Raw genomic sequence first — 72,089 nt, forward strand, 5'->3', positions numbered from 1 at the left:
ACTGCTGTTGCTTTGAGTGGCCTAGATTGATGGAAGGGAGCCAATCTAGGCTCGTCACATCATAAAGCTTTGCTGGCTTGCCCGATTGAAAGTGTCTTGAACAAACTCTATAATCCGTCTTCGAATCGCTTTCAAGCATCTCTACTGTTAAATCTTCCCTAGAAATGGCAGCAAGAAAACCGTCTCTTCTCTTTGTAGACAACTCCCGATCACGTTCATCATTAGTGTGAGTTATTACAGATGGTATCTTGTAGTAGGATACGTGCTTATCTCGTTCTGAACGATTATTGCAGCCAAAAATCGCACACAGCACCATTTCAAATAGTTCAGCTGTTAATAATATGTAATATGTAACGAGTTACATTTAAAAGTAACTGTCCCAACACTGCATGTTTTAATTCACACCGTACATCTTCATAACGATAGCAAAATGACTATACTTCAAGCATGTAAAGAAAAACTAATAAATTATTATACAAGCGTAGGACTTACGAACAACGTGTCGTGAAATTGAAAGGGCATCATTCACACCTCTTGTGTTCTCAGCTTTGGGAGGAATGAGCAAGCCTGCAGAAACCACCTACAAAAGATTAGCCTCACTCCTTGCTACAAAGAAGAATCAACAATATAATGTTATGATCACCTTTATTCGCTGCAGATTATCTTTTTCCCTACTACGTTCACTGCTTGAAGTTTCTTAGTTTACTACAGTGGTATATCCCCAGTATATGGAACAGTTAATTGTTTGGAATTTTAGTAGCTTTTCAGTAAACCTGCATTCACTGATGTTTACTGAGAGTTTAAAACTTAGTAAAACAATTATGTTCCATATACTTAAAGTTACTGACATTTTACTATCAGTATAACTGGGCACAACTACAGTAAAGCAGCTTAACAAATTAGTAAACTAAGAACCTTCAAGCAGTGGTTCAGCTATCATTTGTCTTCGTGGAAGTCATTCTGCTGCTGGTCGGCCTCATAAAGATCTCACTGACTTTTCTCTTGGTGTGAGTGAGGGAAAGCTCCCTCTTTCTGACTGATGAACTATATGCAATTTTGTGTGTGTGTTTGAATAATTAAAAAAAATTAAATAAATATATAAAAAATTAAAAAAAAACCATTTCAATATTTCACGCTTGTACACAGTAATGGCGGACGTGGGGGCGACCAGAGTTAATCACGTGATATTGCTCACGCGATGAAATAACTCTATATACTCACGGGTGTTGCGTGCCGGCTTCTTGGGCCGCACGACAGTGTCTTGATTATAGTTACTTTATTATATGGGTAATATGTAATTGTGACTAAATAGTTCAGCTGTTAATAATATGTAATATGTAACGAGTTACATTTAAAAGTAACTGTCCCAACACTGCATGTTTTAATTCACACCGTACATCTTCATAACGATAGCAAAATGACTATACTTCAAGCATGTAAAGAAAAACTAATAAATTATTATACAAAAGCATTTGTTTTGTACTTTGTATATAAACCCTGTGACTCACTATGATGAGTCTTGATGTAGTCTTTACATCAGGCACATCATATTATTTGTAGATATGTACAATAATTATTGTAGTTTGCACAAGCATAATGCGAATATAGTACTGTACTTTACCATTATACATTAAAATGTATAAATCATCCTATTAAATTTTCTTGCAAAATTGTGTCAAGCAGCCTGAGTTTAATGATAACCTGTATGTGTGGTATGAAAATATGCATATGTCCATGTATATACTGATACTAAGAGGTATCAGTAAAAGTATCAGTATCACTTGGTACAAACTGCACATGATAATGCTCTTGTATTATCATATGGAGGGCAAGGAAGTGATCCACATTTTCCCTCAGTGAAGTAGAACAATAAGCCATCGTGGTTTGTAGCTGATCCAACAACAGATTTAAAGAAAACATCAATACAAGTAAACTGAGAGCGGTAATGGTGCTGATGACCATGATATTCAGCCATTAAATATCCGTAATACTCTCTGGTCCATCCACTAGGACAAGTGTATTTGGCAGGGAGCATGTAGACTGTAGAACGTTGAGTGACATAGCAAACTGCACATGGGACATCATGATGTTGTTTGTCATTATATGTTTCATACTCAGCTCCGTACATATATGCTGTGACTCTACTTCCAGTTTGGGATCTTAAGTAATTGGGGTCCAGTGGTAGACATTGTGGATTACTGCCACCACCCTGGTTGGTGTAACCTGATCCTCCTGCTCTACCAACATAAACTAGCTCTGCAGTTGATGGACACTCGTCATGTCCCCATCTTACATACACAGTTCCTCCATTCCTTTCTTCTTTGTCACCTTTCACACCTTTCTCTCCTGTAGCTCCTTTAAGACCAGCTAATCCTGTTGGTCCTGGTAATCCACTACTACCCTTCTCTCCGTTATCTCCTTTCATTCCTTGACGTCCTATTTCTCCCTTTGTCCCTCTTGGTCCAGGTTCTCCTTTATTTCCAGCTAGTCCTGGTAAAAAATTAACAATATAAATTAAAGCACTTGAGATGTGTTAATGTAAAATTAATGAAGTGTTGATAACTGTATAATTATTGTCATGGGTTGACTTTAGGATGATTTCTTTGCTCTTGTATTAATTGCTGTATTTAATTTAACTATTATGGATATGTATCATGAGCCACATGTATAGTACCCTGTACCTTGATTTCCTTTCCTGCCAGGATTGCCAGTTTCCCCTATTGCTCCTTGTAATCCAGTATCACCTGCAATGATTGCAACATGAGACACATGGCAGTAAATCAACCCAATTATTGTGTATTTAGTTAAACTGGAAGAGAAACCCATGGCCATCAGCTAAAATAAATTGTGGAGTGATGATATACCCATAGTCCTTTACTATAAAATGACCCCTTTATCACAGCAGGGTAGGCTGGTAAACCTGGCAAGCAAAATTCTATCACAGAAAATTTGCCAAAGTTTCCTCCCATAAAACTTTTCTGCTAGATGGTAATATGTACCACTTTCACACCTCAGATCAGAGGAAAACCAGTGCATATATATCACATATTGTACTGACTCAAAATGTTAACGAGATATACGCACTGCTACCAGTGCATATATCTCGTTAAGGTAGTGCATATATCTCATTACACACTGCCTTAATGAGATATGTGCACTGCCACCAGTGCGTATATCTCGTTAACTCGAGACATTGGACACCTAATAGGAGTGCACACTATATCCAGAAATCATTAGATTTCTTTGATGTTATACTGTTATCTCCCTTCTCTTATATAGGGAATTAAACAAGCTGTGGTTGTGGGATTGAATTTTGCCAAACAACCTGTGATTGTCAGTGTTGGGAAAGTTATAGTCAGGTTCACCATGTCAAAAAATACACTTTCATTCAAAGTTTATGGGGATTAGCAAACCTATACATTTTTGGAAAGCTTAGAGTATGAGGAATCTGAAAATCAATGTTTACATTTGCACAGATTCCTGCAAGGTCAGCATTTTTTAATTTCAAAGTGACAGCTAACAAAAACATAAAATTTAACAAATAAACTCAACAAATTGTCTAGTGACATTTTTACACCTCTATTCATTAGAGGTGAGACAGTTAATCATGAATAATTGAAAGTTTTACAAAGGGAATAGAAGAACAATAATTCAGGAATAATATATAGTGAACAAATTTTCTGGATTATTTGGGTATGACTGGTGCAAAGTAGCTATAACTAGCGCAAAGTATAATATTATTTGACTTCTACTAAAAAGTTCAAACCTAAAAAAAGCTGAAAATTTAGATACTCTAATAAAGCAGTCACTTATAAGCAGTCAAATTTTGAGCCCATTTTTGCTCATGTGCTTACGTATGTTTGGCATAATTATCACAGGATAAATTTTGAAACAGTTTTCATTTTAAAATTGCAGTAATTGGAATTAGCTCTCCCCTAAAAAAAGGAAGTTTCCTTTTCACATATACAATTGGCAACAGTGAATTTACTCTGATCATCAAAGCAATTTTATGCACCAGATAGACATGCACTGACAAGTTAAAATTGATACACAATCTTTAAAAATTATGTTACCTAGCTATCATGGCTAACTGTTAATCCAATGAAAATTTGCTTTCCAGTGACAGAATGATTGCATATCACACATCTTTAAATAATCCAAATGTTGCCATTGTCGATAGAGTGATTCTTATCCAGAAGACGACAAAAATAAAAAAAGAATATTTGGCACAGTAATAAAATATCTAGCCAACATGTTTTTATGACAGGCTTACAAGTAACTGCTCCATGCTAAAATGCTAGTGCTATTGCAATAATTTACCACATGAAGATTTAAACATACAAGTAGAAAGAAAATGAAAATTTTGAAGTTGGATTAGGGGATTAAAAAGTAGGGAATTGCTATAAGAAGTTGTGAAAGAAGAGAGGTTGCCTATACATCTGCATATATACTAGTAGACATTTCATCCCTATACTTCATTCAGTCTATACCCACGACTGAATTAAGGATTAAACGTCCACTGCAGCATATATGCAGCCTCTCTTTTTTCATTACTGTATTAGACTGAAGTATAGAGATTAAATGTAGGACTATTGTTGTAACATAATTATGACTGGTGAACCTGCGCATATACTGAATCAAAAGGAAGAAGGGTACCTCACAAAATATATGTCTGGTCGCATGCCCCAAATATCAATTATAAAGCAAAAATGGTGGTAGCCATTACACTTCATGTTCAGCTTTGCTTTTACAATTACACAGCATTGCAAACAAAGAACAGCACAAGAAGTGTCTCAATTATCAATCATATTGCTATGGAAAATACTGGCGATAAGCTTACACAGCCACAGTTGAGCCGTATTACGCTATATAATGTAAATTGATACCTTGCATTGTCAGCAAAGAGAACTAGAACACAAAGACAAAGGCAAGCCCATGATGCATGTATGTATGTCTGCGGTGGAAAAATCAAGTCTGTATGTCAAGGTATACTTGGCTGTCAGTCAGTGCAAAGTTCTGCTAAATAGATTTTTTTTAAATGCTATAAACAAGTTTGGGGTTAGTCTGAAGACATTTTTGAGCTTGACTTCGCCTAACCAATGCTGCTAAGCTGTCATGAAGGAAAATTGAGACTGGATTTAGAGTGATACTTTGAACTGGAAAGCTCCTGCTTGATCCCTAATATATAGTACTATTGCACCATATGATATGTCAAAAATTACAACAGTAACAGCGCTGATGATTTTTAACCTCATATCTTTGAATTAACTGTATTAGATATTAATACATATATGTATATGTACCAGGGCTGCACCGATTCCACTTTTTACCGATACTTCAAATACCAAGTACCCAGCTGGGAAGTATCTGCAAGTACAAGTACCGATACCAAGTACCTTAAAGTAGCTACTTCATAGTGCACACGTGACGTTTATTATATAGTGCATTTCATGGTATTCTTGTACACATTTTCAGTATGGTTCATATTTATAATGAAGTAGCCAACCAAGATTTACAAAGAAGGAAGTCACTGAAATGCAAATTCCAGTATTCTTCTGGAGAAGTGTAGATAATATCATAATAGTCCTTACAAAATCACGAAATATTCTAATACTTTTTTTGGGGGGGGGTTAATATCAAATAATAAAATGGTTAAAACTACACATACAACTACACAGCCAACCACTACTGCTGCTACTACTACTACTACTACTACTACTATTACTACTACTACTACTACTACTACTGCTGCTACTACTACTACTACTACTACTACTACTACTACTACTACGGATTTAATGAAATTCTACATGTACAACACATTGTACAGACAATAGTAATGATGTAACAAGCCAAAGCCTAAGCTACATCATACACAAATTAACATTCCTAAGAACGTCAACTGTTCCAAGAATGGCTGCCTTCTGCAAGGTGGCAAAAACTACTTCATTATAGGCTGGAATCTTCTTCAGATGGCTCTTCTGATTCTTTGAAACTATTCCAGAGGCTCCAAAAACAACTGGAACAACCACTACCGGCTGACAATAAGTCCTTGACATCTCCCCTGCTAACCGCTGGTACTTGGTTACCTTCTCATTCTCTTTGTCAAGAACATTAATGTCAGCCGGACATGACACTTCCACAAGCAAAATCTTCTCCGGAGCCTCCTTCATAAAAACAACAATATCTGGGCGATTGCTCACAACCCGGGACACGGTGGTCATTCCAAACTCCCACAATATCTTGATTGTGGCATTCTCTACCACAGGCAGTGGCTGATGAGAATACCAACTGTTGGCAGATGTACGAATGCCAAAAGTACAACATAAATGCCAGTGAATCACACGGGCCACCAAGTTGTGACGATGGAGATAACTTGTTGGTGCCAGCATCGGGCATCCTGCCATTAAGTGCTGAATGGTCTCCTCGTGACTGCCACACAAACGACACATTAGAGTTGGTATAGAGACATGCATTATTTTTGCCTCATACACTCTAGTCCTTATAACCTGGTCCTGGATGGCAAAAATAGTGCTTTCTGATTCACCATGCAAAAACTCGCCAAGCCAGCGAAAGCTCCTTGATACATCTATTGGGTTGGAGTAACACCAGTTAACAAACTTACCATGCAGTGGTTTGCCCCGCAGAATATCCCAGCGACACAACCTCTGGCGATCACAAACTAAGTTTTTCAATTCATCAGCTGTAGCTTGAGCTAGGTCCCCATCTATAGAGAGTGCAGCAACATAAGTATCCGCCCTTGAGCAAACTGACTTGCGTGGTGGCAATGATGTGTCCAACAAATAGCACATTCTAACCAAAGCATCATCAGATGTACGTAAATGATGTGCCAGGCACGCAAGCTACTACTACTACTACTACTACTACTACTACTACTACTACTACTTTTCATTAAAAGAATTACATGTACACACAATTGTACAGACAAAGAACAGAATCATGTACAAGTACATAAGATAATGTTCATTAAATCACATTTGTACACCGTAAGACATGAACAGTTCCAATTATGGCTGCCTTTTGAATGGTACAAAATAAATTGTTAGAAAAGTCTGGGATACGACGAAGGTGAGTAATACAGTTAGAAGATACAACACCTGTACATCCAACCACCACAGGGATAATTATCACCGGCATTCTGTACATCAAGTGATAATCATGTGCCTACTACTACTACTACTGCTACTACTACTACTACTATATACTGCTACTATATACTACCACTCCAGCCCATTCTCCCAATCTCGATGTCTTATCGTATATGGTCATTGGTACACACTTGTATACAGAAGTACACCTGGGAACAAGTTAATAAGCAATTATATACTAGGAATACAATCAATCAAGGAAAAAGGGGATTGTTATCATCATCATTGTCCTGAAGAGCCCAATATCTTAATATTCTAATACTGAAACAGTCACTCCTAGCTGCCTGATTGCTCTATTAGAGTTATTGACTGTTCTATTAGAGTATATCGATCTTTTTCTCAGTAAAACGTTTTCACACGTAGGTTTCAGCATAAATCAGTAATTTTGCCGGTAGTTATTAGTGTTACACTTGATGCTTCTAGGCGTCCACTGTGCTAGTAAAATAAGCAAGTACAAACAAACGTTATTTTATTCTCGCACGTGATAAGAATCGGTATCTGCGACAATCAATCTCGTTATGCACAGAGATTCACCGTTCCGTATACGAAGTGTATATTTAGCCGGTACCGGTTTGCAAACACTAACGGCTATTGTGCCGGCACTAGTAGGTTGCCCCGAGCATTCAACTTTAGGGGATGCGAAAAGTAGTTCCTTAGCGTTAGGGGTAGGCTAGGGTTCAGCTTTGGTTTCTTCTTCACTCTTGTTCACTTCAGTCGGATGTTTATAACGCAGAAACTAAATAATATGACTAGCTGCAGCACCGGTGGTATAATTTTATTTTTATTTATTCCGGCCCTAATGGCACTCCCATCCTCCCCGATCTCTAGCTAGAAGTTAAACCTAATTTAATTTATAAATGACAAAAAGCAGAAGAAAGAAAAAGCAGCTAAACCTACAGAGCCTACACAGGCCTACAAAAACACCGCATGGTCCGCCAGCACACACACAGCAAAACCCCCGGACAGGGGCCTTAACAAGAAAGCCCTGCAGACTACTGACCAAACTGCAGGGAGTGGGAGCATGAAACAGAGTTCAACTACCACAAAGGACTGCCAGGCAACAGGCTAAACAGATGTAAAAATGTCCGGGCATTGTGGCGTCACAGACAAACAGAGAGTATAATCGTTACAAACATTGCTTACGAGTACGGATGCCCGGGTTCGAACCCTCCCTTAGACAACTTTTTTTTTTTTCGCTTTCTTAGGTTTTTTGTACAAGTTTTTTTTTTAATGCACGTAACATTCTAAGTATTATATCCTCCACTGCCGGCAAAATAGCCGGCAAAACAGTGTAACCGGTACCGGCTCTATATAACCTGCCTTCCGTATATGGTCGCGGAATGCGATTTACGGTGTATTACCACAATGGTGTGGCGCGCGTTCAATGTGTTGTGTTATGCGCGTGTTAATTAAACGTCTGAAACGTGGGGTTGAAGTGCAAGAGGGCAGGCGAAGGCACCGAGGGAGATCCCCGTCGAGATGTTTAAAGGTTTGTTCTTTGCATAAGAAGTAAATCTCGAACTACACTTTTCCTTTGTTTAATTATTCATGTGACTGTGTGATGATAGAATATATATCGAATCATTGGGTTCAGTCATGTTACATATGCCTGTAATAATGTACTGTAGCTAGCTATGTCTGGCATTGTGCCAATGATAACATCGTGATGACACTGCCAAGCATGCAATGAATAACGCCTGGTGGGAGTGGCAATTGTTGTCATACACACTAGCTCTGTACTTTCTGTTGGTTACTGGACCATGCAGACGTTTTTTAGAGTAGGCATTACTGCAAGTATACGTACTACTGGGACTCCATTTTGTGATGTTGCATCTAAGAATAATGATTAATGTGATTGGTATTCATGTTGATGCTAATTCACACTTACAGGGTACTTTTGAAAACTTTCCCACTGGCCATGGGTGACGAGCAGAAAGATCATGGCTAAGATACATTGGAAGCAAGCCATAAAGTAGGTTTGTACAGTATACAGTGGTGTGTGCGTCATAGAGTGTTGTATGTTGTGGGTCACTGGGTCGTGTGTCACATAGAACTAGTGTTGTATTTCACAGTGTGTCATGATACATATACTGTTTTGTGTCATGTGTTCATCGTGTCACAGTGTCCATGGTTTATGTAGTAGGTTGCTCTTCAGTACAAGCTGGCCTGATTTCTCTATTATGTACAATGGATATCAATTATCCGAACACCTGTGTGACATTGCAATCTCAGAGCTTTTCAGATAAATTAGTCTGGATAAATGAACAACCCTTAAGATTATGGTATACTTTAAAATGTTTAGACATGACAAATTTAAAAAACCTGCTTTTAAATAAGCAGAGATGGATAAATTCGACAATAGAGGATATGCGTACCGTAAACAATCTATTAAACACATGATTTTTTTACCACGTCTCGGCGGTGAACGAATGTATTGTGCAGAAAATACGAATTGCTAATAGTAGATCAGTTATGAACGTTTCTTTCAGGGCAAAAAAATTCTGTTACCTGAAAGGAAGTGGATCTTGAGTGAGAAGCCCTATCATTAGCTCAAGTGGTGAGTTATCGCTTGAGCCACATTTGCTATCCACACTTTTATATGGGATTTCCGGTAGAGTTCACCGTCAAGTTTTACGCCATCCGCACTTAATTGATTATTTTTGTTCAAATAATAAGAGTGTGCATATCCTCTATTGTGTTGTGTTAGTAATATGGCTATTTGTATTGCAAAGTTTTGTTAAACTACTCTAATAAAACATACTCTTAGTCTCAGTTGTTAGTAAAATAGCTCTAATAAACATATATTTCTACTGTTTGGATACTCGAAAGTTCGAGATTCGGATATTTGAAAATGCACTGTACTTCTGTATGTTTTCAGTGGCAGATACAGGGGGTTGCATTGGTTTCCATGGAAACCCCCTCTGAGAATAATGCGTTCCCAAGTAGCATAACAGAATACGAACGAATGTACTACATGCTCCTCTGGAACCTTTGTTAGCTAGTAAGTCCGTAGCTGCTCATGCCACCTTCCCACCCTTATAAGTGACGATGCCATCTCATGCCACTCCTGAAGAGTAGCTATAGCTTGTGACTAGTATAAGCCTCGGGCTAGGCTACGTGTGGTTATATAAACGCTAGCGAAAACACTTATATAAAGTAGAACTATGTGGCTATATGCTGATATTATTGTTCCAAATAATGATGCACATCATTGCTGTAGCTAGCATTTTTGGTACCATGCCGACACTAGAATGAAAGTGTTTTTCAGATGTAGCTGTAGCTAACATGAATGAGGCATGGCCTGGCTATAAATGTCTATTCTATACAGCTATAGTTACTGTAATTACCAAAGTTTTGAAGTCAGCAAATAGCAATTATTTTAAGACAAAATGTACTACCAAATTCAATCTCAAGAAGCTAAATTTTCAAGATTTCCTGGGGTGCATACCCCCAGACCCCCTAGAAGGCTCATGCTTTGCTTTTTGTAAAAAAAGCACACTGTGCAGTGACTTCTACTAGCTTCCTAGATATGTTCACGTTGAATAAACCTGATACCTCCTCTGAAACTTTCTGGATTTGCCACTGTGTTTTGATATGTCTAATTGTTTGTGTTTTGCGTATTATAACTATGTAATACATAATTGTAATTACGTCACTAATCACAGAACTTGTCCAGAGCATGTGTTGATCAGGAAGACTGCCTTTGTATGCTACGCCTACATCCATCTCAAGAATAATTTTAGAAATTAAAGTAGTTGATATAACAAGAAATTTGAAAAATATTTGGAAGTAAATGAAATATCGGTAGGAGCCGATATTGCTGCTAAAAACCGATACGATACACCGATATACAACTGAACTATCTTGAGGACACTGTCCAATGACCAAGCCACATTATTAACCCTATTATTTAGCTAACAAGGGCGGGAAACAGTAGTTATCTTCCTTGTCTAAAAGCAGTACGCTACACGAAGTCATCTAAGTGCATGGATAATTACTGTTTTGTCATCACAAAGGTTACCAATCATACAACAAACACTCATAGTGGTGGGCCTGGGGAAACAGCAAAAAGATGAACCAAGAGCACAGCATAAAACAACCAGCCATCTCTACAAGCCATTAAAATGTGGAGTAATCCGAACTAATCTTGGCAGGGGCATGTATTAAAGTATTTGTGGGTGCCTTATAGTCTGAGCTGTCAATAGAGGCCACACCACCATGGGTAACCAACCATAGCCAATAATCTTAAGACTGTCTTCAGTAGTTAAAATAAAGTTATGTGGTTCCTCAAATATAAATATAGCTACACTTAGCTATATTGGTATATCGTATCGGTATCGTATCGGTTTCAAAATGATTAATCCATATCGTATCGGTATCGGATCGGTTTAGTTTTCTTGTATCGGTACACCTCTAGTTCAGCGTTGAAACCAGGTCACTACTGCTGACCCGGATGTGACCCGGATTAATTAAAGCCGAGGCGTGCGATAAGAGCTATGTTTCGGCTAGTCTCGAGCAAGCAAACGAGACTACGTTTTGAGCGTTCAATTCGTGTTGAGTAAATATTGCAACTTCAGCCTAGCTGTAGGTTGAAGACCAAAAAAAAAGGTCATCACCTACTGACATTAGCTACCCCTCACCATAGATACCCTCAGTTTCGTGCTACATACTGCACTTACTAATAAATGGGCGTGGCTGAGCATATGTTGGTAACACTATAAGTGGGCATGGCTCACGAAAGAGTTACATGATAGCGTTTATAAGTTTCCACGTCGTCACTCACGTGATCCAATCCGGGTCAGACCCGGATAATTTGTAAACCGGGTCGGACCCGGATGACCCGGAGAAAATGTGACCCGGATGACCCAACCCGGTTTCAACGCTGCTCTAGTTGTGAATAACACTGTGTGCATAGCTTTGTAAATCTAGTCATGACAGGTCAAGCTTTGTAGCTATACAATCATTTTTAGCAGCACTATGTTATAGTATCATACTTACAGTTGTACCTTGGTCTCCTTTTACTCCCTTCATACCAGGTTCACCAGTCTCTCCTACAGGTCCTGGTAATCCAGTATCACCTGTAATGATTGTGTAATGAGATGTCATGTGAGTACTAAGTAGTGTGGTATATACCTATTAATCCTCTTGGTCCCCTATCACCAGGGTCTCCTATTGATCCAGTATTACCTTTTGTACCAGCGTCACCTTTTGGTCCTGCTACACCATTGCTTCCTTTTTGACCTCTATCACCTAAACACATTACACACTGTATTACAATACTACGTAAAGTTTTAGTATCAATCAGCAAACCTTGATCCCCCTTTTCTCCTCTCTCTCCCCTAGAACCAGGATCACCTATCGTACAGGTATATATATACAGATAATGAGTGGTAAAAGAACTTATATTTTGTCCATTTGATAGGAATGGTTGGCAGATCAACATTTCACTTGACTACACTTAGCTAAAATGTTTATCTATCCAATTATTTTGTCCAAAGAAATAGTTCCACTGATTCTATAATCAATATTGTACCATTAGCTAGTAATAAGCTACCATTTTAAAGTTTTCTTCTGTCAAAATATTATTACTAAAATTAATACTTGTGTACAGATAATCAATGTGGAGAAAAGTCAAGATTTAATTCAGTACTTTTATAAGCAAATTATAACCTTAATGGGGGTAACAGAGTACAGTTATTAACCCATGCAATTATTATAATTAACCTATTGCATTAAAATTGTTCACAGGCCTGCAAAAATAGAGCACATGGACACAAACTACACATCGTCACTCAATAGGACATATCTCAGTATTGGAATAGAATATTAGTATTCTGTAACTTGTATTCTGAATCCAACTACGGAAATGTTGAATGAGTGTTCCAACTTGCGCATGGTCATATAATAATAGCATAAAAGGTCATGCGTCATAAAAGTTTGAAAAATAGACAAATTTTATGTGCACAAATGCCCTATTCTTGCAGGCCCGCTCATAATTATGGAATAAAATTGTAGCTAGCTATACAAACTGTTTAGTTCACTCATTTGTAAAGAAGTGTTAGTACCGGCCAGCTAAGTCCATATTAAGGTGGACTAGAACTCAAGGTAATGAAGTCTGATTGTGGTTTTAGTTACACTTTTGATGGTTACAGTAAGTCAGTCTATAGCTACATAGGCAAAGACTAAAATAATAATAATGCAACAGTACATGGTTAGCTATGCCTCTTTGGGCAGTGCTGAAACTAAAAGTGGAAAATCAGTTTGGTAGTATATACTAAATGTATGGCAGAAAACATCACAATAACAAGCAGATCAAAAGTACACTGTATGGCAACAACTAATCCATTTATCAAGACCATATACAGTACTGTCTAATAAACTAATTACAATTTCAAGTAACTGTTATTAGATAGCTACATATACCATAGCCGTATGATACATGACACTCAATTGATGGTATACAGCTACTTAGCTACAGAGCTCTGCGATAATGTATACAATTCTCAATCAACTCAATGTTGACATTGATTATGATGTATGTACTCTCATTCACTCCACTAATACTTTTGTGTCTGCATCTTCTTATCTTGCATGCTGTTTATACATAATCACATTATGCAGTTTTTTTCTGTGTTGCAGTTCAAGAAGACCGCACTAGTATATTATATACAGGACCCATTGAAGTCATGTAGTAGCTACAGATATTATTATGCATTGTAATGTAGAGTGGTAAGAAATGCTTTCTGAATAGAGGTTTTGATTGGTTTGGCCAAGAGTTCATATATAACAATATCTCTCCCATTAAATATTTATAAACTCTTGGTGTGACTAGCATGTCAAACAGACTCCTTGTTACACATGTCATTGTACATGTTAAGTGGACTTGTGCGTGATTTCAGTTATTGCTTTGGGCAGTATCATGGCGTGTACTCCACTACCAGCCATGAGGCAAGTTATCATGAAGTGGAATTTAGATATTGGTTATTGATCCAACCTCCCACAATACACATTTGGATTTTCTGAGAAATTTTGGAAATAATTGTTTGAACATAAATAATGTTCTAGCTTTGTAAAAGGTATACTTATTGGCTCCTTTTGAATTCATATGCAAGAAGGGAAAACATTCTGATTGCCTGGCAGACTTCTGTAGGTAAGCAGGGGCGGATCTAGGGGGTAGGCTTTGGGGACTGAAGCTCCCCCCTTCACTTTTAGACTTTACTTGATCAATATGCTGAAGATTATAATGAAATTTTGTCTTAGCATAATTATATGATCACTAATAATAAAAATACTCATAAACCCATCTTATAAACATCTTTCCAAGGTATTATTAGTGGATTTATGCTAAAGGTTATGCAACAAGGACCCGGATCAGCATTGGAGGTGTACAAGATCGAGATACTCTAATAGAACAGTCACCTAACTACTCTAATAGAACATTCAGTGTAAGCATAAAAGTTGGTTCTGTTATGGAATTTGTCCAAATCTACCTGCGCCTATACATACAATGGAGTGCATTGGTCTATTTAAAAGGCTTGTTCATCTACTTGTTTAGTTATTACCGGTACTGGTATACTTAATTCAGGCACATAATTTCCATTGAAAATGCTCTCAAATTCAATCAAATTTCAAAATTTTCCAGTTTCAACATTATTATTCTATCATGCATGCAATTGTGAGAGGGTGCATCATGTGCTTGGTTTTCTGAACCTACCAAACCTTTTCCATTAGCAAATGCTGCAGAGAGCCATGTGTATCTAAAGGCAGTATATAAATCAAGACAAACGGTAGTGTGTCGTGAGGCCCAAGAAGCCGGCGCGCAACCCCTTGAGTATATTGACAGGAAGAAAGAAAACGCAATTTTCGCACCTCCGTAGCTCTGTGCTGCCTTGATGAAACAACACGAATTTTGCTGTGGACACTCCCTCCACCTTCAGCACTCAACATTCCAAATTTGAGCGAAATCGCTTCAAGCGTTCCCGAGATATGCGACTTCAAAAATTGGCTTAGTTTCTTCGTTTTTTTCTTCTTATTTTTCTTCCTCTTTTCGCACACTTACAAAAACTGCTATAAAACGCGAACGCCTTATCCAATCGCCTTGAAATTTGGCACACAGAAGGGGGGTATAAAGGCGCATCTCTGTACCAACTTTGGCTGGAATACGATAAACAGGCAAATAGTTATGAGCGATTATTCACGAAAAATAACACCAATATGTTGTCACGCCTACAGGGTAAACCGCGTATGGAAAGAAGCAGAAAATCGGTGGGTGAATAGGTTAACTATTGAACCTCAAACCTTTTGTGGTTTGAAAGACATTGAGCTAAAAACCAGGAAGATACAACGAAAAAACCAACAGTGTGTAACAATTACGCAATCGAGATTAGCTAATAAAAAACGACTGCTTGCCACGCCTACCAGGTAAACCGCTTGGGGTAATGCTTTGAAAATCGCTGTACAGACGGAGTTATCATCTTAGAAAGGCTCTTCAATGGTGTAGAAGAATCAGACTTAAAGCCACGGAGTTATAACACGAAATCCAACTTGGTGTAGCAAGTGCGAGATCGAGATACTCTAATAGAGCAGTCATTCTAATAGAGCAGTCACCCTGAACAGAATTCAAGAGATCAGTTAGAAATAAGTAACCTGTATAGAGATCAGCTACAAACAAATCACCCTGTAGAGAGTTCAGCTACAAACAATTCACCCTGTTCAGACATCAGTTAGAAGAAGTTTTCTTGTAGAGAGTTTAGTTACAAACAAATCACCCTGTTGAAAGATCAGCTAGAAGATGTCACCTTGTAGATAGTTCAGTTACAAAGAAACCACCATGTAGAGAATTCAGCTACAAACTAGTGACCCTGTAGATACATCAGCTAGAAGAAGTTACCTTGTAGAGAGTTCAGCTACAAAGAAACCATTCTGTAAAGAGCTCAACTGCAAACAAATCACCTATACAGAATTCAGGTACAAACAAATCACCCTGTAGAGAGATCAGCTAGAAAAAGTTACCTTGTAGATAGTTCAGCTACAAACAAATCATCCTGTAGAGAGATCAGTTAGAAGAAGTTACCTTGTAGATCGTTCAGCTACAAGCAATTCACCCTGTAAAGAGATCAGCTAGAAGAAGTTACCTTGTAGAGAGTTCAGCTACAAAGAAACCATCATGTAGAGAATTCAGCCGCAAACAAATCACGTGTAGATAGTTCAGCTACAAACAAATCTCCCTGTAGAGAGATCAGCTAGAAGAAGTTTCCTTGTAGAGAGTTCTGCTACAAACAAATCACCCTGTAGAAAGATCAGCTAGAAGAAATCACCTTGTAGAGAGTTCAGCTTCAAAGAAACAATCATGTGAGAGTTCAGCTACAAACAAATTGTCCTGTAAAGAGATCAGCTAGAAGAAGTTACCTTGTAGAGAGTTCAGCTACAAAGAAACCATCATGTAGAGAGTTAAGCTACAAACAAATCACCCTGTAGAAAGATCAGCTATAGAAGAAATCACCTTGTAGAGAGTTCAGCTACAAAGAAACCATCATGTATAGAGTTCAGCTACAAACAAATCACCCTGTAGAAAGATCAGCTATAGAAGAAATCACCTTGCAGAGAGTTCAGCAACAAAGAAACCATCATGTAGAGAGTTCAGCTACAAACAAATCGTCCTGTAGAGAGATCAGCTAGAAGAAATTACCTTGTAGAGAGTTCAGCTACAAAGAAACCATCATGTAGAGAGTTCAGCTGCAAACAAATCACCTGTAGAGAGTTAAGCTATAAACAAAACTCCCTGTAGAGAGATCAGCTAGAAGAAGTCACCTTGCAGAGAGTTCAGTTACAAAGAAACCACCATGTAGAGAGTTCAGCTGCAAACAAATCATCTGTAGAGAGTTCAGCTAGAAACAAGTCACCTTGTAGAGAGTTCAGCTAGAAGAAGTCACATTGTAGAGAGTTCAGCTACAAAGAAACTACCATGTAGAGAGTTCAGCTGCAAACAAATCACCCTGTAGAGAACTCAACTACAAACAAATCGCCCTGTAGAAAGATTAGCTAGAAGAAGTTACCTTATAGGGAGTTCAGCTACGAACAGATCACCCTGTAGAGAGTTCAGCTACAAACAAATCACCCTGTAGAGAGTTCAGTTACAAAGAAACCACCATGTAGAGAGTTCAGCTGCAAAAAATAAATTACTCTGTAGAGAGTTCAGCTAGAAGAATTCACCTTGTAGAGAGTTCAGCTGCAAATAAATCACCCTGTAGAAAGTTCAGCTATGAACAGATCACCCTGTAGAGAGATCAGCTAGAAACAAGTCACCCTGTAGAGAGTTCAGCTAGAAGAAATTACCTTGTAGAGAGTTCAGCTACAAAGAAACCACCATTTAGACAGTTCAGCTGCAAACAAATCACCCAGTAGAAAGTCCAGCTATGAACAGATCACCCTGTTGAGAGTTCAGTTAGAAACAAGGAATCCTGTAGAGAGATCACCTAGAAGTATCACCTTGTAGAGAGTTCAGCTACAAACAAATCACCCTGTACAGAGATCAGCTAGACGAAGTCACCTTGTAGAGAGTTCAGCTATAAAGAAACCACCATGTAGAGAACTCAGCTACAAACAAATCGCCCTGTAGAAAGATCAGCTAGAAGAAGTTACCTTGTAGGGATTTTAGCTACAAACAAATCATCCTGTAGAGAGTTCAGCTACAAAGAAACCATTCTTTAAAGAGCTCAGCTGCAAATAAATCACCTGTACAGAATTCAGCTACAAACAAATCACCCTGTAGAGAGATCAGCTAGAAGAAATTACCTTGTAGATAGTTCAGCTACAAACAAATCACCCTGTAGAAAGATCAGTTAGAAGAAGTTACCTTGGAGAGAGTTCAGCTACAAAGAAACCATTTTGTAAAGAGCTCAGCTGCAAACAAATCACCTGTACAGAATTCAGCTACGAACAAATCACCCTGTAGAGAGATCAGCTATAAGAAGTTACCTTGTAGATAGTTCAGCTACAAACAAATCTCCCTGTAGAGAGATCAGCTAGAAGAAATTACCTTGTAGAGAGTTCAGCTACAAAGAAACCACCATGTAGAGAGTTCAGCTGCAAAGAAATCACCCTGTAGAAAATTCTGCCAGAAACAAATTGCCCTGTAGAAAGATCAGTTAGAAGAAGTTACCTTTTAGAGAGTTCAGCTACAAATAAACCATTCTGTAAAGATCTCAGCTACAAACAAATCACCTGTACAGAATTCAGCTACAAACACATCACCCTGTAGAGAGATCAGCTAGAAGAAGTTACCTTGTAGATCGTTCAGCTACAAACAATTCACCCTGTAGAGAGAGCAATTAGAAGAAGTCACCTTGTAGAGTGTTCAGTTACAAAGAAACCACCATGGAGATTTCTGTAATCAATATATGTGACCGGATTTGCGAAAAGGGGTCTTCCACACACATCCAATTCTGTAAACGTTGGAGACCATAACTCAGTGTTCAAGTAACATATTAACCTGAAAATTTCACCATGTATTCAGCTATAGTGGTGCTCACCACTGTCCAAATTTCAAGGCAATAGCTCTTTCCAATCTGAAGTTATCAATTGTCAAAGTTGGCAAATTGGATGTGTGTGGAAGACTCCTTTCGCAAATCCGGTCACATATGTATTATATATATAATTTGTACATTTACTGATAAAATATTTAAAGTACATCTACTTCATCTTTTCTTCTTCCTGTAGTAAAGAAAAAAAACATAGGTTAAAAAAGTCCCAAAGCTGGCCATAGGCCGGCTTTGGGGTATACAAATACAAAAAGAAATGAAATCTAATCCAAAACAGCTAAGCTGTAAAAAAAAGTGTGCGGCCCTCAAAAAGGCTATGGTGAAAAAAGATGTGAAATCCAAGGTGGCGGCCAAGAAATGGCTGTGATGGTAGGTTAACGGTAAAAATTTTAATAACGGCAATTCAGGTGAATTTTTGTGCCACTTCACAAAATTTACCTGAATTGTCATTATTAAAATTTTTACCACTTCACAAAATTCACCTGAATTGCCGTTATTAAAATTTTTACCGTTAACCTACCATCACAGCCATTTCTTGGCCGCCACCTTGGATTTCACATCTTTTTTCACCATAGCCTTTCTGAGGGCCGCACACTTTTTTTTACAGCTTAGCTGTTTTGGATTAGATATCTATACAGGCAGAAATATGCATTTTATGTGGAAATGTCTCCAAATTGCGGTATTTTAGCATCTATTTTTCAAAACATTCCTGGGGGGGGGGGGGGGGGGGGGATGCTCCCAGACCCCCATGGTTCCAGCATGCGAAAGCACACCTCCACCCAAGAGATTAGTACCTTGAGTTAGCCCCCCTTTTATAAATCCTAGATCTGCCCCTGGTAAATGTTCGAACATAATCGGATGGCTGCAGCTGCCAAGGCTTGATCATGGTTTTTTCTCTATTCTGCTATTTTGCAATGGTAGGTTGTAGGACCACATGTCCTGCACCACTTGTGCTGTAAAGCCTTAATAAATAAGTAAATAAATAAATACTAACTTACTAGTGGACCTACATTATTATTATTATTACTATTATTAGCACTTTACAGTGACCAGCACTGAAGGTCTGACAGCAACATGTGCTGCAGCCTTAGGATTGCCTAACCTAATTTCAGGGACTTAGACCTACTGACTTCACTTACTGACTGATAAGGTGTAATAGAAAAGGGGCCAAAGTAAGGGAAAAAATCCCTCCAACCCCAGGATTCGAACTGCAGGTCACCCAATGTCTAGTCGGGGCCACACTCAGTCTTCCTCCAGGAGGGATGGATTTTCTTCCTTAAACCTAAAGTATTTATTATTAGCACTTTACAGTGACCAGCACTGAAGGTCTAACAGCAACATGTGCTGCAGCCTTAGGATTACCTATACTTCTATTTAAGCTTCTTTTGATGTTGAGAATGCTTTCTTTACTGAGTGAGTACTCTATTGAAATTATTGTCAAATGCATAACAAATTACTATTTGTGACCGGATCTGCGAAAACCCGACATCATGGCGCATTTTTCAAATTCATTATTATTGAATATCTATAATCTACTTAGCCAAGTGTATGCTCTAGCCAAGTTTCAGCCTCATATGGCAACAACGTTTGGAGTTACAGCCCTGCAAAGTAGCAACAACAGAAAGTACAAATACAATGGAGTACAGAGTTGAAACTTGCACTATGTGTTCGCCATGAATAGGGGAGTTCATTGCTGGGTAAGTTTTTTCTTCTATTACCATTCTTCACTGCATACAGAGACGAAATCAGTGAAGAAAAATCGATCGCGTACGATCGTTTTGACGTGACGTAAACAAACGCCCATAACTTACGTATCCTTTAGTCCACTGCAACGAAACAAAGATTTTTGAACTCCTCTTGAGTAGGCGAATACGATGATATCCAGGTTTTTATCATAGGATCCTTCCTTCACAAAGAACAAAGCGTTTATAAAATTACGACTTTTTTTTCGATTACGCAAATATTTTACCCATTGCAATCAATGACTTATACTGAAAATTTAGGCTTGCGCCATTATGTCAGGTTTTCACAAATCCGGTCACATTTATAAATGACTCAATATTGTGGCCCATGAGTAATCACTTTAGTAAGTACCATACCATGAGCACCTCTTGGTCCTCGATCTCCAGTATCACCTCTTGGTCCTGGAGAACCAACATCACCTTTACGTCCTTGTTTCCCTTCATCTCCTTTTGTACCAGGAGGACCCCTGGGACCTGGTGTACCATCTTTACACTGACACTGATCTCCTGACTGTCTCTTTGTGATGTCATGGATATTAATGGCGTCCACGTCCTTTTGCAACTGAAATACAACAGATAATGTAATGTGTTGTGTGGAAATTGATGTCTAAATCCCATAATAAGTCTTGTTCTTTTATCCCAATAGTTTCTGTCTCTCGGTCTCCAGGGAAATATGAAATGCAGGTTGTTTATAACTGGACTCCAGGAGGATTTTCCTATGCTGACTCATAGCACCTGAGTAGAGCACAGGTCTGGTTCACTGGGTAGGAATGACTGCACCAGCAACAGCCAAAGGCTTTATGTGTGTGCGTGTGCGTGTGCGTGTGCGTGTGTGTGTGTGTGTGTGTGTGTGTGTGTGTGTGTGTGGCTATAATGTAAAGTAATCTTCACTTTGTTAAAGTTCATGCAATTTATGTATTTACATATAGTTACACAGTGAAAGGAAAATGCTTTATTTGGACTACATAGCCTGCATGCATTTGGCTGTTTACATAGCAACATTTCTACCACATCCTAATAACAGCTATGTTGGTTACAGATCTAAATTCCAAATAAGGAATTGTCTTTCTGTGTTGAAACGAGTGAACCATATGAATATTCATATGGTTCACTCGTGTCAACACAGAAAGACAATATTCATATGGTTCACTCGTGTCAACACAGAAAGACAATTCCTTATTTGGAATTTAGATCTGTAACCAACATAGCTGTGTTTATTCAATTCACCAGACGACTAGTCTGTTAATATAATAGCTTTTAGTTGCTATACCTCAATACAAGATCACCACATACTGTATACAAATTTCCTTTAGTACTTTTATGTAATGCTTTTTACCATGTAATATAAATCTAAAAGCTTATAGCTAATGTAGTCCTATGTTTTATTGATAATGAAAATCCAGTACAGGGTGAGGAACCCTATCCTCAAATTTGAACTCGGTCCACTATGCTTTAAAGTTTGGCCGTGTTCGATGCTGCAAATAATGAGATAGACAAATAATAATAATAATGATCCACTGCCTTCGGTATAGTGTCAGAATATGACTGTTCATTAACCATAACTATCTAACATGTTAAAAAATCCTTTTATGTAATTAAATTATTATAAATATGTAACTTGGCTCCAAAAGATGAAGTCAAAATGTGGACCAACCACAATGTGGACTACCACACACACTAAATTTTAAAAAGTGCCATCATGAGCTTCTACCGCCACTTATTATTACATCACATAATACAACACATCACAAATGTGACCGTATCTATGAAGAGGAGTCTTATATTCTGGCCTTTCAAAATTTTCAAGTTTGACAAGTCATAACTCAGCATGTGTTTACACCCAGAAATACTGCTATGATAGGAGTAAATTTCATGCTGGTACAATCATCAGTGGTACCATAGTCAGAAGTGAAGTTATGGATTGCCAAGTACGTACATGCAGTTGGAAAGGCTATAAGACCCCTTTTCACAGATCTGGTCACAAATGCTATCTACAGTAGGTAGTAGATAGTTAGTTACTATAGCTACATACATGCATACCTTTATATTAACTTGTTCCTGTAACTTCAACAACAGTTCCCTGTCATACTCTACTTGTTGTTGTAGTAGATCCAGTGATGACTGGAAGTACCAAGTCACACCAAACAGTAGAACTAGACTAATTAGTGATAGTACTAAACTAACTACTAGCCCAACATCATTGTTGGTGGCAGCCATTGCTAGCTACTAATTCAACCTGTCTACTAATTGTAACTTATTTATTTGCTGTTAGGTATGACTACTACTTATAACCATAGACCGCATAACAAAATTAATACTGCAGCTGGTTCAGAAACTTTAGGGCTTCTGTTTGTTATGACGATTACAAACAAATTGACCAACCACATAGAAAAAACCCAGAATTGTTAGTGCAATGCCAATTAGACAAAACAGGGTCAACATATTTACAATTTCAGCTGCGCGTTAATAATATATAGTCATGTGGCTAATAATGGAGCTAGCTAATGATTTGGCTGTATCTAACTAGGCAATTCCAGGAGCAAACATAATTTTACGTATTGGCTAATACTGAGTAAAGGTAGTCATTGCAATAATAATTTTCTAATGACTTAGTTCTTTATATGCAAGTTGGCTTCAATTCATTTCTAGTTTGAGGTGCTATCTGAAACAAAGAGAATTTTCTAAGCTTAATTATGGAGACACTGAAGGTTGCTTCAAGCCTGAGTGCTTCCGCAAACGTATGATCTACATTATTAGATTTAACATAAAACGTACACAGATGCAAACCTTTACATGTACATAGGTTGAATATTTAAATTTAGTTACTATCATAATCTATTGGTAAGTTTGTTTGTTCAACATAATCAAAGTTAGCTCAAACTATTCAGTTACTTAATCCAAACCTCCATAATTCCTACTATACAGTAGCTACTACCATCCCAAATCTACATAATGCTATAATACTGTACTGTATGATAGTAGCCATGTATCTTTGGGCCCTAGAATACAACTGGGACATACTACATGGATATAATTATACTCAGCCGAGGGTTTGTCTGGAATGGAGTGACAGTGGCCACAGTAACCACCACAATGACCAGTACTTACAATTTTCAATCAGATCAATATACTAGTCTGTTTAAAAATACTTGACATACAGTAGGGCCTAAATCTCATGCATTTTATTTTCTGAACAATAGGAGTGACTTTCCTATTAGTATATTCTTGGTGCACCTAGTATTCTTTGCAAACTGTTGCACCTTAATTAGCTTATACTGTATTAGAGTGTGATCTAATAGAGTAATTGAACTGAGTACTGACAGATTAATGGGTTCACTTTTCTGAACAGTTTTGTTTATCTTGCAGGGGTGAATCCAGGAGCTGGCATGGGGAGCACAAAGAGGTGGTTGGGGATAGCAGATTCTCTAGTTAGTTGCTGTATTTTTGAAGCAGCAAATAATTACCTCTTAGTAGTGTCTCACTGTTGATTTTTGCCATTTTGGCCTTTGAAGATGTTATGTCATAAAAGTTGTTTGAATTTAAAACCATAATTATTTTTAGAGGTGCTTAGTATGCACAAAGACAGTTGACACCTGTTGGGTGACAACTGCAGTTTAACAGCTCTTTGACTTTGGGTTTGCAATTAATGGTAGCAATATGCTTTCATGACTGATTTTGGCCTGGCGATGATTTAGTGTATTAATCACATAATGATCACATGATCAACACTAGGAACTAGTCCATGTTGTATCAGTTTCTCAGCATGTGTACATCAGTACAATTCTACATGGTACATACATACAGGTCTACTACAGGTTTCAACTACAAGCTATGGTTATATGATTGTAAGAAAACATGCAAGTGCATGTTTAGTATACAAATGTGACTGGGCCCTCGAGAACAGAGCATGTGGGCACATGATTTTTTGCCTGTGACTCAACTTTTTACACCAATATTCTATGACAATGATCATGAACCTTTTAACATTTAATAAGTATTTAATTATTGGCTTTATGATGCAAGTTACAGAATGCAAAATAATAATATTATTCTGTTCCAATACTGCAATATGATCTTTAGTGTGATGGGGTGAAGTTTTTGCCCACATGCCCTGTTTTCACAGGCCCGGTCACAAATAACATGTTACTGATTGCACTAACAAATGTAGTAATTTACTGAATGTAGAGTTCCAATTGATCAATCAAAGGAGAAAAATGAGACCATGAACATAATTTATATATCACTTGTACTACTCCCATGCAACTCTCAGTAAAATCATGATAAGGTAGGGTTGGTGTAACAGTTAGTATTACTGTAGCAATCAGATTTGTCGCACAATGGGTCATTATAGTAATAGGCTGAAAAATCATGAGTGTTGACACTTCCTGATTCACAGTAATGATTAGTGCCTACAAAAGAGGAAGGAACTGATACTCGCCAACAACACATGGACAATTACATTTAGCATCATTAATACTTCTGCCAACATAAGTCCAGATGTGCTGACCAGGATTACCATATGTTATTAATAAGCCATCACCATAGAAGCCATCAGTTGTTATTAATCTTCAAAATGATAAAAACCAAATGTTTGTCCCTTTTGATATTCTCTTGCTCTACCACACATTCTCTGGTAACTTATTCTATTAGTGGAGAAGTTGGTAGAAGAGCAAGCACCACTGACTACATGACAGAAACTAACACCAGAGTGAGTGTTTTACATCATCCACTGGGAGTCTGGGACAATCATCTCTTGCAGCAATATTGATATGAACAATTCTTCTCCATCCTCCAGCCACACCAGCACATGTCAGGATAAAGTTACCAACAATGATTGCAATTTCTGTCATGTTACAATATGTCCATTGTGTGTCATTAACACGAAGTATCCTGACTTATCACCAGTTTCAGGACTATTTTTGTAGATGTCATCACAAGATGATCCAGTATAAGTCACCCACAAAACACCTTGCTGGGACCATCAGTCATCCAGTAATATCCTGACCTCTCATGGTTTCCAGGGTTGTTGTTATAAATATCTTCACAAGACTCACCAGGGTAGAAATGAAATTTAAACAGATACACACTGATCGGTAGCCATTACCAGTTCCTTATTAGTGAGGATCGATTGCTATAATGTAAACTACCAACATCATCACAAATAGTGAACAGTACACTACAACTACAATACTGACTATAATGTTAAAAGTGATGTTGACCGAAATATTTATAATATATACATATGTATGCTTCATGTACATCATCTCTCACACTGAAGGCATGCCTATATACTTTTCAAACATACTTAGTGCAGTTAATATAAACATCTTAAGCCTTTATAAGGCCTTCTGGTATACAGGCTCTTCCTTTACCAGGTACTTTAATCAATCATAATCATAATATAGATAGCTATATAGTATGAGTGACATAACTTTTCCATCAGACTTTGTGTCTGATTTTCTGAAATTCTTTTATTTACAATAAATCAGCTGTATGGCGTTGGAGGGTTTCTTTTTAATCTATATAATTATTATCCTATGAACTTCTCATGACAAACATTGGTCATTATCAAGGGTGGATTTGGGGGGGGAGGGGGTGCTTGGGGTGCTGAAGCACCCTCCCTCAATGTGCAAACTAGGAAGCTTCTAAAAGTTGCAGTATAGATGCAATTGCACCTTATACATATGCATGGGCAATGAAAAGATGGAAAGAGAAGGGGGAATGGCTAATCTTTACTTAGAATTACCAAGAGGGGTTCAAATTATACTTTTGGTGTGAGACATAACCTAAAAGCTGCTAAAAATCAAAATGCCCTGATTGAACAGTCAACTAATCTAATAGAACATCCATCATAATGTTTTTCAAGAAGTTGCCAGTGTGTTTTCTTGACCTGTGCACTGTTATCTTACCATTGCTCAAACATCCTGCCATATACTAATCACTTTCTGAGAACAACTTCTGTCAAATGGTTTAATATATATTATAGTGGGTATTTTCAGTTGTTGATACATTGATGCTTGGGTTAACATGCTTAAGTAAAAAAGTTAATTTCTTAGCATGTATACAGTTAACAAAGCTGTAGTATCTGAGAACTGTTTGTTTTTACTTTATCAGTACCAAAGTTCCATGCTGCATTTATCTGAATCGCATCAATTGAAGGTAATAAAATTTAATGTCATACAGGGTTTGCACTCCCAAACCCCTTGAAGCTCAACTGTATAAGTTTAAATGATACCACAGCATTTATGCTATCACATTACAAGGGGTTAGTTGTGGCCAAAAACTAGTTGTTTATGTAAGTGACTTTTGACTCTGGTTGTAAAAAATTAATATGGTGATGGGGCCATATAGTTGAAAAATCAGATTTAAATAGTAACAGAATAGTCTGTGGTAATATATACTACAAAGTTGAAGTTATTTTGTGTGCATTTTAAATCTCTACAGTGACCTTAAGATGCAATCCTGTGTATATCTTTGACAATCCATTATTATGTATTGCCTTATAATCCAATAGCATTTAAAGGTGTAGTTCTGTTTTTCTAATATTCCTTACAACTGAACTCATCCATCTTGTATCTCCACAATCTTAGACGATTGGTTAAAAATAGCTTCCAGATTCAATCTTGTGATGGCTATATTCCAAAAATTTCCAGAGGAAGCATCACTCCAGATATCCCTAGCTGGAAAATTCTATGTATGTGTACTCTACACACTGCATGGTGAGTGTATACTTGTCCTCTCCAGCCCTCTCTTCATTGTTACTGTTTGGATGTTATAGTTTGAGCCATGAACATCCTTCTCCTTCCTGTTCTTTATGTAAAGAATATATTTTTAGTTACTGGTTGTGCCCTTATATGACAGCTAGTATTACAACTATTCTGGAATAATGGTGTCATTTAATCATTATTACACTTAGGTGACTCACAAAGCTTTACAAGCATTGTGAAAGCATTGTGAATCACTCAAACAAAGTGGCATCATCTTTCAGTCAAAAATATTACCAAGGTTTAATACTGAATAGGCAAAATTTACAAAAATTTTCTGTGGGGGCATGCCCGCAGACCCCCCAGTTGTCACTTTTCTTAGCCAACCAACCACTATGTTAGCACACCATTCCCTTCTGAAATCCTAGATCCACCCCTGTCAGGGTCCTGAAAGGGAGATGCACCTCCCTTCCCTTCTGAAATCCTAGATCCACCCCTGCCAGGGTCCTTCTAACTCACAGTTTGTAGGATTGTGATGGTGCTTTGATATGTTTCCTGTTGTTTCAATATCATTTCCACGGAGAGCCAGCAGAGACATTAATTAAACCGTACATAATTAAGTGCAAAGGTCACAACACAGTTACTATGGTTTCCCTGCTCCAGGTGAATCTAACAATACCAAGAGGAGATCAAGACACACGGTAGTGTGTCGTGCGGCCCAAGAAGCCGGCGTGCCACCCGTGAGTATATTAACAGGAAGAAAGAAAACGCAATTTTCACACCTATGTAGCTCTGTGATCCCTTATCCGATTGGAACCAATGTTGCTAGAGAGGTGCCGGCCAGCAAGGGGAGTCTACACACCAAATTTGAAGAAAATCGCTCCAGCCATTTCCGAGATACGAGCGAACCAAATTTCGTTTTAATTTCTTCGTTTTTTTTCTTCTTCATTTCGCACACTTCGCAAAATCCGCCATAAAACACGAATGCGTGCTCGGATCGGGCTAAAATTTGGCACACTTAAATGGCTCATTAAGGCGGATCTCTGTACCAACTTTGATAGGAATCCGATGAACATTCACGGAGTTATGATCGATTATTTGCGTAAAATAAGGTCGAAGGTCTGTCACGCCTACAGGGTAAGGTCCTTTGAGGAATCAGGTGAAAATTGCTATGTAGATGGAGCAACCATCGTAGGAGTGCCTTTTTGTGGTTTGAAAGAATTCGGGATAAAGACCACGGAGATATGACACAAAACCCGACCTGTGTCAAAATTACGCGATCGATTTTTATGAATAAAAAAGCTATTAGTTTTCGTGTCTATCAGGCAAACCGCTTAGAGCAATGAGCTGAAAATCAATATGTAGCTGGAATAATCATCATAGAAAGTCCTTGCAGTAGTACAGAAGAATCAGATTACAAACCACCAAGTTATGATTCGAAAGGCAACTACGTGTAGCAAATGCGAGATCGAGATACTCTAATAGAACAGTCACCCTAATAAAGAATTCAGCTGCATTTATAATTTACTCAATTATATTACATTGCAAGTTATTCTGTAGGGAATTCAGCTACAAACAAGTCACCCTGTAGTCAGATCAGCCGAAGATGGTACCTAATAGAGAGTTCAGCTCAAACAAACTGCCCTGTAGAGAGATCAGCTAGAAGAAGTTACCTTGTAGAGAGTTCAGTTACAAAGAAACAATCATGCAAAGAGTTCAGCTGCAAACAAATCACCCAGTAGAAAGTTCCGCTATGAACAGATCACATTGTAGAGAGTTCAGTTAGAAACAAGTCATCTTGTAGAGAGATCAGCTAGAAGAAGTTACCTTGTAGAGAGTTCAGCTACAAATAAACCACCATGTAAGAGAGTTCAGCTGCAAACAAATCACCTGTAGAGAGTTCAGCTAGGAACAAGTCACCCTGTACAGAGATCAGCTAGAAACAAGTCAAGCTGTAGAGAATTCAGCTACAAACAAATCACCCTGTAGAAAGATCAGCTAGAAGATGCTACCTTGTAGAGAGTTCAGCTACAAACAAATCACCCTGTAGAGAGTTCAGCTACAAACACATCACCCTGTAGAAAGATCAGCTAGAAGATGCTACCTTGTAGAGAGTTCAGCTACAAACAAATCACCCTGTAGAGAGTTCAGCTACAAACAAGTCACCCTGTAGAGAGATTAGCTAGAAAAAAGTCACCCTGTAGAGAGTTCAGCTAGAAGAAGTTACATTGTAGATAGTTCAGCTACAAAGAAACTACCATGTAGAGAGTTCAGCTGCAAACAAATCGCCCTGTAGAAAATTCAGCTACAAACAAACCACCCTGTAGAGAGTTCAGCTACAAACAAGTCATCCGGTAGAGAGATCAGCTAGAAGGATAACCTTGTAGAGAGGTCAGCTACAAAGAAATCACCCTACTTCATCTTTTCTTCTTCCTGCAGTAAAGAAAAAATGATAGGTTAAAAAAAGCCCTAAAGCCGGCCATAGGCCGGGTTTGGGGTATACAAATACAAAAAGAAGTGAAATCTAATCCAAAACAGCCAAGCTGTTAATAAAGTGCGGCCCTCAGACAGGCTATGGTGAAAAAAGATGTGAAATCCAAGGTGGCGGCCAAGAAATGGCTGTGATGGTAGGTTAATGATCAAGACACACGGTAGTGTGTCGTGCGGCCCAAGAAGCCGGCGCGCCACACCGTGAGTATATTGACAGGAAGAACGAAAACGTCATTTTCACACCTTTGTATCTCGGTGATCACTTATCTGATTGGAACCCAATTTGCTACACAGTTGCCCGCCAGCCAAGGGAGTCTACATTCCAAATTTGAAGGAAATCGCTCCAGCCATTTCCGAGATACGAGCTGCCAAAGTTTCGTTTTTTTTTCTTAGTTTTTTTTCTTCTTCTTCGTCTTTTCGCACACTTGCAAAAATTGCTGTAACTCGCAAACGCGTACTCCGATCGCCTTGACATTAGGCACACAGAAAGGGAGTCCAAAGGCGAATCCTAGCATCAACTTTGGTACAAATCCGATGAATGGTTCAGGAGTTATGACCGATTATTCGCGTAAAACAAGATCGATTTGTTGTCACGCCTACAGGGTAAACCGCTCCATGGAATGAGTTGAAAATTGCTATGTAGATGGAGTAACCATCGTAGGAGTGCCTTTTGGTGGTTTGAAAGGAATCGAGATAAAGACCATGGAGATATGACACAAAACCCAACCTGTGTCACAATTACGCAATCGATTTTTTATAAATATAAAAGTATTAGTTTTCACGCCTACTAGGCAAACCGCTTAGAGCAATGAGCTGAAAATCGATGTATAGCTGGAATAATCTTCATTGAAAGTCCTTGCAGTAGTACAGAAGAATCGGATTACAAACCACTGAGTTATGATTCGAAAGCCAACTCCGTGTAGCAAATGCGAGATCGAGATACTCTAATAGAACAGTCACCCTAATAGAGCATTCGGCTAATTTATTTACTCCATTATAGAATTTTATTACATCACAAGTTATTCTGTAGGGAGTTCAGCTGCAAACAGTTAATCTTATAGACAGTTCAGCAAGAAGACAGTCACCATGTGGAGAGTTAAGCAAATATATCACTATAGAGATTCAGAACATTACAAGTCACACTGAAGAAAGTTCAGCTATAAACAAGTCATGCACTGTGTAGAGAATTCAGCTACAATTAAGTCACTCTCTAGAGAATTCAGTTACACAGAATTCAGCTACACACAAGTTACTGTGGAGGGAGTACAGCTACAAACAAATTACCCTTTAGAGTGATCAGCTACAAACAAAAAACACTTTGCAGGGTGTTCAGCTGCAACAAATCAACCTTTAGAGCGATCAGCAATGAACAAATCAACACAAATCTACCTGTAGAGAGATAAGCTAGAAACAAATCACCCTGTAGAGAGTTCAGCTACAAAAAATCACCCTGTAGAGACATCAGCTAGAAACTAGACACAATGTAAGGAGTTCAGCTGCAAGCAATCACCCTGTAGAGAGTTCAGCTAAAACAAATCAACCTGCAGAGAGATCAGCTACAGACAAATCACCTTATAGAGAGTTTAGCTACAAACAGATTACATGTAGAGAGATTGGCTACAAACAAATCAACCTGCAGAGAGATCAGCTACAGACAAATCACCTTATAGAGAGTTTAGCTACAAACAGATTACATGTAGAGAGATCGGCTACAAACAAATCAACATGCAGAGAGATCAGCTACACACAAATCAACTTGTAGAGAGATCAGCTAAAACAAATCAACCTGCAGAGAGATCAGCTACAAACAAATCACCTTATAGATAGTTCAGCTACAAACAAATTACCTTGTAGAGAGATCGGCTACAAACAAATCAACCTGCAGAGTGATCAGCTACACACAATTCAACTTGTAGAGAGATCAGCTACAAACAAATCACCCTGTAGAGAGATCAGCTAGAAACTACACACAATTTAAGGAGTTCAGCTACAAGCAAATCACCCTGTAGAGAGTTCAGCTACAAACAAACCAACCTGTAGAGCGATCAGCTAGAAACAAATTACCCTGAAGAGAGGTCAGCTACAAAAAATCACCCTGTAGAGATATCAGCTAGAAACAAATCACCCTGAAGAGAGGTCAGCTACAAAAAATCACCTTGTAGAGAAATCAACTACAAACAAAACACTTTGCAGAGAGTTCAGCTACAAACAAATCAACCTTTAGAGCGATCAGCAACAAACAAATCAACCTATAGAGAGATAAGCTAGAAACAAATCACTCTGTAGAGAGTTCAGCTAAAACAAATCCATCTGCAGAGAGATCAGCTATGTACAAATCACCTTATAGATAGTTCAGCTAGAAACAAATTACCTTGTAGAGAGATCGGCTACAAACAAATCACCCTGCAGAGAGAACAACTACAAACTAGACACAAAGTATGGAGTTCAGCTACAAGCAAATTACCCTGTAGAGATTTCATCTACAAACAAATCAACCTGTAGAGCAATCAGCTAGAAACAAATCACCCTGAAGAGAGGTCAGCTACAAAAAATTACCCTGTAGAGAGATCAGCTACAAACAAATCACCCTGAAGAGAGGTCAGCTACAAAAAAATCACCCTGTAGAGAGATCGGCTACAAACAAATCAACCTGCAGAGAGATCGGCTACACACAAATCAACTTGTAGAGAGTTCAGCTACAAACAAATTACCCTGTAGAGAGATCGGCTACAAACAAATCAGCCTGTAGAGAGTTCAGCTAAAACAAATCAACCTGCAGAGAGATCAACTACAAACAAATCACCTTATAGAGAGTTCAGCTACAAACAAATTACCCTATAGAGAGATCGGCTACAAACAAATCAACCTGCAGAGAGATCAGCTACACACAAATCAACTTGTAGAGAGATCAGCTACAAACAAATCACCCTGTAGAGGGATCAGCTAGAAACTACACACAATGTAAGGAGTTCAGCTACAAATAAATCACCCTGTAGAGAGTTCAGCTAAAACAAATCAACCTGCAGAGAGATCAGCTACAAACAAATCACCTTTTAGACAGTTCAGCTACAAACAAATTACCTTGTAGAGAGATTGGCTACAAACAAATCAACCTGCAGAGAGATCAGCTACACACTTGTAGAGAGATCAGCTACAAACAAATCACCCTGTAGAGAGATCAGCTAGAAACTAGACACAATGTAAGGAGTTCAGCTACAAGCAAATCACCCTGTAGAGAGTTCAGCTACAAACAAACCAACCTGTAGAGCGATCAGCTAGAAACAAATCACCCTGAAGAGAGGTCAGCTACAAAAAATCACCTTGTAGAGAGATCAACTACAAACAAATCAACCTTTAGAGCGATCAGAAACAAACAAATCAACCTTTAGAGAGATCATCTAGAAACAAATCAACCTGCAGAGTTATCAGCTACAAACAAATCAGCTTGTAGAGAGATCAGTTACACACAAATCAACCTGTACAGAGATAAGCTAAAAACAAATCAGAGTTCAGCTAAAACAAATCAATCTGCAGAGAGATTAGCTACATACAAATCATCTTATAGATAGTTCAGCTACAAACAAATTACCTTGTAGAGAGATCGGCTACAAACAAATCACCCTGCAGAGAGATCAGCTACACACAAATCACACTGTAGAGAGATCAGCTAGAAACTACACACAATGTAAGGAGTTCAGCTACAAACAAATCACCCTGTAGAGAGATCAGCTACAAACTAGACACAAAGTAAGGAGTTCAGCTACAAGCAAGTTACCCTGTAGAGAGTTCATCTACAAGCAAATCAACCTACAGAGCAATCAGCTAGAAACAAATCACCCTGAAGAGAGGTCAGCTACAAACAAATCAGCTTGTAGAGAGATCAGTTACACACAAATCAACCTGTACAGAGATAAGCTAAAAACAAATCAGAGTTCAGCTAAAACAAATCAATCTGCAGAGAGATTAGCTACATACAAATCATCTTATAGATAGTTCAGCTACAAACAAATTACCTTGTAGAGAGATCGGCTACAAACAAATCACCCTGCAGAGAGATCAGCTACACACAAATCAACTTGTATAGAGATCAGCTACAAACAAATCATCCTGTAGAGAGATCAGCTAGAAACTACACACAATGTAAGGAGTTCAGCTACAAACAAATCACCCTGTAGAGAGATCAGCTACAAACTAGACACAAAGTAAGGAGTTCAGCTACAAGCAAGTTACCCTGTAGAGAGTTCATCTACAAGCAAATCAACCTACAGAGCAATCAGCTAGAAACAAATCACCCTGAAGAGAGGTCAGCTACAAAAAATCACCCTGTAGAGAGATCAGCTAGAAACAAATCACACTGAAGAGAGGTCAGCTACAAAAAAATCACTCTGTAGAGAGATCAGCTAGAAACAAATCACCCTGAAGAGAGGTCAGCTACAAACAAAACACTTTGCAGAGAATTCAACTACAAACAAATCAGCTTGTAGAGAGATCAGTTACACACAAATCAACCTGTCGAGAGATAAGCTAGAAACAAATCACCCTGTAGAGAGTTCAGCTACAAGCAAAACACCCTGTAGAGAGTTCAGCAACAAAGAAACCACCATGTAGAGAGTTCAACTGCAAACAAATCACCTTATAGAGAGTTCAGCTACAAACAAAATCACCCTGTAGAGAGATCAGCTAGAAACTAGACACAATGTAAGGAGTTCAGCTACAAGCAAAACACCCTTTAGTGAGTTCAGCTACAAACAAATCAACCTGCAGTGAGATCACCTACAAAAAGCACCTTGTACAGAGTTCAGCTACAAACAAATTACCCTGTAGAGAGATCGGCTACAAACAAATCAACCTGTAGAAAGATCAGCTACACACAAATCAACTTGTAGAGAGATCAGCTACAAACAAATCACCCTGTAGAGAGATCAGCTAGAAACTAGACACAATGTAAGGAGTTCAGCTACAAGTAAATCACCCTGTAGAGAGTTCAGCTAAAACAAATCAACCTGCAGAGAGATCAGCTACAAATAAATCACTTTATAGACAGTTCAGCTACAAACAAATTACCTTGTAGAGAGATCGGCTGCAAATTAATCAACCTGCAAAGAGATCAGCTACACACAAATCAACTTGTAGAGAGATCAGCTACAAACAAATCACCCTGTAGAGAGATCAGCTAGAAATTAGATACAATGCAAGGAGTTCAGCTACAAGCAAAATCACCCTTTAGTGAGTTCAGCTACAAACAAATCAACCTGCAGTGAGATCACCCACAAAAACGCACTTGTACAGAGTTCAGTTACAAACAAATTACCCTGTAGAGAGATCAGGTAGAAGAATTCACCTTGTAGAGAGTTCAGCAACTAGGGACCCGCCGATTATGCTCATAATTTTACCTATTATGCTATGCTGCACTGCTCAAAAATTTACCTATTATGCTTAAATTTATGCTCAATACTTACCCATTATGCTCAAATTATGCCCAATTATTTATGCCTCAGTTCTCATGCTCTGCTAATAATTTCCAATCTATGGATAAATAATAAGTGGCTGAAGCACAAACTTACTTGTCAAAATGCATATCACAGAAAAGATCGATATACTCTAATAGAACAGTCAGCTATATGATTGTTCTATTAGAGTTACTGACTGTTCTATTAGAGTATATCGATCTTTCTGTGATAGCTATTTTGATAAGCAAGAATTCATACTATTACACAAATATTCTACCTATTATGCTAGCATTATGCTCAATGCTTTCAGACACATATTATGCTCATAATTATGCCAGCATAATCGGCGGGTCCCTATCAGCAACAAAGAAACCACCATGTAGAGAGTTCAGCTGCAAACAAATCACCCAGTAGAATGATCAGCTAGAAGAAGTTACCTTGTAGAGAGATCAGTTACAAAGAAACCATCATATAGAGAGTTCAGCTACAAAGAAATTACCCCGTAGAGAGTTCAGCTAGAAGAAGTCACCTTGTAAAGAGTTCAGCTACAAAGAAACCATCATGTACAGAGTTCAGCTACAAAGAAACCACCTGTACACAATTCAACTACAAACAAATCACCCTGTATAGAGATCAGCTAGAAGAAGTTACCTTGTAGATAGTTCAGCTACAACAATTCACCCTGTAGAGAGAGCATCTAGAAGAAGTCACCTTGTAGAGTGTTCAGTTACAAAGAAATTATCATGTAGAGAGTTCAGCTGCAAACAAATCACTCTGTAGAGAATTCAGCTACAATGAAACCGCCATGTAGAGAGTTCAGCCTCATACAAACCACCTTGTAGAGAATTCAACTACAACAAATCACCCTGTAGAGAAGTTACCTTGTAGAGAGTTCAGCTACAAAGAAACCATCATGTAGGAAGTTCAGCTACAAAGAAACCACCATGTAGAGAGTTTAGCTGCAAACAAATCACCTGTAGAGAGTTCAGCTAGAAACAAATCACCCCGTAGAGAGATCAGCTGGACAAAGTCACCTTGTAGAGAGTTCAGCTACAAAGAAACCATCATGTAGACAGTTCAGCTGCAAACAAATCACCCTGCAGAGAGTTCAGCTACAAAAAAATCACCCTGTAGAGAGTTCAGCTAGACGAAGTCACCTTATAGAGAGTTCAGCTACAAAGAAACCATCATGTAGAGAGTTCGGCTACAAAGACACCACCATGTAGAGAGTTTAGCTGCAAAAAATAAATTACTCTGTAGAGAGTTCAGCTAGAAGAATTCACCTTGTAGAGAGTTCAGCTGCAAATAAATCACCCTGTAGAAAGTTCAGCTAGAAACAAAACACCCTGTAGAGAGACCAGCTAGAAGAGGTTACCTTGTAGAGAGTTCAGCTACAAAGAAACCATCCTGTATATAGTTCAGCTACATTTCAAGTCACCCAGTAGAGAGATCAGCTGCAAAAAAATATCCTGTGGGGCATAATGGGCATGTAATAAATATATGTATATAATTTGTATAATTACTAATAAAATCAAAAATAATTGAAGTACAAAATTCTTCTTTAAGTTCTTTTCTTCTTCCTGTAGTAACGAAAAAAACACATGGGTTTAAAAGCCCCAAAGCCAGCCATAGGCCGGCTTTGCAGTATACAAATACAAAAAGAAGTGATATCTAATCAAAAACAGCCAAGCTGTAAAAAAAGGTGCGGCCCCCAAAAAGGCCATGGTGAAAAAAGATGTGAAATCCAAGGTGGCGGCCAAGAAATGGCTGTGATGGTAGGTTAATGGTTACATTTTAATAACAACAATTCAGGTGAATTTGTTGCCAAGACCAAGCGGCACAAAATTCACCTGAATTGTCGTTATTAAAATGTAACCATTAACCTACCATCACAGCCATTTCTTGGCCGCCACCTTGGATTTCACATCTTTTTTCACCATGGCCTTTTTGGGGGCCGCACCTTTTTTTACAGCTTGGCTGTTTTTGATTAGATAAAAATAATAATGACAATTCAGGTGAATTTTGTGCCAATACCAAGCGGCACCAAATTCAGCTGAATTGTCGTTATTAAAATATCAAGACACGGTAGTGTGTCGTGAGGCCCAAGAATCCGGCGCGCCACACCCGTGAGTATATTGACAGGAAAAACGAAAACGTCATTTTCACACCTTTGTATCTCAGTGATCACTTATCCGATTGGAACCACATTTGCTACACAGTTGCCCGCCAGCCAGGGGAGTCTTCATTCCAATTGTGAAGGAAATCGCTCCAGCCATTTCCGAGATACGAGCTGCCAAAGTTTCGTTTTTTTTCTTCGTTTTTTTTTCTTCTTCTTCGTCTTTTCGCACACTTGTAAAAATTGCTATAACAAGCAAACTCGTTCTCTGATCGCCATGAAACTTGGCACACAGAAAGGGAGTCCAAAGGCGAATCCTAGCATCAAATTTGGTACAAATCCGATGAATGGTTCAGGAGTTATGACCGATTATTCGCGTAAAACAAGATCGGTTTGTTGTCACGCCTACAGGGTAAACCGCTTCATGGAATGAGTTGAAAATTGCTATGTAGATGGAGTAACCATCGTAGGAGTGCCTTTTGGTGGTTTGAAAGGAATGGAGATAAAGACCATGGAGATATGACACAAAACCCAACCTGTGTCACAATTACGCGATCGATTTTCACGAATAAAAAAGTATTAGTTTTCACGCCTACTAGGCAAACCGCTTAGAGTAATGAGCTGAAAATCGGTGTATAGTTGGAATAATATTCATAGAAAGTCCTTGCAGTAGTACAGAAGAATCGGATTACAAACCACTGAGTTATGATTCTAAAGCCAACTCCGTGTAGCAAATGCGAGATCGAGATACTCTAATAGAACAGTCACCCTAATAGAGCATTCGGCTAATTTATTTACTCCATTATAGAATTTTATTACATCACAAGTTATTCTGTAGGGAGTTCAGCTGCAAACAGTTAATCTTATAGACAGTGCAGCAAGAAGCAAGTCACCATGTGGAGAGTTAAGCAAATATATCACTATAGAGATTCAGAACATTACAAGTCACACTGAAGAAAGTTCAGCTATAAACAAGTCATGCACTGTGTAGAGAATTCAGCTACAATTAAGTCACTCTCTAGCGAATTCAGCTACACACAAGTCACTGTGGAGAGAGTTCAGCTACAAACAAATTACCCTGTAAAGAGATCAGCTACAAATAAAACACTTTGCAGAGTGTTCAGCTACAACAAATAAACCTTTAGAGCGATCAGCAATGAGCAAATCAACACAAATCTACCTGTAGAGAGATAAGCTAGAAACAAATCACCCTGTAGAGAGTTCAGCTACAAAAAAATCACCCTGTAGAGAGTTCAGCTACAAAAAAAATCACCCTGTAGAGACATCAACTAGAAACTAGACACAATGTAAGGAGTTCAGCTACAAGCAATCACCCTGTAGAGAGTTCAGCTAAAACAAATCAACCTGCAGAGAGATCAGCTACAAACATATCACCTTATAGAGAGTTCAGCTACAAACAAATTACCCTGTAGAGAGATCAGCTAGAAACTAGACACGATGTAAGGAGTTCAGCTACAAGCAAATCACCCTGTAGAGAGTTCAGCTAATACAAATAAACCTGCAGAGAGATCAGCTACACACAAATCAACTTGTAGAGAGATCAGCTACAAACAAATCAACTTGTAGAGAGATCAGCTATAAAAAAATCACCCTGTAGAGACATCAGCTAGAAACTAGACACAATGTAAGGAGTTCAGCTACAAGCAAATCACCCTGTAGAGAGTTCAGCTAAAACAAATCAACCTGCAGAGAGATCAGCTACACACAAATCAACTTGTAGAGAGATCAGCTATAAAAAAATCACCCTGTAGAGACATCAGCTAGAAACTAGACACAATGTAAGGAGTTCAGCTACAAGCAAATCACCCTGTAGAGAGTTCAGCTAAAACAAATCAACCTGCAGAGAGATCAGCTACACACAAATCAACTTGTAGAGAGATCAGCTACAAACAAATCACCTTGTAGAGAGATCAGCTAGAAACTAGACACAATGTAAGGAGTTCAGCTACAAACAAACCAACCTGTAGAGCGATCAGCTAGAAACAAATCACCCTGAAGAGAGGTCAGCTACAAAAAATCACCCTGTAGAGATATCAGCTAGAAATAAATCACCCTGAAGAGAGGTCAGCTACAAAAAATCATCTTGTAGAGAGATCAACTACAAACAAAACACTTTGCAGAGAGTTCAGCTACAAACAAATCAACCTTTAGAGCGATCAGCAACAAACAAATCAACCTGTAGAGAGATCATCTAGAAACAAATCAACCTGCAGAGTGATCAGCTACAAACAAATCAGCTTGTAGAGAGATCAGTTAGTAATACACACAAATCAACCTGTAGAGAGATAAGCTAGAAACAAATCACCATGTAGAGAGTTCAGCTAAAACAAATCAATCTGCAGAGAGATCAGCTACAAACAAATCACCTTATAGACAGTTCAGCTACAAACAAATTACACTGTAGAGAGATCGGCTACAAATTAATCAACCTGCAGAGAGATCAGCTACACACAAATCAACTTGTAGAGAGATCAGCTACAAACAAAACCCTGTAGAGAGATCAGCTAGAAACTAGACACAATGCAAGGAGTTCAGCTACAAGCAAATCACCATTTAGTGAGTTCAGCTACAAACAAATCAACCCACAGTGAGATCACCCACAAAAACGCACCTTGTACAGAGTTCAGTTACAAACAAATTACCCTGTAGAGAGATCAGGTAAAAGAATTCACCTTGTAGAGAGTTCAGCAACAAAGAAACCACCATGTAGAGAGTTCAGCTGCAAACAAATCACCCAGTAGAAAGATCAGCTAGAAGAAGTCACCTTGTAAAGAGCTCAGCTACAAAGAAACCATCATGTACAGAGTTCAGCTACAAAGAAACCACCACATAAAGAGTTCAGCTGCAAATAAATCACTTGTAGAGAGTTCAGCTACAAATAAATCCCCCTGTAGAGGGATCAGCTAGAAGAAGTCACCTTGTAGAGAGTTCAGCTACAAAGAAACCATCATGTAGAGAGTTCAGTTACAAACAAATCACCCTGTAGAGAGATCAGCTAGAAGAAGTTACCTTGTAGATAGTTCAGCTACAAACAATTCACCCTGTAGAAAGATCAGCTAGAAGAATTCACCTTGTAGAGTGTTCAGTTACAAAGAAACCATCACGTAGAGAGTTCAGCTGCAAACAAATCACTCTGTAGAGAGTTCAGCTACAAAGAAACCACCATGTAGAGAGTTCAGCCTCAAACAAACCACCTTGTAGAGAATTCAACTACAACAAATCACCCTGTAGAGAAGAAGTTACCTTGTAGAGAGTTCAGCTACAATGAAACCACCATGTAGAGAGTTTAGCTGCAAACAAATCACCTGTAGAGAGTTCAGCTAGAAACAAATCACCCGGTAGAGAGATCAGCTGGACGAAGTCACCTTGTAGAGAGTTCAGCTACAAAGAAACCATCATGTAGAGAGTTCAGCTGCAAACAAATCACCCTGTAGAGAGTTCAGCTACAAAAAAAATCACCCTGCAGAGAGTTCAGCTAGACGAAGTCACCTTATAGAGAGTTCAACTACAAAGAAACCATCATGTACAGAGTTCAGCTACAAAGAAACCACCATGTAGAGAGTTTAGCTGCAAACAAATCACCTGTAGAGAGTTCAGCTAGAAACAAATCACCCGGTACAGAGATCAGCTGGACGAAGTCACCTTGTAGAGAGTTCAGCTACAAAGAAACCATCATGTAGAGAGTTCAGCTGCAAACAAATCACCCTGTAGAGAGTTCAGCTACAAAAAAATCACCCTGTAGAGAGTTCAGCTAGACGAAGTCACCTTATAGAGAGTTCAGCTACAAAGAAACCATCATGTACAGAGTTCAGCTACAAAGAAACCACCATGGAGAGAGTTTAGCTGCAAACAAATCACCCTGTAGATAGACCAGCTAGAAGAGGTCACCTTGTAGAGAGTTCAGCTACAAAGAAACCATCCTGTATATAGTTCAGCTACATTTCAAGTCACCCAGTAGAGAGATCAGCTGCAAAAAAATTTCCTGTGGGGAATAATGGGCATGTAATAAATATATGTATATAATGTGTATAATTACTAATAAAATCAAAAATAATTGAAGTATTACAAATCTTCTTTAAGTTCTTTTCTTCTTCCTGTGGTAAAGAAAAAAACACATAAGTTAAAAAAAACCCAAAGCCAGCCATAGGCCGGCTTTGCAGTATACAAATACAGAAAGAAGTGATATCTAATCAAAAACAGCCAAGCTGTAAAAAAAGGTGTGGCCCCCAAAAAGGCCATGGTGAAAAAAGATGTGAAATCCAAGGTGGCGGCCAAGAAATGGCTGTGATGGTAGGTTAATGGTTACATTTTAATAATGACAATTCAGGTGAATTTTGTGCCACTTGGTCTTGGCACCAAATTCACCTGAATTGTCGTTATTAAAATTTTTACCATTAACCTACCATCACAGCCATTTCTTGGCCGCCACCTTGGATTTCACATCTTTTTTCACCATGGCCTTTTTGGGGGCCGCACCTTTTTTTACAGCTTGGCTGTTTTTGATTAGATTATATTAACACCAAAAACAAGCTGGGAATCGTTCACACTGTAGTATAGAAAGCCAATGGACAACTAGAAGAAAACAGCTAAAAATGCACATTACAGTTATAAACTGTAGTTACTAATTAAACCATTGTTTGATTTTTTTTGTGCAAAATTGAGATACTTTAATAGAACAGTCTCTACTCTAATAGAACATTCACAATTTGTAATCAGTGGATTTTTTTGCTGAATTATAACAATACTGGATTTAATACACTATACCATCACGCAGGTTTTATCTCAGATAAACTAACTAATTTTTACATGCTTTGCAAAGCATACTCCTTGTTAAATACTGTAACTATCAAAAATGCTCTAAAATTCAAACCTATAATAGAAGGTGTAATTTTATCCAACTGAAGTCTTAGAATGTATATTATATAATATACCAAACAAAGTTTTGTAACTTGTGCACTAGAGTTCCATTCTTCTCCTTTTAGTAGAATAAACAAATTATTTTTATCCTAAAACTTCTTGAACCCTCGATAGATCTGCCTATGATTGTACAGTCCATGCTTGGTATTATACATACAATACTAATTTTATGAAACAAGTCAAACAACCATAGACTCTGTTATATAGAACTATAACAGAGACACAATAATCTGTCATTAGGCTAATGATAGCGGTTGTGGGCATGCAATGGAGAAGTGTGACATTATCTACTCCTCATGAGCACCAAAATTTATGTACTGATCAACTCTGCTAGTTGTAACATTCAGTATTTTTAATATCAATATTAACTGTAAAAATCTTATGGCTCCCTGAAATTCCACTTTATACAATACTTCAATGCACTGTCCTCTGTATGTCAACTAGTTTGCCACTTCCATGGAGAGTGACTATATATAAGGACTTTTGAAATTCCTTCAATACACACTGACAAAAATGTTTTTCAATAAATTGGAGTCACAATGGTTGCCAAAGTCAATCTCAGAGAGGGCAAAAGCATGTTCTCAGGCTTCCAAGATATGTGATACATGTACATGTTTAGTGTGTTTGAATAATTTCTATCTACACTATCTGGGCAAATTATAAATCTGTTCCTGCCACATAAACCTGATATTGTCTCTGAAAAGTCTAGATAAGTCACTGTGTATTCCATTGTTGATCCTTCTTGCACTTCAAATATGCTTACATATTTTAGCTGGCAATTAGTATAAATAATTATTGTGAAACTCACCAGAAAATTTAAAATGTTTGGGACAACTGCAATGAGTCATAATACATGTAGATTTGCATATGCTATAGTGATGCTGATACACATGATCAGTATTGAATAGCTGAACTTCAAAGTCAGTGAAAATATATCATACAAGGCAGCAAGGCCATTATGTACATATCATATGTATGAATGTGCATAGGCTTGTGGGTTGACAATTCATGAGGTTACAGTAAGCAACAGTATCATTTGGTACAAACTACACACTTTGATGGAACCCCCCTTTGGCAGATGCCTGCATGACTGAGAACTGCTGACAAATATACCTTCAATTCAATAAAACTAATCGGTCAAAGAAACACTTATTACAACATTTTATATGACAAAACACTTACTTTACAACCATAATACTTCAAAATATCACTTGAAACTGTTTTCTTTTTGTGATAGGCATCTCTAAAAATAATTATCGTCTTTATCTTCTAAAGCTACAAAGCCAATTCCACCAGAAATTTCATACAAAGAAATCTTAATCAGTGCCAACCATCTGTCAAATCAGCTTGTTACACAACCTACATTCCCCCATACTAGAGTATGCTTCAACTGTCTGGTCCCCATATCAAGTCAAAGATATAAACAGAATTGAAATGATCCAACGTCGTTCTGGAAGGTTTGTTCACAACAATTTTATCAGAACAGCTAGTGTCACAACAATGTTAAACCACCTAAACTGGTCAACATCGAGCTCAGAAGAAATCAAGCCAAGCTAAGCATGTTTTACAGGCTGTTTTATATATCAATTTAATATAGCAGAAATAATTTTGAAAGATATTCAGAACTGTATTTAAGGACCCGCCGATTATGCTGGCATAATTATGAGCATAATAGGTGCCTGAAAGCAATGAGCATAATGCTAGCATAATAGGTAGAACATTTGTGTAATAGTATAAATTCTTCCTTATTAAAATAGCTATCACAGAAAGATCGATATACTCTAATAGAACAGTCAGTAACTCTAATAGAACAATCACATAACTGACTGTTCTATTAGAGTATATCGATCTTTTCTGTGATACGCATTTTGACAAGTAAGTTTGTGCTTCAGCCACTTATTATTTATCCATAAACTGGAAATTATTAGTAGAGTAGGAGAACTGAAGCATAAATAATTGAGCATAATTTGAGCATAATAGGTAAGTATTGAGCATAAACTTTAGCATAATAGGTAAATTTTTGAGCAGTGCAGCATAGCATAATAGGTAAAATTATGAGCATAATCGGCGGGTCCCTAACTGTATTTGTATTATGCATCAATCCAATGATTCCAAGAATGGTGCAGCTACCAGTTTTGCTGATTCCACCCTACTCTAGGAGTTATACAATCGATTCAAGACTTGATGCATTAATTTATTAATAAACACATGCTGGCTAATGAGGTTCTGGAAGAAGAAAACTTCAACCTGGCTGAAGACGTCATTTCCTTGTGCAAGCATGTCAGAACATTCATTCACTTTGGGTTGGATTATGGTTATATTCCATACTGCAAGATAGCATTGTCTCATTTGAATAGTTTTCAAGCTTGCATAACGTGTGGATTTGCAATATTATCTTTCACTAATTATGGCTAACTGCTCAATTTAGGATCTCACTTATCAAATATCCTTCTTTATAAGTTATTAACCTACTTCAAACTGGTTATCCCATAGATAGAGGGTACAAGTTCACAGCCAGCCTACATTCACTCAGCTATGCAGAAACATTTATTCATTAGCCCCATCCTCATTAAAGCTGTTGCAAATGCAAGGATCTCACATGTAAGAGACTACACTGGAGACTCAACCCTAACATCAGATGTAAACATCAGAAGATATTAAGTTTTGCTCTTTTGTATCTCTTTTCTTTCGATGTTTTGAACATGAGAAAACAGAAGTACGTATGAGCATTGTTCAAGATTGACTCTTTACCCCTCTTATATATGTTTGGTAGTATACATAGGTCATGTTGCTGCTGTGTTCTACAAAAGAGTTTCCTTCCTCTATTTGAAATGGGCTGCCATGTAGTTCCATGGGGTCATTGTTACACAGCATGCAGGATTAGTTATTGTTTGTTTTATTGTACTTCACTCTTATGTGCTTGTGACAAGCTATATTGATATCTCATTAGGGTTCTCCACTTTCAGTAGGAGTACGTGACCTTGCACTTGCTAATGGTCAAGTGACTCTTTCCCTTTTATTTACATGTATGTTGCATTAAGTTGATTTGACTTGATGGCAATTTGTATCTTTGTAGTTTTTTTTTTTTTGCATTACAGTAGATCATCATGTTGCATTCAATTCCAGGAATTATTGCAAAGAAATAGCATGAAGAATTGTTTTGAAAGACATTTACCAATCAGGGGTTTATTTTGATCAATAATAATATTAAGCCTGCATCAAATTTGCCAGCATAATGTAAAGCATAATAGGCTGGAGTGCTATGTCAGCATAATGCTAGCATATTAAGTGGATATTTCAAATTATGGAACTTAATTCCATGAACAAAGATCAATACTCCCTAGTAGAGCAGTCAATAGAAACTGCAAACTGCAATAGAGCACTCAAAAGCATTGTACATAACTCCTTAGATCGGTACTTTCTCAGTGTCTCCTAGATCCTCCTATGACTAGAAATATAAATAAATTGCTGTACTAAATGTACCTTTAGTTTTAGTACCTTAGAACCAATACAACACTATTAATTCTAATAGAACGGCTAGTAACTTAGTTTAATACTCTATAATAGAGCATTCACTGATTTAAATGTTCATAAGAAATTTTGCTAACCTAGGAGCATAATGCAAGCATAATGCACCTATCAATGTTAAGCCCCTACCCCTGATATAGACTATGTGGGTATTTCAAAATATGCAAGAGCAAAAAAATCTCAACTACTGGCGTACAGTAGCTAGTTGTTGAATCTCCTACCCCTAATCCCCACTGCGATTTACTAGCAATTCACCTCATGTGTACAAGCATGTGTGGGCTGTGACCTGCATATGTCCTTGTAATCATTAATAATATTATCAATTTACAGCTCAGAGACAAAATCCCCACTACATCATCAATATTGTGCTATGCAATACCGACAATTGTAAATCACACTGTGTGCATAACTTTGCAAATGTAGTAATTCAATCAATATTACAGCCGAACATTGTTGCTATACAATCATCTTTAACAGCACTATAATCATGCTTACAGTACTTTGATCTCCTTTTATCCTCTTCATACCAGGTTCACCAGTCTCTCCTACAGGTCCTCGTAATCCAATATCACCTGTAAGGATTGTGATATGAGATATAATGTGAGCACTGAGAAGTGTGGTACCTATTAATCCTCTTGGTTCCCTATCACCAGGGTCTCCCATTGGTCCAGTATCACCTTTTGTACCAGCGTCACCTTTTGGTCCTAACAAGCCAGTTACACCATTGCTTCCTTTTTGACCTCTATCACCTAAATACAGTATCACATTACAACACTGCATAACCATCAGTAAACCTTGATCCCCTTTATCCCCCTTTTCTCCTCTCTCTCCTCTAGAACCAGGGTAGCCAAGATCACCTACATACAGTATAATACAGATAGTGAATAGAGTATAAAGTGTGTAATATGGTAAGAAACATTGGTGGTGAATCAACCTTTCACTCAACCAGGCTTAAAACCAGCATTTCCATTGGTTTGAGAATGTTTCTACCAATTTTCTAAACAAATTTGTAGCATTACTAATCTGCCAAATATTCTTTGATTAAAATTATGTGGTTACATAGCTATTTGTATTTGTACAGATAATCAATACAGAAATCTACATGTAATTCAGTACTTTATACAGAAATCATAATTGTGCTTTTTAAATCAGTTATGCTTCATTTTGATGGTGTCAGTCCATCTAAATATCAATGGTTAACTAACAATGCCCATTTGAAGTTGAAAGTGGGGAATGGCAAAAGTCAATTTTGGTAGTATATACTAATTTTATGGCAAAAAACACATAATCACACATCACAGTAACAAGCAGATCTTGAAGTATGGCAACAACTGATCCAAGTACATTTGGAATATTATGATAAAAAATAGAAAATTTCCTAGCTAGAACATATTTCTAGTTCTGTAAATGTATACCTACATGTGACCGAATTTTGGAAAATCACCCTTATGGACAGATTCAACACATTAAATATCTAGTTATAAAACACAGCATTATAAAAGTTTAATTCAGGGTAGAATAAACCATAGATATCTTGAATTACATATAAGAAAAATTTTGGAAATATTTGGAAAGTATTTTCTGCTTTTAACAGCACCATGCTAGTTGCAAAAGTTCTAATTGTTTCAGGCATGACAATAATGGTGATCATGATTTTCCATCATATATTGTTTGGAACTTTCCTTTTGACTCCATATGCAGGAAGAAAACATTCTGATTGCCTGGCAGACTTCTTTAAGTGTTCAAATGGCAGCAAGATTGAGGATCGATCATGGACATTTCACTATTCTGTAACTTTTCAAGCTATAGCTACAACATTTTCTTCAAATAGGCTGTAGGACCAGGTGTTCTGAATTACTTGTGCTGGAAAGCCTAAATGTGCAAATAAACAAATCAAGACTCACGGTATGAGTCGCGCGGCCAGTAAAGCAGAAACGCGCGCCGCAGACAATAAATTACTCGACCACTACGTGGGGATTTTACAGGAACCATAGATACTAGACTTATAATAGGGATTGGCAACGGAGGAGTAAACGGAAATAATCCGCGTTTCGCTTTCCCGTAATACTGTTAGGAATTTTCAAGTCACTACCAGCTAACCGCACTGTAACCGCGAGCTAACCGCTATCATAGCAGTGGCGGATCCAGATGGGTTTCTGGGGTTTCGACAGAAACCCCCTTTTAAATTTAGCTTAGTGGCATTCTCATTACATAAACATTGTTGTATTGACAATTTGTCATAGCAAACAACTATATACCAGTAGCATGCATGCATGCAGTTGCACTTAACTAACACCATTTAGCTATTAAACCATCAGCAACACTTGATTTTTCATCTCCCACTGCATTAAAAACGATCGAGATACTCTAATAGAGCAGTCAAGTAACTACTCTAATAGAGCAGCAATCAAAGCCACAGCTTAATTGTAGTCACCATATTTGCCCTATAGTTAGCAATAGTATGTAGTAATTATTTACAGTTTAAAGTATTGGATTTATTGTAATTGCCAACAAAAAATTACCTAAAATCCGATCTCAGAGCTTCTAAAATCTCAAAATTTTCCGGAGAATTGTTATCAGATGCCTTATTTAGCTATATCAATTTTCAGAAACCCCCTTTTAAAAATCCTAGATCCGCCACTGCATAGTGCCGCTATGCTACTGAGAATGTTTCATATGTTTCCACGAAGATTTAGTCTTTAAAGGTACGTAGCTCTGTTCTATACCATATGCGTATTTTGTACCGTACGCGTATGGTATGTACCATACATACCATACGCGTACGGTACGATTTTCCGTACCATACGCGTACGGTATAGACATACGCGTATGGTACGTACCATATGCGTATTATGCCTTTTCTCAGTATCTTCTAGTCTTGCCATCACCTAGCTACAATGGGCTGTCTTTACAAGCATTTCTACACTGTTAAAAATAAAGAGTAACCACCATTCTGAGAGTTCCCAGTGTAGGGAGGATTTAACACCCCATAGATAGGGTCCGCAATCCGAAAAATCAACTTCTACAAATCAATCCCCCTACCATTGTGGGATGTTCATTGTAGTATCCCATTGCTTGATCCACCATGAAACCGGAGGCACGATTGTTGTCTTCACAGAAATATCATTTTCAGTATCTCACAAGATGCAAGATTTATTTTTAAAATTTCGTGCTCCACACAAAGAACCGGATGAAACTTGCTACTTAGCCAAATCGTATCCAGAGTTGTTGTAGTTGAAAACTACGCACAGAAATAAGTAAATGGTTTGCTGGGTGCCCGGCACAGGGTTGCTTCCTTTGAAAAAACAGACAAAGAAATACGAAGTTTCGAATTCAAACTGCCCTACCACCCAGGGCAAGAGAAGCCAACTCTTCCTCATAGTGTTTCGATACGGTTGGGTGCATAGTCTGTCTATGCTGTTAGTTTGGAAAAGATCTGAGACTTCTCACCATCTGGGTGACGAGCGTAAAAATTTTTCGCAGCATCAAAGAATTGTGTTGCGAATTCTACCCATTTCCAGCGCTTCTGCAGCCACAACAATCATCAATTATAGACTAAAACTATGGCAAAAGATGTCCCTGAACGTTTGGTAGCAGCGGTTGTCAATTATTATTTCATCCACGGCTTCCACGCCTCGCTCTAAGCTATGCATCAAGGGAGGCAGCAAAATCGTCCAAATTTGACTTCACCTCTAACGCTCCACAGCAGTTTCAAATCTTCACTAGATCACCCTACATCACCATTATGCTGCAAAACATCCCAAAACAAACCGAAAAATGCACAAAATCTTTCATTTTTTATTCGAGCTGGGTGGAGCTCCTGGTGAGCTGCTGGTATACTGCATCATATGAAATCACAGAAACATCAATTACTACTACTACCAAACGTTTTGAACCATCATTTATCATCATTCTAAACAAAATTAAGTGACCAGTGTGGCATCAGAAGTACTGGAAAGCACTTTGGTACCATTGAGAGAATCCCTTAAAATGACGCACGAAAATTTTGACGTTCTTCACCCAGATGGTGAGAAGTCTCAGATCTTTTCCAAACTAACAGCATAGACAGACTATGCATCCAACCTTAACACATCACTATGAGGAAGAGTTGGCTTTTCTTGTCTTGGCTGGTAGGGCAGTTTGAATTCGAAAATTTGTGTTTCGTTTTCTGCTTTTTGAGAGAAAGCAACCCTGTGCAGGGAACCCAGTGAATCATTTGCTTATTACTGTGCGTACTTTTTAACTACATTAACTCTAGATAATATCTAGCTAAGCAGCAAGTTCTATCCTGTTCTTTGTGTGGAGCCCGAAATTTAAAAAATAATTTTTTCATCTCACGAAATACTAAAATCGATAGTTCTGTGAAGACAACAACCGTGCCTCCGGTTTCATGGTGGATCTAGCAATGGGATACTACAATGAACATCCCACAATGGTAGGGGGATTGATTTGTGAAAGTTGATTTTTCGGATTGCGGACCCTACCATAGAGAGTAACCAACACTCTGAAGAGAATAACCATTACTCTGAAGAGTAAGTGACACCACCTTCAGAGCATGTGTTACTCCCCAGTTACTCCTTTGGAGTAATGGTTACTCTCCAGGGGTGTTAAATCCTCCCTACACTGGGAACTCCTTGAGAGTTGTGGTTACTTTTCATTTTAACAGTGTAGCTGAGCAAACTTAGAACACAACACAATAATCTGCTTACTACTGAGCTGTAACTATAAATTTATTCATCAGCACACTGCATGCATTTTATCCTTGCCATGCATGCCCATGCATTTCCCACTATAGTCCTATACTAATGTACCTAAATCTTATGTGCATGACCTCACTTTGTCTGCAGAACTTTAAATAAATGTAGTGTGCATGTATGCTACTTTATACAGTAGCTATCAGAAGCATGCAGATGGTCTTATATATATACTCAATTATAAGTGTGGATAACTGACAATTTACAACAGAATTGGGTAAATAAGCAAGGAGAGCAATTACAACATGCATGGTAGCTAGTAAGCTCTAACTGAATTATACATATATGCATATACTGCTTGTGCAAAGCAAATAACTGGAAAAATGAACTTCGTACGTGTCATCAGTTGTGCAGCATGGCTCCTCACTGTTTATATACTATGTACACTCTTCTTCTTTTGAAGATCCAATGTCTTGTTTACGTACTTTTCTTGTTTATACATACCGTAAATAGTATATTTCACACTGGACCTACAAGCACAAATTAATGTGGATGTTGTTAACTTTAAAGAGTACATTCAGATAAGAGTAGCTAAACACATTGTCTTCCCATCCACAAGTATGACAGTAAGTAGCAAGTAGCTATACAACGCACTTAACAATAATAAAACAATGCATGCTACTTAATATACATTCATTACTGAACTATACATTAGAACTCATAAACTCACCATAAAATCTCTGCCACGTTGTGTTTTCCTACTTCATCTCAGCAGGCAATGTACATGCCTCATTCAATAGCAAAGATTCAGCGAACTACAGTTTAAAAAAATTATTGCACAATTAATTACTATGCACATCAGTCTTAGAGTATAGCGTGTCTAATATTGCTATATTAAGCTACAGCCATGCAGATTTACATTAATTTGCAAACTAAAAACATTACTTTCTCTACAGTTATATCTCTTTGCTACCTCCCTCAATGTTATTGTATCAACATTCTCCAGGTCTTCCTCTGTTTGAGCAATCATTATTTCTCGAGCTCATCTGATTAAAATTGTCTGTTCAACACACCTTTAGTGCCACCAGGCATAAATATCCATTTTTAAGTGGAAGCTAGTGTACTAACAAATTAAAGGTAAACAATAGATTATATGTAGCAACAATAGAATAAAATATTTAATGAAATAATATATATATGCCTGAAAAAATTGGCTCCATTTGCCAATGGATGCAAATTATTTAATATGGTTGCTATGTTGTAACCAATCAGAATGCGCAGTATATGGATAATTATATCAAAATCTTATGTTTATGTTTAGCTACAATGCTACCTCTACTGGCTTAGTGTATGCATTCCAGTTATATTCATTGAAAAATCGTGAATATCAATATGCTGGCACAATTCTACAGCCTAAAAGAAATGAATGTCTTTTGTCCTAAATAATGCTTTAGAAGATCAAACTTCAAATTTCAGTTTCTGAGTAAGGCAAGGAGCATACTACTCTTGTTTTATGTTGAAGGGATAATTGGGCACCTTTAAACCCAAACACATTTTTACAAAGTTCATATATACAAGTATAGAGAAACCCCTAGTAGAGTTTTGGGTAATATCGCTCTATATAGCTTTTAATTATTGTACTAATCTTTGACTATCTTCAGGAGTATTTGTAAACACATAATATTATGTGTGGGTATTGTTCTAATTGTAGGGAAGTGTAGGCAGACCATTTATAGGCAAAACAGACTACTGTATATAATATTATTAATCAATAACTGAAAGTACACAATAACAACTAACTCTTACAACTACAGTAGTACACAATATTAATGTTACAGGTATGCATAAATTACATTATATTACATCATGTCACATCATTACATTACATGCATCATTAACTCTATTATAGATATGAAGGAGGAGTAGCATTTGTAATAATGGCCTAGTTTTTGAATTTTCATTGTATCAACAATGGATCATGAATCCAATAAGAAGCAATATATGTGTATAGCAATTGCAGCCACAATGTACTGTGTGGAAGAAGAAACAAAAATTAAAATTTACCACACGTTGTCAGTGTGTGCAATTGCTATGCAACAGCTAGATAATTTGTGACTGGATTTGCAAAAAGGTAACTTTTTCACAGACAAAATTTGACCCATGCATATTTTGAAATTCGGGGTTTCATAAGTTTTTGAACATATACCTTATAATTGCGCATGCCTGCATGCAATTATCCATGAGTGTACAGTAGCTACTAGTATCTATCTGCATTTTGATACTAAGAGCAAGTTTATCAGTGTAAGGAGTCAAGTGTTACATCATTTTGTTTTCTGGTATGTAAAATGTGTGGAAAAGGTACCTGTTCACAAATCTGGTCATTTTAACTCAACTATTCTAAAGAACATATACAGTATAGCAGCTTGTGTACTTTCAAATCAATTACACTGTGGATAAATGAAGTCATTTATTATAAAAATGCGAGATGGAAATCCATGACAAATAAGGCAGTAGACAGCAGGATGAGGAAATAAATCAATATGTACAAAAGTCAGAAGACATCAAGAAAATAATCCACAGGTGCTTACATAAACCATCATAATTATATGGGTGATGGCTCTATTGCATGTATTTTGTGGAACTGTCAGATACTTTGATGAAATGTCAGATACTTTGATGAAATGAAATGAACAGAAAGACTAGCCCCTCCCCCTCCCTCTTCCCCGAACAGAAATGAAAGCAGAGTGCCATCAGGCGTAGTCAATAGATAAGGCAGTGTAAAAACCTTCTGCTTGATATTATACGCATACCAGGTTAGCTATACTCAGATGGTACGATTTTCCGTACCATACGCGTATGGCTGTACCGTACGCGTATACGCATATGGTATGTACCATACGCGTATGGTACAAAATACGCATATGGTATAGAACAGCTCCATTAGGGATTCTTAGGCACACCAGCTGTGCTGTCTGCCTAGTAGCTAATTAATAATAAAGAATAAAGGCAGGTTTCACTTCCGTACTGAAATTCCATCACGCATGCTAGCAATGTAAAATCAACAATAGTGAAGTGTATGTTACAATCAATAAGTGTACGTATGCTACAATTACTAGTTGTGAACAAAAAGTTACAGTATGTATGTGTCACATAAAAACACTAGACGCAAGGCACCTTCACTGCACTGCCTTACGTCTTTATGCAGTGCAGCGAAGGTGCCTTCGTCTTTATCTCTCGCATTGCGACAGTGAGAAGACTAGACTAAGAGATGAGAGTTAAGCAGCTGAGATTAATAACTTTCTCTTGCCGTCTTTCTAATGGCGGAACAATTTTCCCTCACCCACACTGTATCTGGACAAAACTCTATGCCGAGAAGTTGTAGCTAATCTGCTAAAGCATGAATTTAACTATAGGACATCCTCACATCTCTCTGGCTTACCTGTACAGAACCACAAATTATTCACACTTCAAGCACTGACTGTTCTATTAGAGTTATCGACTGCTTTATTAGAGTGTATCTGAACCTTTAAAGTCAGCATTGATGATTACACTCCATCAGTTTAGACTACTCAAGTTCAAATGAGATACTGTAGCAGACTGGGTGTGCCCCTCCTTTTACAGCTCCTGAACTCTAGTAGGAGTAAGACCTATTATGTACACCAGACCATAAACTGAATTTGAAGTCAGTGAAGCATCATCCTTGATCTCAACAATGAGGGACATCCCATATCCATGAGACAGTACTGTCACACAGGATCAAACATAGCACAGTTTATACACCCTATACAACTTTGATTCGTGTGCCATACACCTCAAGTTACAAATAACAACACCTTGCCAGGCTATTATTTACATGTCATATGAAACTACATGATGTAAACATTGCAAATCTGACTAGGAGGTTGATTCTTGCTCTACTCTTGCATGGGTCTGTTGTAGCTTGTCTTGTGTTATACTTCTGACTCCTGCCAGCAGGTCTGTTGGTTCTGCAACTGCTCACCTAGCATTACAATAAATCAAAAATCAAATTAAGACTACTACATAAACACACCACAAATAATTCATTACACCAGAGTAATTTCTCCTGCCAGATATTTTATGTGGGCAGCAGGAAAGACTCCTGGTTTCTGTTGCACAAATTTTCCCAAAATACAATAAATTACATCATCATATTTTTTACACTAAAAGTGATAAATTTACATATACATAGTGAACCAGATTCAACTGTATTGGGGAAGTCAAGAACCTAAGCCCACAGTACTTTCAAAGTTCAGCAAAAAAAAGGCTGTAATCCACATTCAACCATAATAATGTGAACTATACAATGTGTAGAGTTAGTCCTGTCAACACTCCAGCTGTGATCATGGAATATGGAGAACAGTGACCAGGTAATTTACTTGCAGTCCCCAAACAAAATGTCTGGCACGTAAGACTAATACCAAAGGAGATTAGATACCTTTGTGCAATATGCAATTTCATCAGATTGTTTACTGAGGTAGTTGGTAAACATCATTGTTAAGTTGTCGTATTATTATGTGCATAATTATATTCATGAAGAGGGTAATTTATTTGAAACAAGTTCAAAAAACATTTCACCCATTGTTTTCTCATTACCACACCTATGTGTTGGTAATACAGCACACACACAAAAGGTAAACACAAAAACACACTTTTGTACTACAAAGTCACACACACACATACGCACACACTAAAGCAAAGCTTTTGGTAATAGTATAGCAGCCAGGCACACACACATTAAAGCAAAACTTTCAGCAATAGCATCAACGTAATTCCAAAAACCCAGTTTGAGACCATTGCCAAAGAGCACACACTAGATCATTATCTGTAATATTCTTCCCTCTGGTTCTTAGGTGGTCTTCCAACCTTGAATTTCTTTCCTTTCATCAAAGTTCTGATGCCAAGACTATACATGTGAAATTTTCTGTTGCTCATTTTAAACTCTGCCTACACGAAAGTAACAGGAAGGATTCATAAACTAGATATGGAGTGACATTCTCCAAAGTTAACATTTGTACTGAACCTTGGAAACTCTTCAGAAAGTAGTTCACGAAGCTCAGTAAAACTACACAAACTTGTACAAATATCGCTCTGGAATGCCCTGTAAATAAGCATTCTCCCTCAAACAACGCCCCTATTGTTAGAAAATTTGATCCATTAACACTTCCAAGGTCAAAATAAAAGGGTGGGAAATGTTAACACCGTTTAGGAACGTTGTGTCACTTCAAGAAAACTACACAACGGTAAATAGCGTTGAACTCCACAGTAAACAACAAAATGACAGCGCGCTAAAACACACAAATAAGAAACTTACCCATCCAATGTACTTCATATAGCCATAGCTTCAGCTTTAACGCACGAAGAATACGTGCACTTCACGCCTGCTCGAGTACCTGTCACTCAAAAGCTCCACCATCTTTTACTTCACCAGCGAAACAGCGAAACGCGCATTAATTTACGAAAATATTAATTTTGTAGTGCGTTGCCAATCCCTATTATAAGTCTAGTATCTATGCAGGAACGAACGTTGTCAAATTGGGCCTTCCTGTAAATCACCCGCCACTTACGCTATCCCTCTGAAACTTTAGAGTTGAACTCATGGTGTCACTAGTAACTACCACACAAGCAGTGAAGCAAATCCATGACGATTGTTTCGTGATCGAGATTGCCGACATCAAAGGGGAAGCGGTTTCATTTTCTTTTTTTTTTTTATCGCAAGCGGTTAGACGCAACCCCAGGTGTATGCCTTGCGTTCCTTTGTGCATTCCGAACATTGATCGCCTGCTATCGCTTCAGTATTCACTCAATCGCCTCAAGATTCACATCATCGATTTCACCATACATGATTACCCTACAGTCGTAATTTCAGCACCAAACGAAGTTTCAGTCGTCCTCAGTCGACCTAGAGGCCAAATACAAAACCCAGATTGTAAGGAATGAACAGTGACAATATATTACAAATATGCTATGCAAAATTCTAACTAGCTTAACTACCAAACTAAGTACTTTAACTACCGAACTAGCTACCTTAACTACAAAACAACCTTAATTAATAACTTAGTTCAACAAGTCTATGCCATCTTCTGGGCATAAGCCATAATGCCTCAGGATCATTTTGGCATTATATCACCAGAGAGTAACTGACAAGCGCTGGAGCAATTGTTTCCTTGCTAACTGTCTGGGAATACCACTTTTAACAGTGGTACAGTCAGCAATCATGGATAAGGTTGATAAAGCAAAGAGTGTCCAAACACCAAACGACTCACAAACCAGGGGAAAAAATCATCAACATGGTTGTTAACAGTTTCCAAATAATGGTCATCCTTAGCCTCCTCACTGGCAGTAGCAGCTACCCTAGCCTTAGATGCAGCAGCGGAAATAAAGGAAGGCTGAGTTGTGCACCTGACAGAGAGGTCAAAGTAAGCAGGACGGCCTAGAGTAAAATCAGGATGGTAAATGTCCCCAGGACGAGATTGATCAGAGGCAATGCTTTGCTCACGGAGAACACCAGGGTGATCTTGCAGTAGACCATGATGTACTATAGAAACAAGAGCATCATGCGTTGGATACGTAGTGGGCCATGAGAGCAACCAAGAAGATGGTCACCAAACTGATCTATGACAGACAAACATGTACAAAATGGTAACAATGGGAAAAGAACCATAAACAGACAGCGATAACAAACTCATGTGGAGAAAAGGCCAAACCCAATGTTGGTTGAGGGATGGCCTTCAGCCAGCCACTTCTGACACCAGAGTAGTGAGCAACAGCACGTAAACGAGCCTGGTCACGAATTGTGGAGGTGTTGAAAATGCTTGCAAATAATTGATCATCAAGGGAAGCCTGTAAGTCATTTTGGGAAGATAAGTTAGAAGGTAAGATGGATAGACTTTGGAAATAGCTCTATTTTCACCTGGAAAAAAGGAAGTTACATCAAAATTTGGTGCTAAACGGGACACCAAAATCCGGGCTGAGTTACAGGAACCCCAAAAGGCTGGATGTGAAGAGCATTGGGACTCACGCAAACCCAAGCCTCCTAACCGGAATGGCAAAGTCGCTTGAGGCCAAGCATTATCAGAGATGCTACAGCACAAAATTCTACTAAGACTGTTGCATAGGTTAGAACAGATGGAAAGCAGCCTAATGATGGAGAAGGGACACAGCGCAATATGCGAGTGATCTTACAAACACTGAGATAGCTCCTAAGCAAAAATTCAATTCAATTTGAGGATCTCCAAGCTTCTACTGAATAGATGAAGTTTTTTCAAGTTTACTAGACAAAAAAGAATAAAAAAAACTAGGTGGTCCCCACACAGGAGACCCTAAAAGCTCCAAACCACTGCTTTCAGGATTAATTCGTTTGTCTTTAAACTGTTCTAAAAGTTTCGTTTAGATTGAAACATGTTTTCGAGAATGGCTAGTTTGAATTTAGTCGCGCCCACGTAATTTGCCCTCAGAATTTAAAGAATGACGCAGAACACAACTGTGTATTGATGAACTGGCGTTCTACGTAGTTAATTAGTGCACATAGCCACAAGGTGTGCTGCCATAGATTATAGTCCACAGATATAATGTATGGTGCTGCATACCATCGTTCGTTTTAAATTTAGTCGCCCCCACCGTGACGTAACTTGTCCCTCTAAGGGCGCGGCTTAAAGAATGACAGAGTACAACTGTGGTTACCAGTTGTTGACACAAGCTGCGAGTAATTAGCACATGTAGCTAGCCAATTATCACCATGCATTCGGGGGGCGTAGCTAGACGTTTAATGACGGTAGGGCCTAGGTTAGGGTCCGCAACGTGAAAAATGAAGTATAGCAAGAAACAAATCCCCAACTATCGTAGTATGTTACCCTTAGTGCCCCATCACTAATACCACCCTTGGTTTGGAACTGAGTTCCCTTGTTGGAGAGACACGCGGATTTTAATATCTCACGTGATTGATTTTTATTTCGTGCGCTCCAAAGAAGACGCCCAGAGCTCCCAGATTCTGAGTGTGATATCAAGTGTTGTTGGCCTACCAAACCATGCATAGAAGTGAGTAAAACTTTGCCTGTGTTTTCCACGGAGGCTGACTTTCTGCGGATGGGTCGAGAAAGTTTTTCGTTCGAGGTGCTCTACCAGCCAAGAGAAGAGAAGCCAATCCTATCACATAAGATGGTAATGAAGTTGGATGTATAAGTATTCTACACACCAAGTTTGAAAGAGCTGCGACCTTTCTAACCATCTGGCTGGCAGAGTTGAAATTTTCAGTACAATGATCTTCAATGATTTTGGTGGGATGCCTCCTTCCTACTGTTACAAACTGTCTTCCATAGGAGCTTTAAATCAGGGGAAGATCCAGAAGAACATCTGAGGCTTCTAAGAAGTGGTCAAATCCTTGACTTGTAAAGTTAAAGGCCATTGCAAGCTACTACTCTAATAGAACATTCACTCTATTAGAACAACCATGTATAGTCACTACTATAACATTTGCCATCTACTATTAGTTGTGTCAATTGAACAGCTGTAGACAAGTTGCTTAATTAATAAAAGTTGCAGTCATTATAATATTATTGTATAAATAATATAGAATATAGTTTCAGATCAAAAACCTTGTGTATCGGTATGTCAATAATCCTGCATAACCTAGCTAGCTAGCAACTTCTTCAATGTTTAGGGCAAAGGCTATAGCTTTAATCATACTGAAGAACACAATTATGTATAATTTGCAATGTTTGAGGTGCATATTGTGCACTTTGATATCCTCATACAGTGTGGTTGGGTGTTTTATGTACAAGTAAAGTAGTCCTCCAGGGATGGCATCCCAGACATTCTGTAATGTACATGATGATAGAATCGCTGCTAGTTTTCACTAATTGTTGACGTGTGTAGTTACATTTTTATCCAAACACACTTAGTTATAATTGTAGGAATGCATCTAGCTATAGTTGCATTTGAAACAATGTGGTATATACTTTAAAAAGTTGCACAATGTTAATTTATAGCATTACAATTTCCATTTTGTCATTAGCACTCTCAATCAAGGTGTTAAAACACAAAAGTGTTCTAGGATGGAATCCCAGACCCCTGCCATGTAGTTGATCTCATGCTAGGACCAGCACACTAAGTGTTGCATTTCTCTGTGTTCTATGTTGCACACTCATCATCTCACTCACATTACTTTGGAAAGCAGTCACCAAAGCTGAATCATCTATGATATCATCCATGATAGCTGTCAGTCTAATAATAGTTCATGGAATGATTGGCAGTATGATTTTAATCAGGAATAGCAAGGGCGGACAATATTTAAGGGGGGTCTAGATTGATGATGCCATGGTCTAGCAGTAAGTTGAAGACCAAACAAAGGTCACTGTACTACCTGCTGGCAATAGTTTCCCTCCACCAACTAGACTATATCTCCTTATTTATAACTATATACGTAGCTTGCTACACTGCTCCTCTAAGAATACTGTGACTGCTCTATTAGAGTATATACTTCAATCTTGACTGCTCTATTATAGTATCTAAATTATTGATGCTATTGAGCTAGGCTCTCCATCACAGCTACAGATAACTTTAGGAGGGCTAAACACCCCATAATTTTTTCACAGGGGTTGCAGCCCCCTTTCTCTGCTGCCCCTAAGGAATACACCATTTTACCAAGTTGTATTAGTACAATAAGCACATGCTAAATTTATAATTATGAGCATAAGTAAGCATATTTATCACTGCAATGACTACATCATAATTAACTCTATAATAATTATCTATATTCAGTAGTTGCATTGTGCTCAATAAGCAGACAAACTGCCAGGTCTCTCATTTCTTATTCCAGCTCCTGCATAGATTTCCCACATCCTATTAAGCTATATAGTGAGGCATATTATACTTGTACATTAACCTACTCACATTCTATAGGTCACCTGGAGAAAAAATTGTGTGATTAGTCTATTACATTACGCACATGTAGTTTACAGTAAACAAATCATACATGTGCATGACCATACGCTTAAATAAATTAGGTCACATAAACTCAATCATCAGTTTATCATCCATCAATACTACACAAGCTTATAGCCAATTATTCTTTACAAACTAGTTGGCTGAATTGATACCCCAAATGATTTGAAATGCTACGTTTTAGTCTGCTCTAGACATGCATTTATTAACTTTGATGACAGCTTCATACAGCTGCACTCAACAATCAACGGAACAAACAATCATTGATATGGTAAGGGAAACAATGACATAGGCAGAGATGTAAAATTAATAGATCTAAATGAACAAAAATTAGGCTTTATAAAGTAGATAACATTGCAGATTGATGAGTATTTTCAAGATAAGTTTGTTATTTTGAACGGGTGTTGTTACACAGAGCAGTCCAATGCATATGGACTTGTGACAAGCAGAAATCAATACAACAGGATAAATGTATTCTTTGGACAATAAAATTCACTAATGTGTTTAAGGAATTATTCAACCATGCACATCTCCTTACAAAGTATTTTCAATTAGGAAATATGCCAGCATAATAAAAAGCATAATAGGCTGGAATGCTATGCTACATAATGCTAGCATATTAGGTGGATATTTCAAGCTATGGAGCTTAATTCTATGAAAATAGATTGATACTCTCCAATAGAACAGTCAGTGCATGGATGCTGCAAGATGAGCACTCAAATGCATTGTAGATTGATACTCTCTAATACAACAGTCACTTTTAGTGAAATAATCTAACAGAGCATTCACTGATTAAAATGTTCAAAGATAATTGTCAGAATTGTTGCTAATCTAAGAGCATAATGCAAGCATAATGGGAACATCTGATGAGCATAATAGGTGAAAAATTAGGGAAATTCCTGAAAACATTTTGGACAAACTTTTGAGCATATTTCTCTCAGGCCTACTTGCAATCATAGGCGGCGGAAAGGGGGGGGCTAGGGGGCTGAAGCCCCCCTCTATCTGCTGAGGGGGGGCTTAGCCCCCCCTCAGAATGATATCACACCGAAATTATCTTTCTTGGAGTGGGGCTGAAAACCGTGATAAAGATCGAGATACTCTAATAGAGCAGTCACTCTAATAAAGTATTCAGTGTGTAGCGAGCTATGTAAGGATTTTTATGTAGTTTATCAGCTAGAAATGGTAGCTGGTGAGGTGGAAAGCTCTTGTCAGTTGGTTGCGACCTTTTTTTTTTTTTTTTTGGTTTCACCTTACCAAACTATAGAAATAAGTCTGGGTCAGCCCAGCCCCCCTCATATCAACTACTTGCTCCGCCGCTGCTTGCAATTAAATGTAAAAGTTCTTTAATTAGCCCATACAGACACAGATTCCATCTGGATGCATGCCCAAGGGCTCTGAGACAGTACTTTGGGTGTCACTTTAAAAATTAAGCAGTTTGTGATTGCTCTATTAGAATGATTAAGAGCACATTGATCTTTTGCTACAAGATTTGACCACCAAAACTGGGGGACCATGCATGGCGTGTGGTTCCCTGCCCCATTTTCACTACCTGTGCAAAACATGGTAAAAGGACACTGCAAAAACGTGTGTAATCTATTGGTCTACCACACCTATCAAGTAATACACTACTCTAATAGATAGTGCTGGGCGGTATTGAAAAAATAGCAAATGATATACCTTCCATAAAAAGTATCACGGTATTACTAAAATATCACGGCATTGATGTAAAAGTCATTGGTATTAAAGTAACTGCCATTTACCTCAATAAAAGCACCAAATACCCATGGTAGCTCAGCAAGCCTCAGGTACCAACTACCACTAACAAACTTGCTTACATAGTTTGGTTAGCTGACTACATTAGCACCTGCCTACAAACATTGTCACATGTCTGGTTACCTTCTAAATATGGGATGAAACAAGCCCACAGGGAGGCCATAGTGCCCAGACGGTACGGCGGTATTAAAAAAAAAACAGGTGGTATCAAAACTGGTATGACTTAAATATTACAGATTACTAACAATACCGGTATATCACCCAGCTCTACTAATAGAACACATTGACAGGTAAAACTGTGAAGCTTTACCTCTATCTTAGTCATGAATCAATAATTTCACAAACTCATAGGCCATATACACAGCAGCATTAGGGTATTATGGCTATACCTGCATTACTGAGTTGTTATTTGTTTAGGGAGTTGCACAAGATACATTATTATTGTTGTTAATTTTCATATAGAAAACCAGGTATGTAAAATGTGAGGTTAATGAGCTGGTCCTGCAATAAAGTACTCCAGCTCACACAAAATAATTACTCCGTAACAAATGAATGGATTTCAAATACTATTAGACTCTCCAGCATCCTGGACTCTGCATTGCTTGCATCATCGCAAGGTTAAAATATCAAGATTTAAACGTCCATAAAATGCACACTTGCCAAGCAATCTATACAGCTGTTCAACTGACTGACAATCAAAAGCAGATGGTAAATGTAGAGACTACATGGTTGTTCTAATAGAATACTGAATGTTCTATTAGAGTAGTAGCTTCCAATGACCTTTTAACTTTAAACGTCAAGGATTTGACCACTTCTTAGAAGCCTCAGATGTTCTTCTGGATCTTCTCCCGATTTAAAGCTCCTATGGAAGACAGCTTGTAACAGTAGGAAGGAGGCAACCCATCAAAATCATTGAAGATCATTGCACTGAAAATTTCATCTCTGCCAGCCAGATGGTTAGAAAGGTCGCAGCTCTTTCAAATTTGGTGTGTAGAATACTTATACATCCAACTTCATTACCATCTTATGTGATAGGATTGGCTTCTCTTCTCTTGGCTGGTAGAGCACCTCGAACGAAACATTTTCTCGACCCATCCGCAGAAAATCAGCCTCCGTGGAAAACACAGGCAAAGTTTTACTCACTTCTATGTATGGTTTCGTAGGCCAATAACACTTGATATCACACTCAGAATCTGGGAGCTCTGGACGTCTTCTTTGGAGCGCACGAAATAAAGATCTATCACGCGAGATATTAAAATCCGCGTGTCTCTCCAACAAGGGAACTCAGTTCCAAACCAAGGGTGGTATTAGTGATGGGGCACTAAGGGTAACATACTACGATAGTCGGGGATTTGTTTCTTGCAGCTTCATTTTTCACGTTGCGGACCCTACCTAGGTGGTGCACACCTTCGCATCAAGTCCTCCCATGCAATATAAATACACGACATACGAGTCCATCTCACTGTGGACTCTTACACATTTATATATTAAGGCCCCTATTTGGTGATTATTAGTTTCTTATCCACCGCCCGCATCCTTCTTAAGCTACCGCATGGTAAGCCATTATTTACTCTGTGCATGCTTAGAAGAACACGTGATACCAAACTGTTATAATTTTTTGTTGATGAACGCTACAATTCGCTATATACTGTTGTTTTCCTTAGCAAATTGCTGCAGTGCCAGTTGCAATCGTGTTCTATCGACTTCATCAAAGCAGGCTTTCAGTTGACTGTCGAAAAACAGTTGGCGACCACGAAAAGTAGAAGCAGCTGCTGAAGGAAATGTTTGTAGTAAGAAAGAAAGACAATTTGGACAAGGTCTGTACATCAGTGTGTTAATATTATAAAATAATGGCATAATGGTAATACCCTCCCGCCCGCATCATAATAATTAGAAAGGCTGGATGATAAACTAATAATCACCAAATAGGGGCCTAAGTATGAAGTTTTGTAACAAAAGATTCTGCTTTGGTGCATTCGACAATGTGGCATGCCAAAGTGTTCCATGATCATGGTGATGACATTAAGGAGTCGAGGAAGGAGTACTTGTAGGTGGCTGTATTACAGAACAATTCAATATAATCTGAACATGTGGCTTAATCTGGTTTGCAGTTGATATTGTGATGTTTGGGAGTGAAAGATAGGTGTTCTGTTTTAGGATGTTGTAGAGCGCATGATCAAACTAAACTGTTCCCCACATGATTCAAGTGATTGCAATTGTGACTCATTTAGCATCTCCGTAACACTGGCATCATAAATATACTCTCTCTTTTACATATCTAGCAGCACGTCCTCTGTACTTTCTCCAACATATTCTTATCATTTATTAGGTGTGAACTCCAGACTGTGGTGGCATATATACTCAAGTTCAGGTCGTATCAATGTAAGGTATGTAAGCTCTTTCTCTTAACTGCAGTGGTGCTTTTAGATTAAGCTTTAACAAAGTTAGTGTCTGGTTGGCTTTACTGGTAATAGATTGGATATGTTTATGCCACTATTTTAGGTTACTCTGAATTGTTGTGCCCAAATTTTGTAATGTATTTTATTTATTTATTTATAAGGCTTTTCATCATGGGTACAACTACATACAGATACAGTGGCTATACATTCATGAAAACAATATTAGTCCATGCTGAGGGTCCACTAGCAACCTGTGCTAGTGGCCTGAGTATGTTACAAAAATTAATTACTTAACTACAGTAAGTTACTTATTTATTTAATTATAAATCAATTAGTATGTAACTACAAGAGGTCAAAGTTCATGACAAGATGATCGCTGACACAGTTACCACACGGACAGAGATAGTGATATTTGTGTGGGTCAGTAGAATTGAAGTTTGTGATAAAATGATTCCAGAGAAAAGATTTGATGCGTCTTTTGATGGTTTCTATAGGCAAACTTATATCAATGATTGGTAGGGAATTCCAAAGGCGACAGATTCGGTTGAAATAAAAATGACGCTCTTTATTAGTAAAGGATATGTTGTGGTGTAGCTTGACTGAATTGGATCTTGTAGTACTATGGGAGAATGAAATGTAGAGGTTGATATTGAAGCTTGGAGTGGGATGTTTCAGAGAGTTGACAAAAAAGATTATGTCTGATATTTCAAAGATGTACATTAATGGAAGCAAATTGAGTTTTGTCAGCCGTGTTTTGTAGTCTGAGGAGAAGTCTTGTAAAATATATTTAGTTGCCCTACGTTGAAGTTGTTCAATTTTGGAGATGTCTTTTAAGAGATGAGGTCGCCACACTGGTGCACAGTATAGGAGCTGCGATCTTACTAAGGATATATATAGTTTGAGCGTAACCGAAGGCACAATGGTTTTACAAAAGGTTCTACGTACAAGTCCCAGAGTCTTATAGGCTTTCTTTAGAATGTAGTCATGATGCTCGTTCCAATTGAGATTGTCACTAATCAGGACACCTAGGTCTTTATGCAAATGGGAAGTGTTTATAGGATTGCCATTGATGTTATAAGTGGATGTAAATTTACATTTAAACGACAGATGGGTACTTTTAGAGGAATGAAATGACAAAAGAGATGTTGTGCTCCAATTTGATAAGCAGTTTAAATCATGTTGTAAGAGCTGCATGTCGCTTGGTACTTTGACATGTTTAAAGCATTTTGTATCATCAGCAAAATAAAGATTTTACTGTAAGTGATGGCACAGGAGATATCATTCATGTAAATAATGAATAATAAAGGACCAAGTATACTACCTTGAGTTACTCCTGATTCAACAGGGAGAAGATTGGAATTACAGCCATTAATTGATACAAATTGAGACCTATTAGTAACATATGCCAGAAACCATGACCAGACAGAGTTCACCGCCAATATCGAACATACGAAGTTTGTGAAGTAGATGTGAATGAGAAATAGTATCAAAAGCCTTGGTGATATCCAGGTAAATGATATCCAGCTGATGACGAGAGGTAAAAATGTCCGATAAAACTAAAAGGAGTTGTTGTACTGATGAATGATTCTGAATAAATCCAAACTGGGCAGGATTTATTCTGCTAGTAACATGTCCAATAATTTTATCGTGCAGTATTCCTTCCAACACTTTAGAAGTATTACTGAGTAAGGATATCGGTCGGTAGTTGTTGATATGGGTAGGGTCACCAGATTTAAACACAGGAATTATTTTGTGAACTTTCCATTCACAAGGAAGATAACCAAATTTTAATGTCAGATTGAAAAGATAGTGAAGAGGTTTATAGAGGACCGAAGCACACTTAGAAAGTAGAATGGGTGGGATGCCGTCTGGGCCCATGGCCTTGGATGTGTCTAAGCTTACCAATGCTTCATAGACATCAGCTTCAGTGATTGTAATATGACAGAGTGATACAGGACAATAGGAGTTAAAAGAAGGCGGTAAATCAGTGGAAGTGTTATTAAAAATTGAGTAAAAGTAATTGTTGAAAGCATTGGCTTTATCATTATCACAGTCGAATGTCGTAGAATTGTGATACATAGTGGAGGGGATAGATTTGGATTTTGTAAACCCTCTGATATATTTGTAAATTTTGGGATTGTCAGATGTAGTGACTAAATTGGATTCATATGTCATTTTAGCATTGCTGATCTTTGCTTGAAGCAGGTTTTGGGAGGTTTCTAGCTTATTTTTATTGTATTCAGTAGAGTTGTTGTTAAATTTACGTCTAAGTGAGCGTAGACAGTTGATGTGGTGTCTAATGTCGGAATTGAACCACACGGGCTGACTATTAGGTTTAATTGTAGTTATGGGAATAAAATGTGGTAGAGCATCTTTAATGGTGTTGCTAAGGTATGACCACACAAATTCAATATCTTCAGACATGAGACAAGGTGTGAAATCAGAGTTATATAAAAGTAACACAGGTCATTGTAGTTACCTTTAGAGTAATTTAGAAATCGTGTAGCCCTTTGGTCACTGTCATTGTTCAATGATGAATGAGAGTCAAAGGTTATGACAAAATGGTCTGATGGGATAGGTAAAGGAGCATCACAGTGTATTCTTAGATTCAAAATATTGTATGTTCACCGGAGATAAGAGATGGCTATGTATTCTGTATGGTGAGATCGTTGTACTTCTAGGGTGCGAGATACTCATAACAAAACATTTAGATGCATTCAATTTCATCAGCCACATTAATTTTGCTGCCAATCTTGTAGGGCAGCTATGTTACCCAAGTGACCAAAACAACTGCTTACCAACCAAGTTTCTTTCCCTCCACTATCAAACAATTATACAGCCTCCAGATCGCATCATTGAAGCAGAAACTGTAGAACAATTAACTTAGATTTGTTTGTTGTATTTGTTTGTTGTATATGTTTTTCTTTTGAGGGTCTAATCCTCCTAAGCTGTCTCTCCAGTAACTACCTAATTGTAATCATAATCATAAACCAGTTACAAGTGGCTAGGTGCTGTGTTTATATAGACCTGCAGTTGACGTGGGATGATACTCTTATTTATTACTGGGAAGGCAATAATTACCGATTATGAGGTATGGGAGGGGAGCGAGAGATTGCTTGATAAAACTGGGAACTTGAGATTAGATCACGTACACAATACTACTGAGAAGTATAATGGCTTGAACCAGAAAAGGAGTACATGTTCATCCCTGAGATATGAGCTACAGCCTGGTTCACTGGTTTGGGAATGGCAAAGTTACAAAAGATGATGCTCTAATAGAGCAGTCAACCACTTTAATGGAACAGTCTCATTGTGAACTGCCAGTAGCTAGTCTATTTATTTGTAAAAACAGAGTGTGAAAATTGTCTAAACATATTTCCTCAGAGCTCCTAATATTTGAAAATCTTCCTGGTCAGCTTGCAGAATGTCATTTAGTACAGCTAACTTGAAACTCCATGTGCAACTTTCATTAGTTAAGTTTACCAGCACTGCTTGACCTGCTCCCACTCCATGATTTTTATTTATTCTACTGAATTACTGTTGCTCCAGTTGAAGTAGGCAGTGGATCTAGTGTTCAAGCATTTTCATTAGTGCAAATATGTATTAGTTAACTAAAACTATAGCTAAAGGCAAATCCATATTATAACTAAACTAAATCTATATGTACAACTAAAACTATAACTAAAACAAAAGGGTTTTTATAAATTTTATCAAAAGTATAACTATAACTAAAATATTTTTGCATTTTTAACTATAACTAAAACTAAAACAACACAGAGAATATAACCATAACTATATCAATAACTAAAAGGAATTAAGAAAAATTACTATAACTAAGTGTACCTAAAGTTGACAGCTCTCTATACCAGATAAAGCACTGCCTTTCGCTCGTGCTATACGGGAAATATAGCACTCAAAGAGAAATTAATTAATTAAATGGAAACACACGTACATACTGAAAACTACACCATACTACTACTTATTACCTAACTATATACTTATTACTAGCTACGTACTTAACTTAACCAATGTCAAAGTCAGGAAATTCGTCCTCAGCAGTAAGCGAATACTGGCGGAGTATCATTTTCGCATTGTACCTCCACAAAGTAACAGACAGTTGCTGAAGAAGTTGGCGCCTAGCAAACTTTCGAGGTAAACCGTTTCTAACAGTTGTTCTAAACTAAAATGAAACTATTATAACTAAAACTAAATAAAACAACACTAATTTTCACAAAAATATCTTCAGTTTAAATTCAAGAGTGCTCCAAAAAACTGTTTTTGATGGTAATATTGCAATACACTGCATGGACGACTTTTTATCTCCAAGACTCCAACATACAGGATTTAGACAAACTGATTTAACTTTGGCAGATGCAGTTCAATCAGAAGTGTGCTGTATACTCAATCACCAAATCCTGTAGCTGTGATGTACCACACAGAAGTATCCAAGCACACATACGTAATCATTTATGCACTATGCAATGATGATGCACCATGCATAATATATTAACTAAATAAGTGCTAAAGCTGATAGAGTGCTAAACACAATTTTTACACATTGTGCTGTAAAAGCATTATTTTAATCTGATGAAACAGTAGAAATGGTAATTAAAAACAGAAATGGTCAAACTGTCTTTATATGTGAGGGGGCATAGGAAAAGGGACCTATAGAGACTTTTTAAACTTATGAGAAAAGTCCCGTTTATTGTTAGGTAATTATAGTAAATTACATACATTAGGAAAGTACACTTGTATCTAAATTCTTCATAACTTTATGAAACAATTGAGTATTGACTTGAAATTTGAAATAATTATGAATAGCTAGCAAATTGTGGAATTCTTTTATTAGCATAACTCAAATTCCATGTCTAACTGCTATAGGTCCCTTTTCCTACAGTATGCCCCGTCACATGTACATGTATGCTAGAATAAATAAACCCTTGCTAAGTGGCTGCCACCAGTAATTTTGGGGACCCCTCTTTGTGGTTGACCAAAGAAAGGTTGTAACAATAGAATTAAGTTACAGACATGTATTTCATGGATTTATTAAAGGTCAACTGCAATGAAAACTTTTCTTACTATTATATATTATAGTATATTGTTGCTACAAACATGTGGTACTATATAGTTTTTAAAGTTTGTTTTTCTTTGATATACAGTATAATAGCAAGAGTCCATAATACTTCTTTATTATGGACTCTTGATAATAGTTATAGTGTATTAACTTGCATGCATGGACAACATTTTGATTAAAGTGTGGACCATAATAAATGGGAGATGATATTGGCCTAACTTTCGGACATAATTACAAGTTGATCTTTGTACATGTAGAGGTGGTGGTCTTTGAGAGGTGGCCACTAAGCAAGGGTAAGAATGTTGTTATTGTTGTTGTGGTTGCTTTTTGTTTTTACTGTTCTTTTATTGCCACGCCCACCTTATGGTTTATTTATTTATTTAGGCTTTATGGTGTAAAAACACCAAAGGTCTGTTGGTAGCAACCAACAGCCATAAAATACATACAATTAATACTAACTACTTAAGTAGTTACATAGTTGCATAGTTATTATAAGTGGTAGTTGGAGGTTTAGTTTGGTGACATCTGCAGCATTGACATAAGTAATGTAGAGTGCAATTGTTATTCTCATCAAAGTTTCTAAGAAAATGATCCCACAGATATGATTTTAGTTTAGATTTTGACAAACAAACTAAAATGTTTAAGTCTAGAATTGGTATGACATTCCACAGGGATGGTAAACAATGAAAATAGGAATGTTGTGATTGTTGTTAAGCTGTTGACGTAACAAGTTAGAGTTTGTTGTTGGAGCCTGTTGGTAGAGTTGAAAGTGATGTAGTTATTGATGTTGAACTGATTAGTTGGTGATTTGATAGATTTGATAGCAAATGGTATGTCTTGTATGTACTTTAAAGGAAGGAGCCTCAGATTTAATATATCAAACAGTCTTTGTAACAACTAGCGTAATTGTTTAAGATGTATTTAGTGGCACGGCGTTGAATTCTTTCAAGGTTTAAAATGTCTTTCATTAGGTGAGGATGCCAAACTTGTGTACAGTAGGGTAACTGTAATCTCACCAATGATACATACAGTCTAACCAATGTAGAAGGTGAATGGGTGGAGGCAAAAGTACGGCAAATTAGTCCAAGCATTTTGTATGCACGAACGGTGATGTCTTTGTAATGTTTATCCCAACTTAGGTCTTCAGATAATATTAATCCAAGATCTTTATGAGAATCGACATGAGGTATAATTGAATTGGGCATAGAATAAGTGGCGTCCAGTTTACGTTTGAATGATAAATGAATAAATTTCTTTAAACTGAAATCCAGATCAACATCCCTTGACCAAGTTAAAAGAGCAGTGATGTCATCTTGAAGAGCCGTATGATCAGAGAGTGTTCTAACATGAATAAAGCACTTGGCATCGTTAGCAAATTTGAGTAGTTGGCTTTCATGAATGTATGAAGACATGTCATTGATGTAAACTAAAAACAGCAAGGTGCCAAGAATACTATCCTGTGGGACACCAGAAACTACTGGACGTAAATTAGAATAGCAGTTGTTGATAGAAACCCTTTGATAACAATTAGTCAAATACCGTATGACAACAAATATTGGCGAAACTAAAATTTGGCGATTTGCTATAAAATTTGCAGTTGGCGAAAATTTAATTTGGCGAAATGCTCTCGCAAAAAAAATTGGCGAATGAATTAAACTGACTCGCTTTAAAGAATATTCGGGTCCTGCTTGCATAGACGCCTACTGTACTCAAATATCTTTGCTCCAATTTCTTTCGTGGCCACACCCACACTTTCAGGATTATTTGCTGTCTGTAGGCATACTTGTCCATTTATCAATGGCTGCGCACGAATTCATGTCTGCTGCTGCCTGCAAGCTTACGAGGTGCCACGCCCACTAATCAAGTACGAGTTCTAGTCTAGTCAGTAAGCCACACCCATTTGCATGTGTGGAACCACACTAATTTACCGGTTTCAGCAGTATTCACGAAGGTTTGAAACCTACTTCAACACTGAACTGCTTGACCCAAGGTTTGAAAATAATATTGACGAAATTTAAATTTGGCGGTTTAGTGACGAATCGCCAATTCGCCAAATTTAGTTCACCGCCAAAATTAATTGATATACGGTAGTTTTTGAACCAAGACCATTTTTCCATGTTGTGGTTGTGTGTGCCCGAGGACCAGTGGCGGATCTAGGATTTTTAAAAGGGGGTTTCTGAAAGTTGGTGTAGCTGAATAAGGCATCTGATGACATTTCTCCTGAAAATTTTGAGATTTTAGAAGCTCTGAGATTGGATTTTAGGCTACTTTTAGTTAGCAATTACAATAAATCCAATGCTTTAAACTGTAAATACTATAGCTAACTATATAGGGCAAAGATGGTGACTATAAGCTGTAGCTTTGATTGCTCTATTAGAGTAGTTACTTGACTGTTCTATTAGAGTATCTCGATCGTTTTTAATGTAATGGGAGATGAAAAGTGAATTGTTGCTGAGGGTTTAATGCTATAAATGGTGTTAGTTAAGTGCAGCTGCATGCATGTTATTGAAAT

General features: G+C 37.8%; 1 protein-coding gene across 1 annotated transcript; it reads right to left on the reverse strand.

Annotated features, from left to right (window-relative positions):
- Positions 1–1,562: 1,562 nt before the first annotated feature.
- Positions 1,563–22,713, reverse strand: LOC136251465 (short-chain collagen C4-like). Its single transcript, XM_066043920.1, has 7 exons — positions 22,492–22,713; positions 20,809–21,013; positions 12,480–12,524; positions 12,303–12,419; positions 12,176–12,247; positions 2,682–2,744; positions 1,563–2,490 (listed from the first exon to the last, which is right to left on the reverse strand). The coding sequence occupies exons 1-7, from the start codon at positions 22,666–22,668 to the stop codon at positions 1,778–1,780; spliced, it is 1,392 nt and encodes a 463-aa protein (XP_065899992.1). The 5' UTR covers positions 22,669–22,713; the 3' UTR covers positions 1,563–1,777.
- Between the last annotated feature and the right edge of the window lie 49,376 nt (positions 22,714–72,089).

This window comes from Dysidea avara, chromosome 1, assembly GCF_963678975.1.
Source record: "Dysidea avara chromosome 1, odDysAvar1.4, whole genome shotgun sequence".
In the NCBI taxonomy this organism is placed as follows: Eukaryota; Metazoa; Porifera; class Demospongiae; order Dictyoceratida; family Dysideidae; genus Dysidea; species Dysidea avara.

Bases quoted from the DNA above. Each gene is read 5' to 3' on its own strand.
- LOC136251465 (XM_066043920.1), bottom strand. From the start codon at position 22,668: ATGGCTGCCACCAACAATGATGTTGGGCTAGTAGTTAGTTTAGTACTA. The intron at 21,014-22,491 runs GTATGCATGTAT...GTTGTATTTCAG, and splicing joins AGGAACAAGTTAATATAAAG to TTGCAAAAGGACGTGGACGC. The intron at 2,745-12,175 runs GTACAACTGTAA...CAATCATTGCAG, and splicing joins GGGAGTAAAAGGAGACCAAG to GTGATACTGGATTACAAGGA.